Here is a 72,089-nt window from a genome sequence, read left to right as displayed (position 1 = left end):
GTGAAAATGAAAGATGCAAACTGTATTAAAATGACAAAACTTTCTTATCACTGTCGATTCAGGTAAAAAATGTCATTCTGCTTTGAAAAAAATTCTACTAGAAAATGCACAATATGGAACCAATTTACATGCGTTCGAATGATATGTAGATGTAATTTTATATGTGGGAGACGACCATGAAATAGTAGTGGCATCACTGACATCACAACCAGAGTATACTTACTCGTTACTCGGATTACGCGGACGAACAGTGCCGCGAAGTTCGTGCATAAGCACCATCATCATCCTCAACACGGTCCGTGAGAGGCAGGCTTCCCTGAACTCTGGCAGCTCGGTGATGCATTGCGGACTTGGCTCGCCTTCCGAAATGTAGGCCAAGCACCTGGAATTTTCACGGCAGCAGCAGTTCTCCTCCTCAGTTGGCATTAGCTCGCACCGATTGCACGTGCACCAGGTGGAGACGCCGTCCATGCGACATGGTCCAGGCTCTTCATCCGTTGACTGGTCCTCCCAACTGCCGTCCGAATCCCCATCGTTTTCGCGTGCTTGCCTTTCCAGTAGTTCTTCCTCGGTGTACTCGGGCTCGTACATATACGGCATTATTGTAGCCATTGTGTGGAAAAGAAAGTAAAATAATTTACAGAGATGGTACAGGTGTTCACAAGGCCTAGAAGCGGCGAAGGTAGCTGACCAGAGCACAGAAACGAGTCACAGAATACTCAAAGTAACACAGAGAGAATAATGGAATCGAAAATCTGCTGCTGTGTGTTGTGAAACAGTGTGTTTATACTTATTGAGGAAAGAGGCGTCCTGCCATTTCCATGGCGACACTTCATTAGCTGAGGCGCAGCGATTGTTGACACGAAACGTGCTTTGGCGTTGGGAAATGGGCGGTACGCGTCTGCTGATGTCAGGCTCAGGGGCGGGGGATTTGATTTAGTGCCGCAAAAGCAGGTGAGCCAGGGCGATGGGGGGAAATGATAGGATTATCAGAAAATGGCGGCTGATTTCGAGTGCGTTAATGGACGAAAAGTCGGGTAAGGTCCATAGGAAAGTTTTCTACGATCTACCGATTTATGCTTAAAAACACATGGCCGAACCGTAGGGACAATAAAAAAAAAGTCCCGGAACTATCCTTTAAGAAAGAGGAGTTGGCTCAACAAGTGGAGCTCAAGAATAAGGACCTTGAACTCAAGAGCCAGGACACTTAATGTCAGAGAATCCAGCTAGAGAAAGCTAGAGTGGAGACTTCAGCTAAAACCAGTGAGAGTGTCAGGTCCCCAGCCACCAAGTTTATTAAAGATTTGGTTGGTGTATTTGTGGAGGGTTCAGATATCCTCCAATGGATTGAAGCGTTTGAAATGGCTTGTGCGATTCATGATGTTGATAAAAGAGATTGGGCTAAGTGTTTGTTAAGCAGAGTGCCTCAAACTGGATATGACTGTATTCTGAAGCTGAGTGTGGAAGAAAGGGGTCAGTATGAGTGTATGAAGTCTGCTTTGATTGCCAAGTTTGGCAAGACACCTACCCAATACCTTAAAAGGTTCAGGGATTTTAAGAAAAGAGAGAATGTGTCTTGGGTTGACTGGTTGAGTGCTGCGCACATGAACATGATGGGGTGGATTGATGGATACAAGGTTAAGACTTTTGTTGAATTGTCCCACCTCTTGTTTTTTGAGCATTTTTCTGAAGCCTGTTCACCAGAGCTGCGTCAGTATGTGGCTGACCAGAACATTTTGGACCCCTTTAAGCTGGCTAGGTTGGCTGACAAGTGGGTCTCCCACCGGGTGTCCCCTAAGGACTCCAGTGGGAAGGACAAGGACAAAGAAAAGGGGGCCTCTCAGAAAGCTGAGGAGTCCCACAAGCAGTCACAGTCGGGTAAACCTAAACCTTCCTCTCCCAAGACCCAAAAATCTAGTGGGGATAAGTCATCTGTGGGTGGGAATAAGAGTAGTGGTCCACCTGCTGCAAAGCAGGCTCCCAGTGGTTCCAGTACCGTACCCCGCACTCCTGGCACTTGTTGGGACTGTGGGGCTCTGGATCACAGAAGGGGTGACTCCAAGTGTAAAGGTAAGGCACTTGGAGTACAGGCTGTCAGCCTGACCTACCCTTACCCCGTGTCTGAGGTGGAGGCCACTGTCCTCCCCTCCTCTACCGGGATCACATTTGGTGCTCTGGTAGAGATTTCCTTAGTGTCCCTTGGGGCCTGGGACCAGTATGCAGAAGTACTGGCGACTATCCCACAGAACACCCATAGGTTTTTGAGAAGTGTCCTCTTGAATGGCCAGCCTTCTACTGGTTTGAGAGACACTGGGGCAAGCATGACAGTGGTGGACAGGACCCTGCTCAAGCCAGAGGACTATTTAGGTGCTCCTCTGAGAACCACCAGGTTAGATGGTGGGCCTCCCAAATTATCGCCTGTAGCCTTAGTCACACTCATGATTGGAGACAAGACAGCAAAGCTTCCTGTCCTGGTTCAGGACAATGTCCCTGCTAACATTCTGTTAGGAAATGATCTAGTAGAGTTGGGGTTGATCTCGGATGGCCTTCCCATGACTGCTGCTGCAGTCACTAGGTCAAAGGTGACACCGGGTCTGGCTGTGAGTCAGGTACCCGAGCCAAAGGCGAGGCCTAAGGCAAGAAGAAGGAAGACCAAGAAGGCCACCTCTGTGGAGGGAACACCTTCTCTTCCTGCTGTTCCGACAGCACCCATTGGGATCCATGCTCCGGACGGGCTGGGTCCAGTGGAAAACCCAAACTCAACTCCTGTGGGAGAAGAGACAGAAGACTCTCCTGTGGGAGAGGTTCTCAACCCGGAGGATCATCCCGACCTTCAATGCTTGTTAGCTGAAGGGGGACCCTCCCGGGCAGACTTCTGTAAGGGACAGAGAGAGTGCCACTCTCTCTCTCTCGAGGGACTGAGGAAACAGGCCCTGTCCCAGGCACAAGGAGAAGTGCCTAGGACATTCCGGATTTATTGGGAGGGTGAGCTCCTTGTTAGTGAGCCCTCTAAGCCTGAACCTGGTGCCCTCAAGAGGTTGGTGGTACCCCAGGTTTACAGGCCCTTCCTACTGCAGTTGGAGCATGAGGTGCCCTTGGCTGGTCATCTTGGGACCAAGAAGACTAAGCAGAGGCTCTCTGCCCATTTCTACTGGCCACGGATGGGAGTAGAGGTGGAGTCCCACTGCAGGACCTGCCCAACTTGTCAGTTGTCTGGCAAGACTGGAGGCAGTGTCATTGCCCCACTGCAGCCATTGCCAGTGGTTGGCACACCATTTGAGAGGGTGGGCATCGACATCGTCGGTCCCCTTGACCCTCCCACTTCAGGTGGACATCGGTTCATCCTGGTCTTGGTAGATCATGCCACCAGGTACCCTGAGGCAATACCCCTTCGGACTGTTACTGCCAAGGTGGTTGCCAGGGCTCTCCTGGGCATTTTCACCCGTATTGGATTCCCCAAGGAGGTTGTCTCTGACAGAGGATCCAACGTCATGTCTAGTTACATGAAAACCATGTGGAAAGAGTGCGGGGTAACCTACAAGTTCTCCACCTCTTACCACCCCCAGACCAATGGTCTGGTTGAGAGGTTTAATAAAACTCTCAAGGGCATGCTAGGGGCTTTGGAAAAACCCCTAAGGAGGAAATGGGATCTCCTCCTGCCATGCCTGCTGTTTGCTTACAGAGAGGTACCTCAAGAGGGTGTTGGTTTCAGCCCCTTTGAGTTACTCTTTGGACATCCCGTGAGGGGGCCCCTCGCCTTGATCAGAGAAGGCTTGGAAGCCACCCCTCCAGGTCCCGCCAAGCAAGTGGGGGACTATGTGTTAGGCCTCAGACAGAGGATGACACAGATGATGGGTCAGGCAACAGCAAATCTCAAGGCCAGCCAGGAATTGAATAAGTACTGGCATGACCTTAAATCCTTGCAAGTGGATTGGACTCCGTGACAGGAAATCCTTGTGATGGAGCCTACCAAGCCTAGAGCTTTGGCAGACAAGTGGACTGGACCCTTCAGGATCATCTCCAAGATGGGCGAAGTCAATTATCTGGTTGACATGGGAGCCTCTGGGGTAGCCCCTCAGGTATTCCATGTCAACCGGCTCAAGCCTTTCCACCGGCGAGCAGAAATCTCATGTCTCTTGCTAGCTTCAGGGCAAGAAGAGGATGAGAGTGAGCCCCTTCCTGATTTGCTGCATAGCAACCCTCAGGATGGCTCAGTGGAGGGAGTACATCTCTCTCCGGATTTGACAACAGAGCAACAGAGGGCCTGCAGGGCTTTGCTCCAACAGTATGCCTCTCTGTTTTCACTGACGCCAGGCCTTACACCGTGGTATAGGCATGAAATTGACACTGGTGACAATGTGCCTGTCAAAAGCAGGTGCTACCGTATGTCAGATACCGTCAAGAACCACATCCAGGCTGAGGTCGCCAAGATGTTGGATCTGGGTGTTATTGAACCCTCAACCAGTCCCTGGTCCAGTCCAGTGGTCCTTGTCCCCAAGGCAAGTTCCCAGGCGGGTACCAAGGATTGGAGGTTCTGTGTGGACTACCGAGGAGTCAATGCCGTCACCAAAACTGACGCGCACCCATTGCCAAGGGCTGATGAGCTTGTGGACACCATAGGTGCTGCCAAATTTGTGAGCACCTTTGACCTTAACTCAGGCTATTGGCAAATAGCTCTGACGGACCATGCCAAGGAAAAGACGGCCTTCTCAACACCTGAGGGACTCTACCAGTTTAGGGTCATGCCTTTTGGGTTGAAGAATGCCCCTGCCACCTTCCAGAGATTGGTCAACCATGCGCTCAGTGGGCTGGAAGCCTTTTGTGTGGCTTACTTAGAAGACATTGCCGTCTACAGTTCCACCTGGGAAGAGCATTTGACACATCTGGATAAGGTGTTGCAGGCCTTGAAAAGGGCTAACCTCACTATCAAGGCCACCAAGTGCCAGATAGCTCAGGGGAAAGTTACCTATCTTGGTCATGAGGTAGGAGGGGGTCAAATCCAACCTCTCTCCAGTAAAGTACAGGATGTACAGAACTGGGAGACTCCCACTACTCAAACCCAGGTGAGAGCCTTTTTGGGCCTCACTGGGTACTATCGCAATTTCATGGCAGACTATGGAACCATAGCTGCACCCCTGACAGCTCTAACTTCACCCAAACAGCCTAGGAAGGTTAATTGGACCGAAGACTGTCAGAGGGCCTTTGATGGCTTGAAAGAAAGTCTGTGAAGGGCACCTGTGTTGTGTGCGCCTGACTACAGCCAACCCTTTATCGTCCAGACGGATGCCTGCGACACCGGAATTGGAGCTGTCTTGTCCCAGTTAGATGACAAAGGGAGAGAACATCCTATCATATTCCTCAGTAGACAACTCAAGGGTAGAGAACTTAGGTGGGCTACTGTTGAAAAGGAGTGTTTTAGCATAGTTTGGAGCCTTAGGCGTTTTAGGCCCTACCTTACGGGGTCTACCTTCAAGGTCCAAACAGATCATAAGCCCCTGAAGTGGCTTATGCAGATGAAGGGTGAGAACCTGAAACTGTTCAGGTGGTCCATTAGCCTGCAAGGGCTAGACTTCACCATAGAGCACCGACCAGGGAAGAGTCACGATAATGCAGATGGCCTTTCCCGAAGGTATGGTGACAGTCTCGATGAGGGTGTCTATCCCGTGGGAGATTAGGCACCCTCGACCTCAGTCTGGGGGGGGGCGACTGTGATGCTGGAAATGCATTGGAGGGACAGGGCCTCCCTGTCCTTGTCCTGTAGTCCTTTTTTATCGTGTGTTCTGTCGTGTTTTCTGCCCAGGAGTCCATGTGGGACTCCTGGCAGTGCAGCTCTCTCTTTTGGTTTGGTGAACAGACCGATGGGATACCCTTATGGCACCCATGGGTAGGGGTACAACCCTGTGCCCCTAGTGTATGTTTTTGGGCACCTGTGGGTGGCCCACAGAGCAGGGTATGGGCTGGTGGCAGCTCCATGCTGAATTTGACAGGTGCTCTGGGTGTCCTCCATTTTGGGATACCCAGGACCTGCCATTGGGATCAGTTGATTCCTGATAGGAAACAAGATGGCCCCTGTGGCCTCTTGCTTTCTATTGCCTGTTACCTTGTGTTCCCAAAGTCCTGGGAAGCCCTGACTCTGTCCATTCCCTCTGACTGGCTGTTGGGTGGAAGTTCCATATATGGTGTTGTTGTGAAGGCCCAGCTAGACTGACTGGAGCCTTCCCAGTGACTGTATGTTGTGGGTACCTCCTGTGGGTGGGACCTGGGTGAATGGAGTGTGTGCCCAATATACACTCCTTCTTGTGGTTGTCTGGTTTCTGGCATGAGAGACAAAGACTGAGACAGCCCTGCCCGAAACTGGCCTGAATGCAGTGTGTAGTGTTGAATGACTGGGTACTTGTCCCAATCCACATTCCTTGTTGTGAGTGTCTGAAAAGGAGGAGTGTGGCCTGAATGCACTGTGCGCCTGATTGGCTGACTGACTGCATGAATGCCCTTCTTTATGATTGGCTGCTGAGTGTGTGCCAGCAGTGTGGATGAGAGACAGAATAGTATATCTGGGGACCTCTCACCACTGGTAATTGTTCAGAAGCGTTCTGGAGCTGAGTCTCCACTCTAAGAGTAACTGGAACTGCTGATCTTCGACGTCCAGCTGGAAGAAGAAGACTTGCTGCTGCATTTGCTTCAACCGATCCGAAGGCTGCCGAATTCGTCGACGACTGACCCGAGAGAGGACCTGGTAAGGCGCCCTTTTCCCGTGCTCCGAGGGACCATCGAGCACCGCTCCATCTTCGCCGAAGCGCCCTGGAAGTCAGACCCTCGAAAGGCTGCCGACCCGAGACGGGACCGCCAAGGAGATCGAAGTGAAGCACCCGGACATCGCCGCTGTCGACGTCCATTGCCATCGACCAGGGTTCGCAGGTTTGTGTAACCGCTGGAGGCCCGTCGAAGTTGTGTCGCCCAGCCGTGGGGACCACTTGACGCTGTGCCGCCGACGACCGGAGCCGCCCGCTCCTTTGCCTAAGAACATTCGAATCGAAGGACTCCCTCGCCCGCATCGTCGACCGCTTTATCCTGCCGGAGAAAGTCGAGGACGACCAACGCGCCGAGGAGAAACCTGCCGGTGGGTTTCCTGCCACCCGAAGACCACAAAGACTCGAACGACTCGACGCCCTTGCTGGGCCCCCGTCTCCACAATCTTTGCGGTCCAGAACAATTGTCATCGAGGTGCCCCGCACGCCTCTTCCTTGCAGGACGCCGACGCCGACGAGCACCGCCTCATCGACGCCGTTCTACCCTGTTTGTCGACGGACGTTCGACGCCCCGTGTCTCCCGCTTGAAAGGGAAGGCATTCAAGAAGGGCCGTCGATTCCCCGCCGCTGAACGCCGAGTTCCTCGACGCTTCTCGACGCCTCTCAACGATCCGAGACTCCCGCTTGAAAGGGGGTCGCTCAAGAAGGATCTGTCGACGCCTCTTCGAAGAACTCGACTCCACCAGGTACATTGGGGGGGTAAAAACATTATAGGAGGGAATAAGACTTGCAGAACAATCTATGGACTGGGCTTGTGCTATATCTTTATTTTACAGGTTGCCCAGGTGGGGGGATCTCCACACAGAACTGTTTCTAGTGGTAGGGGCCAGTATTCTGCCTATTGCTCAACCATCTTATTTTCTCTCCTCTCTCTATTGCTGGTTTCACTCTATTGATCTGTGTGACATTGTTACAGTATTGTTGATGCACTTTAATGAGATCTAATACAAAGGGTGGTACCACTTTAGAATTGTATATATTTGCCATTGTTGATTTTCCTAAGTACAAAGTGAGTTATTATGATAAGTGTACATAACCTTGAATATTGATTATATAAAGACTGTGTTCTAACCAATACAGTGTGTGGACATTCCTTTGTGGGGGTTTGGGGACTACACTGTACTTAAGAACCAGCCTGCATCACCTCCTGAGAAGCTAGGCCTTGATTGCTCGACCATAGCTACGGAATAGAGAATCTAGACTGGGGTCCTCTGTGCCTCCCCTCTACCATATAGAGAGCAGAAGTACAGACCACCCCCTACCAGTCTTTACAGAAGCATATGTTTGTACAATGAAGGGTTGGTGGTAGACAGGCGCTCTGAGAACTGGAGCTTGACAAAGGGCTTTCCCTAGGCTTTCAAAGGCCTGATTGCACTCCTCATTCCATTTGATCTTTTTAGGGAACTTAGGAGAGGAGATTACATTCAGTGGAGAAGCTATGGACCCATAGTTCTCAATTAAATTCCTGTAATACCCAATGAGGCCTAGGAAGGCTCTTACCTGGGTTTGAGTAGAAGGGGTTGTCCAATTTTGCACAGCTTCAATCTTGCTGAGCAAAGGCCTTACTTCATCACCTCCTACCTCATGCCCAAGGTAGACCACTTTACTCTGACCAATCTCGCATTTACTTGCATTTATGGTCAGATGGGCCTGTTTCAGAGCCTGCAAAACATATCCTAGGTGGTCGACATGTTCTTTCCAAGTAGGGCTGAACACTGCAGTGTCATCCAAGTATGCCATGCAGAAGTCCTCCATCCCATTCAGAACCTGATTTACCATCCTTTGGAATGTAGCAGGTGCATTCTTTAGTCCAAAAGGCATAAGCTTAAACTGGTATAAACCAACTGGGGTGGAGAATGCAGTTTTCTCTGTGGCATGGTCAGTCAGGGCTAGTATTTGCCAGTAGCCTGACGTGAGATCATATGTGCTGAGGAACTTGGCTGAACCAAGTCTATCCACCAGCTCATCTGCCCTTGGCAAAGGATGGGCATCAGTCTTAGTGACTGCATTTAGAGCGCTGTAGTCCACACAGAATCTCAACTCCTTGGATCCTGCTTTTGGTACTAACACAACTGGGCCAGACCATGGACTAGTAGAGGGCTCTATTACCCCGAGATCAAGCATCTTGTTGACCTCTCCTTTGATGTGGGTTCTTACATTTTCTGACATCCTGTAGCCCCTGCTTTTGACAGGTAAACTGTCACAAGTTTGGATATCATGTTGGCCCCATGGGGTCAATCCTGGTGCTAGAGAAAACCGAGGGGCAAATTGATTTAACTAAACTTTGCACTCCTCCTGTTGCTCAAGTGTCAGATTAGAAGAGAGATTTACTCCTCTTTTCTCATCCAAAGGTTTGCCTCTGAGGAGGTCAGGTAGATGTTCACTCTCCTCCTCCTCTTGAGCTGAAGCTAGAAGCAGAGCTCCCACTTCTGGTCTCGAGACATACGCTTTTAGACGGTTGATGTGAAAGACTCTAGGAGCCTCCTTAGGATTGCCTAAATCCACCAGATAGTTCACCTCTCCAAGTTTTCCCACAACCTTGAAGGGTCCCATCCATTTGTCCTGCAAGGCCCTCTGCCTTGTTGGGACCATAACAAGAACTAGCTGGTCTTGAGCGAACTCAACCATGTTGGCCTTCTGGTCATGCCAATGCTTGACCAGAGCCTGACCTGCTTTCAAGTTATCACTTGCCTCAGCCATCATGTGTGAAATTCTCCTCCAGAGTCCTATAACATAGTCAGTGACTCTGACTGGTGTGGGGGAAGGAGCACTCTCCAACCCCTCCTTGATCAGGGCCAATGGACCTCTGACCGGGTGGCCATAGAGATGTTCAAAGGGACTGTAACCCACTCCCTCCTGAGGGACTTCTCTATATGCAAATAGAAGGCATGGCAGTAGAAGATCCCACTTTTTCTTAAGGGGGTCCTCTAAAGCTCCTATCATGCTCTTCATGGTTATGTTAAACCTTTCTACCAATCCATTTGTCTGAGGGTGGTATGCTGTTGAGAACTTGTAGGTAAATCCACAGTTTTTCCACATGGCCTTCATGTAGTGGGACATAAAATGTGACCCCCTGTCAGATATTACCTCCTTAGGAAACCCAACCCTGGTAAAAAATACCAAGGAGGGCCTTAGCTACAGCCGGAGCTGTAACAGTCCTCATAGGAATTGCTTCAGGGAACCTAGTAGCATGGTCTACTACAACAAGTATAAACCTGTTGCCTGAAGAAGTTGGAGGATCGAGGGGACCAACAATGTTGATTCCTACCCTCTCAAATGGTACTCCCACCACAGGGAGAGGCACTAAAGGTGCCACGTTCTTGGAGCCACTTTTACCAGAAGTTTGGCAAGTGTGGCAACTCTTGCAATACTTATCTACCTCAGCCCCCATTTTAGGCCAATAAAAGTAGAGAGAGAGCCTTTCCTTGGTCTTCTTGAAACTCAAGTGACCAGCCAAAGGTATCTCATGGGCTAGTTGCAGGAATTGAAGTCTGTTCGCTTGGGGCACTACAAGTCTCTTGTAGTCTCCAGGGGTTGAGTCTGTCGGTTCACTATAGAAGAGGCCATCTTCCCAGTGTAACCTATACTTCCCAGGCTTTAGCCCTTCAAGGTGCGAAGCTGCCTGGTGGTGAAGACCTTCCAGAGTTGGACATTCTCTTTGTCCCTTACTGAAGTCAGCCCTTTGGGGTGAACCCTCTGCCAGTAAAGACTGCAGCTCAGGATGGTCCACAGGGTCAAGGTCTCCAATTAGTTCCTGGCCTCCTACTAGTTCTGAGTCCTCAGGCTCTAGTTCAACCACACAGGGTTGTACCTCACTCTCAGCCTCGGCTGGAGAAGGAATCACAGGGGTGATTTTTGACAACCTAGGAGATTTCCTGGTTGGCAGTACTGGAGTGTTCTCTGCTGGTTTCTTCTTTGAAGTCTTGGGTTTCCCCTTTGCTTCTGGTTGCTTGGAAATAGCAGTTAGTAACTCCAGTGGAGAAGGAGTGATCTCTTTTCCTATCATCTCCTTAGGAGAGCCCCTCAAGGTCCTCTCCCTTGCAGGTCTGGTAAACTCCTGTAATATCTTACTAGGAGGTCTGGGAGTACTTGATACTACTCCCAGGTCTTTCAGATCATTGCCCAACAGCACCCTTCCTGGTACTTGAGACTGTACACTCACAGGTATCCTGACAGTCATTTCATTGCACTGGATGAGAGCTGGTAATTGGGGAAGCATCTGCACAGGCCCTCCAGCTAACTTGGTGAGGCATTTGGGTGCCTTAGCAACATCCTCCACCTTGAAAAAAGATTTGTCCACCACGGTTATGCTGGCCCCAGTGTCTCTAATGGCAGGAGTCTCCTGACCATTGACTAGGACACTGGGCCTCATTACACGTTGTGCGCTAAAATCCGCATATTAGCGGCATGGCGCTATTAACGTGTCCGCCCTCGTAAGAGGGCGCTAATTACGCACCATTACGAGTACGCGGACACGAGCATAGCGCCATGCCGGTAATGACCCTACCGCCATGGCCCAAAAGTCCCCAAAAAGTCCCTTACCGGCATTGACGAAAGTGCAGATAGCACCTCCGCCCTCACGCTACATGCAAATTGCGGTCACCGCTATTAGCGGTCATCACTATTAGCGGTCATCGTTATTAGCGGTGACCGTAAAATAGCGGAAGCGGAAATAGCGTCATCGCGCCGGAACGGGAAAGAGCCCGGCGGCCATCTTTAAAAACACAATCCATTGCCATCCACTGCCCCCTGGACCTGTTTGGAGTGGCCTGCAGTTCGAAATCATCAGGGACACCCTCAACATGCCCAAGGCACTGAAGAAATCGAGTGACAGGCTGCGCAAAGAAAAATACACCAATGAGGAATTGGTGATGCTGACACAGACTCTTGCGGAGAATGCTGAGGTGGTCTTCGCAAATGACATGCGCCGGCCAACCCTGTTGAGGAAGAAAGCCATCTGGGAGGAGGTCGCAGCCAAAGTCAGTGCAGTGGGCACCAGCACGCGCACTGTGCGCGAATGCAGGAAGAGGTGGGACGACCTCAGGCTGCGGGTGAGGGGCATCCTGGCGGAGAACCACCGCATTGCCAGTGCTGGTGGAGATGGATCCCCAATCCTGATGAAGGAATGGGAGGAGACGTGCGCCAACATGATTGCCGTCGAGTCGATAGAGGGAGTAGGCAGCATGGAGCTCGGCGTGGGAACCACTTCTGATGGAGGTGAGTGTACACATGACAGGATGCGACGTGAATGTACTGTACCCCCCCATATGCAAGCACAGACTCCTCTCATGCATGGACACACATCCACACATGCATCCATCCATCACCATGCCTGTGTCAGACAGACACACACACACACACACACACACATGCACACAACACCACAGACAAGTCCCAAACACTACCATGCATGGATGAGGCACTGAACTGGCACATCACCTGCATCCACAACCACTAAGTCCCAATTGCCACAACTGCATTAATAATGTAATCTGCATTAAGTAAATTGAAACGCAACCAATGCCATCCCCCATCTCGCCCCTGACAGGCTCACATACAGATGGGGAGGATGCCGCTGATGCAACACAGGCAACTGCTACATGCAAGAGGCCAAGGGCACATGAGCCGGCGGATACACCAACGACATCAAGGGGCAAGGGGGGCAGGCCGCACCAGACGAGTGCCAAACTACGTCGGAGTGCCACTGCCACGGCAGTAATAGCTGCACCACCAACTGCGGCCCCACCACCGGTGGTGAACCCACCCGCACCGATGCCAGCCACCGAGGGCCCACCTTCAGCTGCGGCAAGCTCCACTGGTGAGGCTGCCGCCACTGCCCCCCTATCCGATCTGGAGGACACCCTAGACCACGCCATGGAGATGCACACCCCAAGCCCCCCTGGATCACCAGAGCCAGTGCCATTCCACACCCCTGCATCTGATACCACAGTTGAGGACACCGTCCCTGCAATCATGTCCCCCATGTTGCCATCACCTGCTGTGGTGGATGCATCCGGGGGAACAGCCTCAAGTGCACACTCACCCAGCACTACCCACCAATTGTCCACCATCCTGCAGCGCCAACAAGACCTGTCTGTGCTGGTTGGGCAGCATGTTGAGGAGGCTGCCAATCGCAGTGACAACATCGTGGAGGCGCTGAGGCACTCCACAGAGCGGATGGATGCCAACACCAACAGGCTGTGCGATGAGATAGGGAGGCTCAGGGAGGTCCTGGTACGCATGGCTGACACTATGGACCGCCACATTTCCCAACAAGGCCAGTCTGCCCCATCCTCATCCTCTGGGTCGAGGCAAACAAGCCCCCTCCGGCGCTCATCGCGCACCACCAGGCGCACATCTGCCAACCCTCTGAATCCCCCTGAGGACAATTGAAAATAGGGGGTCGATAGGGATCCCTATGTGTGCATAGGCCAGGGCAAACCTGGAAAACACATGAGGGACTGTTGTGGGGGGTGGGGGGAAGGGTGTTATGGGTCTGTTGTGGGGGTGGGGGGAAGGGTGTTATGGGTCTGTTGTGGGGGTGGGGGGAAGGGTGTTATGGGTCTGTTGTGGGGGTGGGGGGAAGGGTGGTGGGATGTTTTTTGACTTGCACTTTCACACCTTAATGTTACTCAATACACTGGTTTCCGATCTAAACACTGGCCTGGACAACTTCATTGTGTGTGTGTACTTTATTGGGGACAGGGTCCATTGTGTGCTCGTAATCATACACCAGTGCATGACTCCCCATTACCATGTGACAGTACGGAAACATGTTCCTCAGAATATTTGGTTGATCTGATACTGTCTCACAGCACGTCCCTCCTGCCCATCCCCTCTTGCAAGACCTGCATCCCCTTCACCTCCGTCCTCATCACCATCATCGTCCTCATCAGGTGCCTCTATTACTACGTCAGGGGGCAGTGGCACATTCCGTCTGATACACATATTGTGCAGCATGACACATGCCATGGTGATCTTGGCCACCTTCTCATGTCCATACAGGAGAGCACCACCAGACCTGCTAATGCACCTAAAACGTGACTTCAAAAGTCCTGAAGTCTGCTGGATCACGATGCGGGTACGTGTATGTGCACGATTGTATTCCTCCTCGTGCCTGTTCTGTGGGTTCCGTACAGGTGTTGAGGAGCCAGCTCTTCAGGGGATAGCCCGCATCACCTGTATGGGGGAATGAACAGGGTCCTGTTACTGTTCACCTCATGAGCGGCCTGTTCACATCACGCTAATTGACATTGCATTGTGATTCAAGTACTGAATTGACAGCATACATGCAGATGGTCTGTGTGGCAGCAGCGTGCAAGGGGGAGGTTGACCCTGCAAGTAGTAAGGCAACATTAATGCCTCCACCAGCATTTGACATGTCCTGGGTGAGGCCAGGTCTTAGGTGTCCCTGTCCCAGGCAAATTTGGTACCACACTGCGAGTGTACTGTCATTCTGACACCAATGTGGCCATGCTGTGAGGCATCACTTCAGTGGCGCTATAGGTGTGTGGTTCAGTGCTATGTCTAGGGGTGATCCCTTTGCATTCATTCAAGGGCGCATTGCTGGATTGATGTTGTGCTGCGCTGATTGTGTATTACTATCTTGACGCCATGTTGCAGATTCTTGTGAGAAGTGGCGTGGTGGGATGTTCAATGTGGATGGATGTGTGATATTTTGCAACCTGCATTATTGTCGATGTTGTGCAGCTTCAAATTGCATGTGGGTTCATTCCAAGTACATCGTGGCCTTATCGGATGCACATTGGTGTACATCTGTATGTCCTTTTCTCCTACGGACGACAGTCGACACCCTGTTGCAGTATGTTTCTCTCCCCCCCCCCCCCCAATCACGTTGCCATGTGCTTGCCCTGCTACTCACCGAGTAGCCACAAACGTTGTCCAGGGTTTCGCTCCATGTAGCGTGGGATAGTTGAGTTCCGCTGGACCATGGATTCATGTGTTGATCCTGGAAATCTGGCACAGCAATGTGTGATCATCTTGTTGGCGTCACATACCATTTGGACATTGATAGAGTGGAATTGCTTCCTGTTCCGGTAGACTACTTCATTGTGATGTGGGACCACCAATTCCACATGTGTACAGTCGATGGCCCCAATGCAACTTGGGATGCCTGCCAGTGAATTGAAGCCAACTTTTGTGTTTGCATTCTCCTGGCCAGTCCGTGGCATGGATATGTGTTCAGGTGCATGCTTCAGGAGGGCATCGAGTACCTGGTTCAGCGTGCGTGTGAATACTGGTTGTGAGATGCCATGCATCTGTCCCACTGTATGCTAGTAGGTGCCTGTGGCCAGGAAGTGGAGCACACTCACCACCTTCAGTTGCGGGGGGATGGCAGTTCTGATGTCTATGTGGCTCACGATGTCGTCGTGGATCATGTCCGGGATGCTGGTGATGGTAACCCTGTCCAGACGGTACAGGGTGTGTATCTGCTCAGGGGTTAGGTTGAATGGACTGGCTCTGACCCTGGGGATTGGTGGGTGCCTCTGTGGTATGCATAGGTGCCGTTGTGGTGCTTGCTGTGCCTGTCTTGCCCTCCTCCTCCTCCTCCTCCTCCTCCTACTCCACCTGCGTCTCCTTTGTGCTGCCTGTTGTAGTAGCAGCTGCGCTGCAATGAGGTCCCCCAGGCCATTTACTGCTGCCAGTATTGGGACCATCTTTGTGTGGGAAGGGGTGTGGGAAGGGGTGTGGTGTGCTCCTTTTGAGCTGCCACAGTCTCCATTGCCTCCACCTGTGCTGATTGTGTCCACCTGTGGCAGGTGGGAACACTGCTCATTCCTCTTAACGGGTGGTCCGCGATGCCGGTATTAGCACCATGGCGGTAAGGGGTTTGGGTGGATTTACCATGCCGCTATTGGCATGTCCACTGGCCTTGTGATGCTGTGCTAATAGCGGCATGGCGTAATTTACGGGATGGAGGGTCGCGCGCACACGGACTGCCCGCTATTAGTGGCACCGTAATTTGCGATGCCGCTAATAGCGGTGTGCCGGGTCGTGATCCGCATGGGGATTTAACGTTACCGGTATTCCTTTACCGGTAACGGTAAATCCCTACCGCCATCCGTGTAATGAGGCCCACTGTCTTTATAATACTCTTTAGTATTAGGAGCGATAGAATTATACACATCTAAATTCTGATGTTCCCACAACCCTAGAGATACTAAAGATACACTAGCTGAGACTCCAATGGGATCTTCAGCCAGTAGTTGAAAGTTTCCACTGACCATATGTACTTCCTCCTCTGGAGCGAAGGCTAAGGACACAGTGTGGACCCCTGAAGGTTTACCCTTACATCTGGGATCCCCTTTCACATGATCAGTAGAGCCACAAACATATCATTTCCAAAATGTCTTTATGAATGGTGGCTTGTTCTGACCTCCTTCTGGTCTGCGACCAGAAGGTACATTAGCCTGATTAGGTTTCCCTTGTGGCTTACCCTTCCAGTCCTCAGGACCCTGCTTTTATACAAAAAGAACCCCATTCATACAGCCTAGCTGTCACTCATACAGTGGAGGGGTCATCTTGGCGGGAGACCCTCCAGCCTATCAGGATAGAGTGCGACATGGGTTGCAGAGGCAACCCTGTCCAGCGGGTCTACTCCCCCTCCCACACAATGGACCCAGCCCAGACTCTGTGGTGCCGAAAGGAGGGCTTCTTGGCAGAAGCCCACCAAACGGACGAACAAAGGATCCCCAACCTGGGTTAGGCGTTTAGAGTAAGACACGAGAAAGAATTTATATTAAAGTTCTGGCAAATAAAACCTACCAGAGTAAAGTTAATAATAAAATAAACCGGCGGTATGTTAGAGGCTGTCAGAAAAAGTGGTAGCATCGAACAATGGGAAAATCCCATAGGAAAATATTTGCAGTCGCAAATTTACGGTAGTAACCACTGCCACCAGCCAGAAACTTTAGAGAGAGGGACTTTACGGTACGCCCTCGAAAATGAACCTAAGGGAAAAACGATTAACCCTTCCCAGTACCTCCATAGTAAGATGGGCTGTACTGGTTAAGTTCATAAGATTTGACTAGTATAGTCAATGGGGACTTTACATGCCCTGGGAGACAGTAGTCAGTCCCATGGTATGGAGTCTATGTTTGGGGGTTGCTACGACACCCCTGTGTCACTGCACGGAGGGTGCTGTGTAACACATGTGAATAAAGATTGTTCCTATGTGGGAGAGAAAATCCCATAGGCATTAAACACAAAAATAGCCTAGAACACACATAGCAAAAATGCCTAAGAGTGGGAAAAAGAGTCTCACTCTTACCAGGTAAAAAGAAACAAACCCTTCAAATCCAGCAAAGCTGCTGGGGGACTCTATAGGTAAGGGAAATTAGCCATAGAATGAGAATTCTCCCTAACAAGTGGATAAAGGGGGTCATCAGAAGTTGGGCAGTATCCCGGCAGTAAAAGCACAGGGATACCGCCCAACGCTAATAGCGTTGCTGCAACTCGGTCCGGCGCTATTAACGCTGGATCCGGAGTTGCGGGAAGGGGGGGTAAATCCCAATTCCCATGGTAATAGCGCCATGGTAATAGCACTGCAAATGGGCGGAAAGTGGCAAGATATACCTCCAGCTCAAAGCTGCAGGTGAATCTGCAACTTTCCGCCCAAACTCGAGATTGGTCTGAGTGGTAATGCAGCAGTATTGACGTTACCGCTGCATTTTTACCACTGCGCCCAACCCCGGATGAGGCCCAAAGTTAAATCAGATCTATGTAGGTTTACCTTTTTTGTTTGTTGCTGAATGACATTTTGCCTAAATCTTTTTGCTGATTTTACCACTTTTTTTACCACAAAAAGCATGGGGAGAATACCAACACTCCCCACTCCCCTTTATCCCTGCAGGCCCCACCTTCTGTATACCTTACCCAAACTTACCCTTTATAATTTTTCTGCAAAAAAATTGTAACAATGCAGTAAACTGTAATTCGGCAAAAGTGGGTAATACCGTTAAGTCACTAGGTGTGATGCTAGATGCCACTTTATCCTTGCCCTGTCTTGCTTTTGCTATCATTAATTCATCGTTATACTACCGGATGCTGCGTGAGCAAATTTGGCATTTCTTTTTGGTAGTTCACGGTGCGTGCATTGCTTGGCAGGTGCTATTGCCATCGCAGAATTAGATTTTAGATGGTAAGTGCATAAGAGAAGGAAGTCAGTCTTGGTTTGATTTATACTCAACCACTTATCTCTCATCCAGGCCTACACAACAGAAAAGAGGGCTGGCAAATGCACAAAGCTTTCCTTTGGATTTCCAACAGTATCTAACAGGTCATAGAGGGGTTTAATCCACACATTAAACAACATGGGCGGTGGGCAGGTGCCCTGAGGAACACTGCCATCCTCTACCCCCTCTGCCTCATCCCTCATGCCTGACTGCTTTTTAGGCATGGTGCTCTGCCAATGATATCTGCCTTAATGTCAGTAAAACGGAGATCCTACTCATGGGGACGCCTGTTCCCTGTTTCCTCCCTACTCTCTGGCCTGACTCCTTGGGTCCCCTCCCCTCACCCACCTGTGAGGCAAAAAACCTTGGGATAATCTTTGACTCCTCTCTCTCTTTCTCTCCACACATAACAGACTTTGCCAAGAAGTCCAACTTTCAGCTACACTTCCTCAGGGGCATTCTACTTTTCCTCACCTTCCCCCAGAACCTCAACATCTCGCGAGCCCTGGTTTTCTCTAGGCTGGACTACTGCAACAGCCTCTTCCTCAATCTGCCGCTTTCCTCCCTTCGCCCTCTTCAACTAACACAGTATAGGACTGCAAGACTTATCCTTGGCCTCAAGCCCAGGGATGACATTTCTCGAGCCTTAAAATCTCTCCACTGGCTCCCGGTGACCAGAAGGATCAAATTCAAGACCCTTTGCATCATCCCCAAGCCTGTCTGGTGCCTAGGACCTCCCTACATCCAGCTGTCCCTCCTGAAATACTTCCTGGCCAGAGTCCTTCGGTCCTGTGGCTCCAACTCTCTGCAGGTCAAACGTTTCTCCAAGCAGAAAGTGGGAGGTAGATCCCTTTCCTCAGCTGGTTCCTCCCTCTGGAATGGACTCCCTGCCCCCTCAAACTTGAGCTGGACCTTCATAAATTCTGGAAACTTCTCTAGACTTTCCCTTTCTCCTCTTCCTTCCCTCTCCCCCTCCCGTGCTAACTCTCCCTCTGTCACTGCAACTGGGGCCTGGTCCCGTCAGAGTCATACAGAGACCAGACCGCCCTCCACCAGTCCTCCCAGCATCCCTTGCCAGCACTTGCCTTTGGGCTCCCTTACCCATACTACCTGGTCCTCCCTGTCCACCGCACTCATCCTCCCTTCTCCCCTCTTCCTCTTGCAACTGCCGCCTTGGCCGCCTAGCACTCGCCTACCCCCACCCTTGGGGTACCCCACTCCTGCACTTCTCTCTCTAACCCCTCAATGAGGTACTATTTTGATGAAAGGAATGCAACTGCTTGATAGCCAAATTGTTAAGTTTTGAACCTGCCGGGAGACGGTTCATTTTTTTTTTAAAGTTAACTTTATTTTTCACTTTCTTTAAAGCATCAGTGGTAACAACATTTACATTTGCACATATAACAGCCATAGCACCTCTCACTGATGATATGCACCATCTTTCCATTTCAACATCATGTACAGGGCACATGTGATTCGAATACTGTGCCCATTCATCACCCAGGAAATATTTATTTATTTATTTATTACATTTATATAGCGCACAGGCAGCCCAGGGGCATTGTGGCACTGTTACTTGTAAGGAGACTTAGTTACAATGGGTACAGGTTGTGCCTTGGGTTACAGTGAGGCGGTGATCTGTGATCAGCTATCGGTGGTATCATACAACCTAATACATCATACATGCTATTCATGAGGGCTTGGACATATGGTGTTGGTTAGGTGAATAGGGTAGTTTTCATGGCTTTACGAAAAGCAGTCAGTGAGGGTTCAGAGCCCAGGGAGGTAGGAAGGGTGTTCCAGTGTAAGGCAGCGAGGTATGGGAAGCTGGAGCCCCCTGCTCTGGCTCCTTTTACCCTGGGTACTGAGAGCATGTTGGCATAGTGGGTCTTGTGGAGGAGACAGGGTGGATCCTCTGGGATAGGTACACTGGGGCGGCGAGATGTACGCATTTGTGGGTGATGCTTAGCGCTTTCAACAGGATCCTTTCCTTTATGGGGAGCCAGTGGGACGCTTTTCTGGCAGCGGTGATGTGCTCTCTCTTAGCAATGCCTTGTGCAGCACACAGGGCACTGTTCTGTATTACTTGAAGCTTCTCAAGGTTTTTATTGGAGGTCCCTAGGAAAAGAACATTGCAGTAATCCAGCCGTGAGCCAGTTATGACCCTGGCTATGTTAGTGCAAGTGTCTTGACAGATAAGGTCTGATTGCGTTGAGGAGTTTTGCATGGTAAGCAGCAGAGGAGGCGATGGCGTTTACTTGTCTGGTCATGGATAGGTTGGAGTCTAAGTAGACGCCTAGTGTTTTTACCGTGACTAGTACTGGGATTCTGATTGAGTCAATGGTAAAGTGACTGAACTGGGCATTAAGTTTCTTGAGGGTGTCAGGGGAGCCTACGAGTAGGAGCTCAGTTTTGTCAGAGTTAAGGCAGAGGCCGTTGATAGCCATCCACATTTGGATTGTGTTGTAGATGTTGTTGAGAGTAGCACAGTCCGTGTCATAGCCGCCTGTCAGTGTGAGAAGGATCTGTGTATCGTTGGCGTAGTTGGTGTAAGAGATGCCCATGGCGTCATGGATGAGGAAGAGGGGGCAGGTGAAGATGTTATAAAGGGTAGGGGAGAGGCAGGAGCCTTGGGGCACCCCACATAGCATGATGGTGGGTGACGCAGTGGCTAGGTCAGAGAAGACCTGCATGGATCTGCCTTGGAGGAAGGAGCTGATCCATGTGGTGGCTTCTTGGGAGAAGTTGGCTGTGGAGGAGAGGTGGTGGCAGAGGATGGCGTGATCTACAAGATCAAAAGCTGCCGAGAGATCAAGGAGAAGGAGTAGGACAGGATTGCCTTGGTCCCTTGCGTCATCCATTTGGTTTTTGAGGTCGAGTAGGGCGGGCTCTGTCCCGTGCCTGGGGCGAAAGCCAGATTGTCTCAGTCCAAGGAGGTTCTGCTCTTCAAGGAAGTGCTGGACCTGAAGGTAGGCTGCTTTGTCTAGAATCTTGAGGAGGAATGGGACTGTGGTGATGGGGCGGTAGTTATTAGGGGAGGTGGGGTCAATTGTGTTTTTTTATGAGAGGTCGGACCCATGCTTCCTTGAGGCATGAAGGGACTCTCCCTGTGGTAAAGGAGGCGTTGATGAAGGCTGTTAGGAAAGGAGCCAGGGTGTCTGCGCAGTCTTTGATGATGGAGGCAGGCCAGGGGTCACCTTTGCAATTGGAGGGTTTTATGTTTTTCATGATGTTGATCATGTCTTTCTCTTGGATGGTTTTAAATGAGAAGGTGGGTGGGGCCTCTGTGGGTGGGGGGAGCGGTGGGGATGGGGAGGGTGTAGGCGGGGTGGAGAGTGCTAGTTTGGTGTTCAGGATTTTGGCTTGGAGGGAGCTAATCTTATTACGCATGGCTGTTTGGATGTTGTCACCCCATTCTTTATCCTTGGTGAAGTTTTGGGGGGTGGGTGTAGGGGTCTCAAGTTCCCTGAATATGGCGAACATTTCCTTGGTGTTTGATTTGGCCGCCGCGATTCTATCTTCAAAAGATTTAGCTTTGGCTTTGATGATGGCTTTCTTGTATTCATTTGCAAGGGATTTGAAGTTAAGTTTGTCTTTATCATCACAAGATGTTTGCCATAGAGCTAATGCTGCTCGTTTGTCAGTGCGTAGTTTTAGAAGGTCTTGGGTGAACCACGCATTGGCATGTCTAGTGGGTTTGGTTTTGCGTGGTTTAAGTGGGGCGATGGCATTGATTGCTGCCGTGATAGCAGTATCGTAGTCTTTGGCCAGGGTTTCTGGGTCGTTGGAGAAGGGGGCTCTGAAGGCAGGTCCATGTAAGAAGGGTATGAGTCTTTCTTTGGTCAGTTGACGGGCACTTCTTGTGAGGGCTGGTTGTAAGGGTGGGGGGGCTGGGATGTGGTTGTGGTGGTGGGGATGTTGAAGGTGATGGTGCGGTGGTCAGACCATGGGGTGGGAGTATTGCCTGTGACTGTGAGGGGGCAATTGTGGTGGGCGGTCCAGTCTAGTGATCTGCCTAGGGCGTGTGTGGGGACAGTGATGGCGTTGATGAATCCTAGGGTGGCTAAGGCTGTGTCAAGTGCTTTGGCAGCAGGATCTTTGGCGTCTTTCAGGCCAAGGTTGATGTCTCCAAGGAGAATGGCTTTGGATGACTTTTTCAAGTTTTCCCCCAGGAGGTGGGTGAGGAAAGCCTGGAAGTCTCCTAGGGGGCCTGGTGGTCGATAGATGAGGTGTAAGGTGATGGTGCAGTGGTGAGAGATGGTGAGTTTCAGTTGAAGGTAGTCGCTGTTATTGTTAATAGTTTTGTCAACCTTTCTGATAGTGATCGAGTCTTTGGCTATGAGGGTGACACCGCCCCCTGTGGTCAGGCGATCTTGTCTAGTGATGGCATAGCCTGGTGGGAGTGCGAGGGGTAGGGCGGGGCTTGAGGCTTCGTGTAGCCAGGTTTCAGTGACCATTAGAAGATCTAGATCTAGGGTGGTAATGAGGTTGTGAATGTCTAGCGCGTGAGCATTGATGGATCGGGCGTTGATGAGGGCACATTTGAGGTGCGGCTCAGGGGTGACATTAATGGTAGAGGGTGGCACATTCAAACCAGTGGGGGGCACATTTTCAGGTGTCATAGACATAGGCAGAGTGGCATTTGCATCAGTGGGTAGCATGGCTAGGGTAGAAGATTTGCACATTGCAGTAATTACATTCAAACCAGTGGGGGGCACATTTTCAGGGGTCATAGACATAGGCAGAGTGGCATTTGCATCAGTGGGTAGCATGGCTAGGGTAGAAGATTTGCACATTGCAGTAATTACATTCAAACCAGTGGGGGGCACATTTTCAGGGGTCATAGACATAGGCAGAGTGGCATTTGCATCAGTGGGTAGCATGGCTAGGGTAGAAGATTTGCACATTGCAGTAATTACATTCAAACCAGTGGGGGGCACATTTTCAGGGGTCATAGACATAGGCAGAGTGGCATTTGCATCAGTGGGTAACATGGCTAGGGTAGAAGATTTGCACATTGCAGTAATTACATTCAAACCAGTGGGGGGCACATTATCGGGAGTCTTAGACATTGTATCAAGTGCAGTTGGGTCAGGGCGATGCTTATTATGTGGGCTCAGCTCCATTGTGTGGCTTAGTCAATGGGATTTATGCAATACTGAGGAAGGAGCCTTTAGGCGATGGCTGATTTCAGGGTTCTTGATTGTAGGCGTGTATTGCGTACCCTTGTGGGGATGGGTAAAGTGAGCATTACGCTCGGGAGAGTACGTGTGTGTAGCCACTGTAGTCTGTTTGCGAGTGATTTGAACCGTTCAGGAGTGTAGGACTCCTTACCTTTTGATTCATGCAGAGTTCCACAGCGAATGGCAGACTGCGAGCAGCGAAGAGCTGCTAAGAGGAGCGCTGGCCTTTTTCTGCGGCCTCCTTCTCCCGGATTCGCCTCACAGCACCCTCTACCTCCATTCAAAGCAGGAGGGGAGGGGCAGGCAAGTCGGGGGAGCAAATCAGCATCCAGGCCTGCGGCGGTGACGCAATTAATGTGATTAATTTCTTACATATTAACGTCAGCTGCAGTAGTCATATTGCTCATATAGGCCTGGTACCCCTCCTATATATTCTTAGGGCAACAGGGCAGGTGTACAGTGGCAATAGACAACACTCCCCTTTCACTTTTATAGGTTCATTTGTGTAGCCATGCAGAGTGTGTAGGGTCTATATGTGACTTTAATGTTTTAAGGATATATTTCTTGGCTATCAGGCAGGCTAAATTAAATAACCTGTGATTCTCCATGGACACTTTTCTTATAGCTCCCAGCAAGTATTTTGCCATTGTTAGTGTAGGTGTTGCACCCGTCATCTCTGCCAACGTGTCCGCAACATTGGACCAAAATGTTTGCATTGATGGGCATCCCCAGAACATGTGTAAGAAGTTAGCCGGTATTGCGTGACATTTAGGACATTCATCTGTGGCCTCAGGGGAGAATTTAGCAACCCTGACCAGTGAATCAGGCGGTACCTAGCATTCAGGAGTGCCTCCATGCTGAGAAGGCAGTACCACGCCCATGTGTCATCAGGGAGCTTCTGATCTATATCTGATTCCTATTGTGTACAAGTGGGAGAAGTAGTCCCCAGCTCCAACTGTGTTTTTGCATACAATGTAGATACCAGCCTATGGCCAATTGTATCTTGTGTAATGACGTCTATCAACGTATGTGTCTCTAGCTCCAATGGAGACGTAGGCCATTTCCTAAATGCGGTGCTCATACAGATGTATTGGAGTCGTAGAGTAAACGTGTCAACTAGCTTGGCTGTAAACTCTGGCAGTGTAACAAATTGTCCTTCTGGCAACATGTCCCCAATGCAAGCCTTTTCTCGGAAGTCCCATTTTCTCCACATACACGCATCTTGGGTGGGCAAAATCTCTGGAAAGTCCCATAATCGCTCTTTCCTATTGTATGGGGTGTCAATCCCCACAGACCGAAATAGTCTAGCCCAGGGACTTAAGTTGTCCGGACCGGATCAAATGTACAATTATCATAGTACTTCTCACAAAACAGTACTGAGCGTAGGTTCAATGGTCCAGCCCCGACCTGTTCTATCGCCACATGTCGGTGGACCAGAATTGTCACATACCAGCGTGCTGCAAATAGTGCTTGGGCTAATAGATAGCATAGTTCAAAGTCAGTGGCCATTAGGCCTCCTTGGTCATATGATCTCACCATATCTACCCAAGTTAGTCTTGCTGCTCCCAAGCCCCAGAGAAAACGGGTAGCCAATGATCGGATTGTGTTGAAGAACACCCTGCCGTACCAGATAGGAATATTGGTAAAGTAATATAGGCGGCTCTTGAAGTGCTTTGTGGAAGTGTAGCACAGTTTGGCAGACGTGGAGGGATTTTCATTTTGTGCTCCCGTACTGATGTTTGAACTGAGGACACTCTCTTCCTCCCTCCCTCCAGCTGAACATATATAATCAGCGGCCCGTGCCTTGGAGCGTGCGCCTGTGGAAGTGTTCTGTGCAAATGTAGCACAGTTTAGCAGACACAGAGTGAGTTTTATTTTGTGCTCACATACCGATGTTTGAAATGAGGACACGCCCTTCCTCCAGCTGGACATATATGATCACTGGCCCCATGCCTTCGTGCGTGTTTGTGGAAGTATTCTGTGCAAGTGTAGCACAGTTTGGCAGACACAGTGGTTTTCGTTTTGTGCTCACATACTGACGTTCAAACTGAGGACACTGCCTCCCTCCAGCTGGATATATATAATCAGCAGCCCCCGCGCATTGGTGTGCACGTCTGTGGAAGTGTTCGGTGCAAGTGTAGCACAGTTTGGCAGTTTGGCGGTCAGCAGCGGAAAACAACCTGTGAGTAAAAAAGCTGCCTCTGTTTTTCTTCCCTCGCTAACGACACAAGAAAATGAGTCCATGTTTGGTAATGAGTTCTCTGACAACACAAGGGATTTGAACAGTCCAAGGTTAGCTCTGATGGCAGAGCCCATAAGGGCCTCATCAGAATCTCAGAAAACACATATTAACTCTGCTAACCCCATGAAAGATACCTTTGCACTTGCTGCTGATAATGTCTTTGTAGCTGGCGCGCGCAGGAAGAAGCCTCAATCAGAGGTAATAACCGTGCTTCAATTGGGGTTCAAAATCTAGACGTGGAACCCATGGAACCCACAGGTTCATTAGCATGTGGAGTCCTTTGCCCTAATCAACAATACATTGTGGACCAAACTAAAACGTTGGGGAATCACACTTCCACTCTTAGATTTGATTAGATATCTTCATGGAGGTTCCCACCTACAAATCAGATTGAATGGCGCAGGGGCCCTTTCGAGAGAGACTCCCTCGTTTTGTGGATTGAGACAGGGATGCCTTTTGGCTCGCTGTCTCTTTAATCTATACCTATCTGATTTGAGTGAGGCATTGGAGGGTTTGTCCCTGGTGAAACAGAAACTCAGAGATTTGGCAATATCATGGTTGGCGTATGTTGATAATTTGATAATAGTGGACCAAACGCCTCTGGGGCTTCAGCATCTATTTGGTGCAGTGACAGCATATGCCGAGACCAATGAATTACGTATCAATACCGATTAAACAGAAATTGTAAAATTTAATAAAAAAGCAACTATGCCTTTTGGTTACTCTTGGTCCATAATTGGTAATACATTGACCTCAGTTAAAAGATGTATCTCCGGGCAAAGGTTTGACCAGGGACCAGTTGAACGCAAAGGCAATTCAATCTGGAGCTCAGATGCATAAGATTCGAATGAAATACTGTAAGTTTGCTATCTCGCCTCTCTTGGACTTTTACAAATTGAAAATCATCCCATCTCTTCTGTATGGCATGGAGTTAGAGCCCCAGGCCAGACAGATGGGCTGAGATTACATCGAAGGTCTAATATGGAAAAAAACGTTGGGGCTTCCTTTAAATGTACCATTGTCATCATTAAGGTTTGAAATGGGCCTATCGGCTATGAGCTGTTGGTATAGGTGGAGAATGCTATCATTGCATCATGAAATCATAAAATCCTAATGGGAGAACCAAATACTCTCTATGGAGACCTGAATAACAACATGGGGAAAGGGTCAATTAAACCATTAAATGATTTTAAGAACCACGCAGACGCCATGGGGAGCTATACTCCAATAGTGGGGAGTTATGTAGTTCTTTCCCTTTCTGTAAAAAAAAAATCATATTTGAATATGGTTGGATTGTCACCATCGACAGAATGAGAATCTAAAAATGATACCATAGCCATTCAGTAGTTGATAAACCATTAGGTACAATCCCAAACTATTTCAGATGGTTCCCGAATGGCTACTGGCGTTCCCAATTTATCTGATTACACCTCAATATCACCCAGGCTGGAGGAATGGCTAAAATCAGATGCCTTTTGGCTTAGACTGTCAAGTGGCCATGAGTCAGGACTCAATAAAGGGCTTCTGAAATGTTTGGGGGAAACTGATTTGGTAAAAATGTAATATTAAGATTAAGATTGTATTTTAATTTACAGGGTTGTGAAATGTTGAATATGATGAATGTATATTGAATTTGTTCATTTTTAGCTTTTTAATTGTTTTATATGTGTAAGGTTCAATCAGTTCAACAAATTCATATTAAATACAAAATAAAAAAATCTAAAGAAATATAGGATTTCGGTACCACAACCATTTTCAGGAGTGATAGGCACCCAATTAAGGGGAGAGGTAACTGCAACTAGAACTATAGTTTTGCAGTGAGAGTTGGGAGGTAAGTGGTAAGGTTATCAGTATAAAGAGATTTGGTGGGTTTGGATACTTTAACCCCTAAATATGTCAATATCTTGGGTGCCCATAGGAAACCCAACATGTCACAGGGAGGGTTTGTATTTTGTGGGAGCGGGAACAGCTCTGACTTGGACCAGTTTATGCAGTACCCCAAGTATTGAGAGAAGTCCTGTGTTTCTTCCTGGATGAAGCAGAGGTTCAGATTCAGGTCACAGACATAGAGTAAAGCATTGTCTGCATACAAAGATATTATATCAGAGGGACGCGAAATAAAAGGCCTTGATGTGCGTGCCTTGTGCAGATCAGTTCTGCAAGGTGCTTGATGCATAATGCGAAAAGGAGGAGGCCTGGGGGGGATTCCTGCCTTGTGCCCCTACCCAGCTGAATCCTCTATGACAAATCCCTGTTGACTCGCACCCTGGCTAGAGGGGTGGAGTATAGCAGTTAGACACACCTACTGAAGAAAGGTCCCAGCCGAAAAGAGTCTAGTACCCATTAAAGGTAATCCCTGGAAACCGAATTGAATGCCTTTTTTTCCGCATCAAGTGTTGCGGTTACCGTGCTTGCTTGAGGATTGATTTGCGAGAGGATACCAAATAGGGCTCTTAGGTTCAATGACGGTGGCACTAGAGGGAAAAAAGCCAGACTGGTCTGAGTGGATCAGATGCAGCATTAATGGCAACATGCTACTCACCAGAAGTTTAGTGAAGATTTTAGCATCAGTGTTGATGAGACATAGTGGACATAGGAGCCCATTTTGACTGGTGGTTTATTGGCTTCAACAGAACCGTTATAATTTCTTCTTGCAACGGGGGAGGTAATACACCATTATCCATAGATTCATTCCACACCTGCAACAGCAGTGGTGCAATAATGTGTACATACTCTTTGTAAATGTCTGCAACAAGCCCATCAGAGCCTGGGGCCTTGCTAGCACGCAGCAGTAATCTCCCCCAATGTAAATGGTGCGTTCAGTGATTCCGCTGCTTCCAGCGAAAGGGTCGGTAGATGGATGTCTGCTAAATACAACTTCAGGTCTGAGGTGCACTGCTCATCATGATGAGAGTGTAGACCTTCATGAAATCTAGCAAATGCTTTGCATATGGAGGCGTTGTCTGCACAGATGTCACTTTGCAGGGTTTGGAGGCTGACAACCGTCATGTTGCCCGTGTTAGAGCCAGTGGCACGCGCCAGAGCCTTTCAGCCTCCCCGTATCTACAGGCCAGTACCGGTCTGCTCATCTAGAGTGTTTCTCTGTCTGCAAGTTCGCAGAACTGCAGGAGTCTGCCCAGTAGGTGTTGCGTGTGATTTACTCCACATTGATTTTTCAGGTCACTGATTGATTTTCTTTTGCCTGACTTCCGCCATATGGACTTTAGTGCACCTATACAGTTAGATAATGCCATCCCTCTAACATAAACGTTAAACTCCTCCACGTAGCGTGGAAAGTATAGATACTTTTCCCATGTTAAAATAAAAATATAAAGAGTTATTATCAGAGAGTGTCTGCGCAAATGCGGCATCCAACAATGCCGACAGAGCAAACCTCCATAAGGGGTGGGAAGGATGGCCGGCTCCTATTTTAAGTGATAGCACTATCGGAGCAGTGGCGTAACACAAAATGTGGGGGCCCCCCTGCGAGCCATGCTGAGGGGGCCCCCCAACTCGGCAACAAATCACAGGTTGCGCCACACTCTGGGCCGGCCTAGACTGTCACGCTTGCACAATACGTATGAACGTGCTGCTGAAGGGGTATGCCGCACACTGCACTAGGAAAAAGATATAAATATGTGTTGTAATGCAATATACAGCACACTTTCTGAGATAAATTGGCTATAAAGCCAGAGTGTTTGCAATTGTTTTGTAGGGTAACACAATCCAATACATGCAAGTCACCAACAGTGCACAGGAACATTAATGCTTCCAACTGGCTGCACAATGTAGACCAGTGTAAACACGTAATAACATTATAGTACAGAATGCCAGGCCACATTTAGACATACCTAGACTCTTTTCAGCAAAATGCCAGTCAAAGCAATAACACTCATCAAGAAGAGAGCACACAATAAAGCATGTGTCTCCATGGCCTCGAACAACATGGCCAAACTCTTTAAAATCTGCAAGGAACTGGTCAATCCTGTTGTGGTCTATACCTCTTCTGTTCCCTCCCATGCCCTCTGTACAGCTCTGGCCTCTCATTTCTCTGCTAAATCTCAGGACATCCTGTCCTCTATGTCCTCTTCCTCTCTCGGCCCATTTTGGCCATCTCTTCTCTCCTCCTCCTTTTTCCTCTTTCTCTCTGACAACACCTGACGAGGTTTCTAGACAAGTCCGATCTATGAAAGTGTCGTCCAAACAGGTGCTCCGCTGCTCCTCCAGAACCATCAAAGCCCATATTGACACCCTCACTCCAGCCTTGGCCGATTTCTGTAATCACTCTTTCGCCACTGCAATGTTCCCCTCTCCCTTTGAGCACTCCCTTGTGCACCCACTCCTCAAGAAGCAGTCTGCTGATCCTACCTGCTGGAAAACTATCGCTCAATCTCCACCTTTCCTGAGCAAACTCTTGGAAAAGCTTGCCATCTCCCAGCTTACTCTCCACACTGAATCTGTTGGTTGTCTCCATGACCATCAGTCTGGCTTCAGAGCTGCCAGAGGCATGGAAACTCCTCTCCTTAACACCTGTGCTGCTCTCTAACCTTGATTCCAGCATTTCTTTTATTCTCATCCTTCATCTTTCCTCTGCTTTCGACAGGGTCAACATCGCCATCCTGATCAATCGACTCTGTGAGAACCTGGGCATCACAGATCAGACCCTAGAGTGACTGACCTACTTCCACTTGGACCGCCACTCCGCTCCCAGGTCTATCGTGGTCCCATTCTCTCCACCACCTCTCTCCACCTGTGGCATTCCCCAGGGCTCTATCCTCTCACGCTGGTTTTTCAACCTCTACTTGGCCACTTTGGCCTCCCTGATCTCTACCTTATCCTCTAACTTTCAGTGTTGTGCAGATGACTCAGCTTTCCTTCAGGCTCCCCTCATCCTCCTCTCCTCTCTTGCTCATTCCTGACTGTCTATCCACGATTCAGGATTGGTGCGCCTCCAACAATCTCTGCCTTAATGCCAGTAAGACAGAGATCCTTCTCATTGGGACCCTTGCCACTGTGTTTCCTCTCTCACTATAGCAGACCACCTTGGGCCCTCTTCCTTTGCCTTCCTGCGAGGCAAAAAACCTTGGTGTCATCTTCAACGCCACACTCTCTTTCTCTCCTAACATCTCGGACATCACCAAGAAGTCCCACTACCAGCTGCTCCTCCTCAAAGGGACTCTTCCCTTTCTCACTCTCCACCAGAAGCTCACTGTCTCTAAGCTGGACTACTGCAACAGCCACTTTCTCAATCTGTCTTCCTCTAGTCTCCGTCATCTGCAAATAATCCAGAACAGGACTGCAAAACTTAGCCTTGGCCTCAAGCCCTGGGATTGTATTTCTCCAGCCCTGAAATCTCTCCACTGGCTGCAAGGAACAAGTTCAAGAACCTTTGCATTGCCCACAAGGCTTTCTGGGGCCAGTGCCAACACTAAATCCAATGCTCTCTTCCAAAATACCTTCTTTCTCTAACCCTTCACTCAGCTACCTCCAACTCTCTAAGGCTTAGACATTTCTCCAGGCAGAGAGTGGGGGTAGACCTCTCTCCTCTGCTGGTGCCTCCAACTGGAATGGCCTCCCTGCCCCTCTCAAACCTGAGGCGGACAACCTGAAGTTTCGGAAGCAGCTAAAAGCTTTCCTCTTCTCTGCTGCTTTCGCTCTCTCTCCCCCCCTGCTGACCTACCTGACCTACCTGTCTGCTGTACTGACTGGCTGCTTGGCTACCCTCAGAGTCTCTCTGAGTCCAGGCTCTTTCTTGATTGGTCACCCTTGCACTGCCTCCGGGCCTACCATGCACTTAGGGGCTGTAACTGTAACCCTGCAGTCCATTGCACTTCTCGTCCTCACAATGACACAAGGCCTAGTGAGATCGTTTGTCTTGTCCTGCCTCTATCATCCCTCCCTTGTGTACACTTGTGTACAGGCGCATTATAAATGACTTGAATCACATCATATCATTTTATCACAGATGCCCAAAAAAATATACAATGCCGCAGTAAGAAATGGCTAGACTGGCAGCACCCAAATGCCAATCTAGCCAGGTAATTAAAGTTAGCAGGACTACTTTATCAGAAATGTCCAGTTAAAAGAAAGTCATACCAAACTGAGGAATGACTAGACTGGCTAAATCAAAATGCCTCTCTAGCCACTAATACCACATATCATGCCTGCTTAGCCTGGACATGGACAACCATTATGATTTATCACACAATCCTGCCCCCCCCACACATCCACTCTCCCTCCCACCCACCACCCCAACCTCCACAATCAGCTCCTTGGCCCAGAATTACCTCTGCGTCCCTCTTCCTTGTCCCAGAGCTTTCGTATGAGGCTCCTTGCCTCATAGGTAAGTACTGGGATGAGGAACAGTGGGACTAGGAGTGATGAAGATTACAGGTAGCTAAATCGGGCATTACCTCCATGTACCTCTACCTCTTCCCAGTACTTTTGTATGAGGCAGAGTGCCTCAAACACACGTACTGCCTTGTATATAAGTACTGGGACGAGGAAGAATAGGGCTAGCAGTAAGCAAGGCATTAAACACAAGTAGTAGCGCAACACCATTGAGTTGACTGGGCTTCAGCACTACCCCCCTGACATTTTGGGCTATATTGACTCAACTTGGCTAACCCTTAGAGCAGTTGCCAGACCGAACAGTACACAGATTTTAAACGGCACCTGGTTTTTGCTGTTAACAAGAACCCAGCAATTACCAACGTAAAGCATTTCACTGTTAGTACCTGCATTCAAATGCCACATTGTTTAGGCGATTGAAATTGTGATGTGGGTTTAGTACTTGCATGCCAGGGGAGTGATTGGAAGGGTAGAGAGGGAACAGGAGACTTATAGGAGAGAGTTAACTGCTTGTAACATTGAATCTGCACTAGAATAGTCTCATTAAAATGCGTAAATAATTTGGATGCGCCCACACAAATAAGTTTCCCCCTCCCCACCGCATGTGAAGTTAGCGCCTCTCCCAACATCAGCACACACACCATTCACCTTATACACACCCAGTCATCCACACATTTAAGTGTGCACCCTTTCACCATACACTCACACAGGTAGCCACCTATACATTTATGTGTGCACCCTTTCACCATGCAGGCACACCCCCACAGCCACCCATACATTTAAGTGTGCACCCTTTCACCATACACACACAGGCAGCCGGCTATACATTTGAATGTGCACCCTTTCACCATAGACTCATACACGCACACCTCATGGAGTTGAGGGGGGGCCCTATTACTTAAAAAAGAAATTGGGGCTCATTACGGGTCCAGCGGTAACCGTGCCGGTGCTACCGGCGGGTTGCCGCCAGACCCATAAAAAATTACTATGGCCTGACTTCCCGGTGCCACCGTGCTATTTCAAGTCCGGCGGCTGGGAAATCAGGTGCCGGTAATTTCATTAAACCCCAGACTCCACGGGAATGGGGACACAGAAGCACCTGCACCATTGTTAACGGTGCCGGTGCTTCCGTGACAGGTCTGCCTACCGTGGCTGCTGTCCCTACCAGCACCGTTGTTTCCATACCGGCATGGTCAGAATGAGCCCCATTGTTTCTTTTTTAAGTCACTATAACTTCATTAAGAAATTATTTCAGTTAAGGACCGAACCATAATCAAAATAATTTCTTTATGATGGCTGAGTGGCTTCAAAAACAAACAATTTCTTTTTGAAGGCATAGGGTCCCCCACCCCATGACATGGAGGCCTCCAGCCTAGGGTCTTCCATGTCATGGGGTACGGGGGCCCTCAGACTTCAAAAAGAAAGTTTATTTTTGTAGTCACTCTGCCTTCATAAAGAAATTATTTCTGTTACAGAAATGTTCTTTATGAATGCAGAGTGAATTTCAAAAGAAACTTTTTTTAAAAAATTTTTTTTTTTTTTTTTACTGGGGCCCCCTCCCAGCCATGTGCTGGTGGGACCCCCACACCGCGGGCCCCCCCGCACCGCGGGGGCTGCGGGGGCCCCTGTTACGCCAGTGTATCGGAGAGTGATCAGAGTAGGGGCATGGTTGTATATCACAACTGGTTGTCAGAGCGAGCAGCGAGGTGGAGATCAGCCAGTAATCGATAAAAGACATTGGGCCTCATTACACGGATGGCGGTGAACCATGGTGCTATTAGCGCCATGTTTCATGCCGGTAAAATACCGGCACCGCCTTGGTGGAAAGGGGAATTACCGCCCTATTCCAAGGTTGGCAGGGCGGTAATTCCCCCTTTCAACATTGCCCTTCCCCATTCCCATTTTTGCCCCATAGGGCTCTATGGGAATGGGGAAGGCGCTAAGTACGGCACCGCAAATTGCGGTACCGTAATTAGCTCCACTGGTCCCTTTGCAGGCTGGTTTTTAACGCCTGCAAAAAGCAGGCGATAAATTCCCCAACCCGCAAAGGGACCTCATAGTAAGGCCGTAAGGATTTACCAGTACTGGTAAAATACCGGTACCGGTAAACCCTTACAGCCATCCGTGTAATGAGGCCATTGTATCGTCAGACTGTGTGACTTGTGGGTGCATGATTTTCCAGGTGTCTATTAGTCAGGACTGATCCATGGTCTAAGTAGCAACTCTAGCAGCACCAGTAGGGGTCCTGTGAGAGCTGGTGGAGCAATCTAGCTCCATATGAAGGATTGCGTTGAAGTTTCCCCCTACATCATCGGAAGATCCTCCAAGGTGTCCAGAATCGACTATTATTGCACATAGAAGGTAGGATCATCTACGTTGGGTCTGCAGGTGCTTATTAGTACCAGATTTCCCTGCAGGGGTCCACAATTGAGCGAGCTAACTGGAAGGGGTGTTTGCGATGGATTAAGGTGATTACTCGTCGTGCATGCAGTGTATATGAAGTATAACACCTTAGTATAGTCCTTCCTCACCTAGGGGCAAAGGTATTGTGAGTAGCAGCCAACGCATGAGTTTTCTGCAACATCACAAGTTGGAGTGAGTGATCGATATATGCCACCAGTTTCCTGGCCTTTACCGGGTTATTGGTACCGGGTACATTCCAGCTAAGGAACGTCACCGGAGCTGATGAGTCCAAAAACGTAATTTAAGTATATTGTCTAAATTTCGGTCATGGGCACACATTCTTCTATAGTGTAAAACCTCATTGAGGCAATATGGTGCAATGGTAATTCAAAAACAACTCCTTCCCACCCGCACTATCTGCCCCAAATCTACAGTGGAACCCATACCACCCCCAACTAAATACAAGTGTAACTTGGCATGGTATAAGCACCAGGACAAAAATTGCCCTTGTGCAAAAAATATACATTTTTAGCACATTTTTGCACAAGGGGAAAGTGTGCCCTAGTGCTAACATGGAATGGCATTAGCACCAGGGCAACCTTTGACCTGGTGGAAAAATGTATCTATTTTGCGCTACGGCAGTTTTTGCCCTTGTGCTAACACTATACCAAACTGCATGTGTCATGATGCAATGGTTTTCTAATATGTCCCAGTGTATTTAAAAATAGGGAAAAATGTGCCCTAATGCTAATACTGTGCACATTTGCACTTGCACCCATGCACTGTTTGTGTAATCTGGCCCCAAGTAGTGAATGAGTGGCATTCAGAGAGCAGGAGGTAGAGACTGGACTGAGCTTCGCTGCATTTGGCTTGTCTGCACCATGCCATATGAGAGACCCTTTGTATGTAGACGGCAGATGCGGCTAGGGCTTTGTGCAGGCATCTACGGCTTTGTGCAGGACGTGAGGAGTGTATATAGAGCGGCTTGTACAGGCAGTTACCGCTGTGTGGAGAATTGTGTACAAAGACTGTTTTTACATGTAGAGCAGTGAGGGATTTGTCTCCATCTGGTAGTGTGCAGCACGTGTGGGGACTTCCCGCAAAGTAGTTTGTACCAGCTGTGAAGTCTGTGTGCAGAGTGAGGTAGAGGGGCCAAATCTGACCCTCATGCCCCCCGCACGACTCTCGACATGTAGACAGAAAAACGAAAGATGTGCCTCGCTCTTAGGTCCACCACCACAATCATTGATGTATTGCAGGTGTGAAAAACGGTATTTTCTTAGACAGCCATTCAGACCATACCCAATAAATGATTTGGACGACATGGAATTGACATCAATCGATCAGGTCCACTGACTGGGAAATCAGAAACCAATGATGTCATCACTGACATCACAACATAGCCATGTTTACACATGAAGTACATATTCATTCATGAAGCTACACAAACCTGCACTAGGTTATTGCATATAGGCACAAAGCACATGCTTATGACCCACTTAGACAGGGGACGACCACACACACATATCTCATATCGATATCTGTTTGCCAAAGCCGAAACTGCAAGATGCACAGAATTCATACATCTAGCTTGCACATGCTTATCTGCTACTAACATTGAGAGGCCATGAGGCATGCTATAGAAGTTGTAGGCCTCTGAAATGAACAAGAAAGGAGAGACAGATTCTGACTGCACAGACAAGCTGACACGATCGCTGCAGTGCGAGGCAAGCAGAAACAGGACATCCAGCCAAGGACAAAGGGGAAGCAGGTAAATTCTAGCTACTGAGATAGTAAGCCCCCTGCAGAAATTCATGGTTAAAATCCTTATAATTACAGGCGAGAGGGCTTAATTTCGTGGTCCAGACACACGTGACCCAGACAGAGAAGACTGTTCCCAGAGAACCAGAGAGAAGAAGGTATAGATGCAAGTGTTGCCCACGTTTCGTTAACTGACTGTACTCTCGCAGGCTTGGGTGATCAGAGAATAGGAACATTAGGGAATGCTTTGCACCTCCAGGTTATTTCTCATTACCTTGAAGAGGTACATGCAGTCTGATAACTGTCTAGGGTTGCAGGGCTGGGAGGACACGTTCTGCCCAATCCAAATCCACCTTTCTGAGGGAGATATAGTTTGTTGCACGGGCCAATGGGCCAGCCTATGGAGGTTCTACATGTAACCTTACCCAAACTGACCAATGCACGTTTCTGGGAGGGTACCTGGGTTTGTGACCTCTAACCGGAATAAAAACGGGTGACACATGCATAGAAGCTGAGCGCTCTAGATGAATCTTGTTTTTTGGGGCTACCCTGTTATGTTTGCATGCAAATAAACAACAGTCACTTTGCTCCATGGCTGAGTCCTCCGTACTTGTGGCTGGGAGTTTCTGAGCAGCTCAAGTGTACTCTGCAAATGATCGGGGTGACTGCTAGAGGAACCCGGCCACGCTACATAGCGAGAACTCTCAGATTGGTAAGAATTAAGCATTAACACCCGATCCGGCTTGGCCCGGGGACCGAGTTAAAAGCCTGAGCGAAGAGAGGGCATTTAGCAAGGGTCCCAGGACTGATAACACCTGATTGGGCATGCTAGAGAGGGTGGTAAGGCTATTAACACCCCAGGTGGCCAATCTGGTAACCCAGGGTGCTTTGAGCAGTGTATTTTGTTTGAATGAACAGGACGCTGCTTTGCGTAACATTCATTCAAACAAAATACTGTCCTAAGATGGCTGCCACAGATATGCAAGGTGGGGCTCCTTGCGAAGACCCTCTTCCATTTCCGTGGTGGCCTGGAGTGAGCGCGTCAGCAACAGCAGAGGCAGCAGCGCCCCAGTGTCGCTGAAACAAAGGGTAAGTGGGGGGGTTGCAGAGAGTGAGGGAGGAAGTAAAACAAAAATGTAAGGGAAGGGAGGGTGGAGGCAAGATGGCGTTGCAGGACGGGGGAAGCAGCATGCAGGCTGCTCGGAATGCAGGCTAAGATTAGCAGTTTCATCCCGTGTTCCGAGCAACCTGACTGGTCGGCTACCCCACCCTGGGTGCTAATATACGTACAAACGGTTTTCTTCTCAGAGCTGAGTTATTTCAATGTAGTTTTCGCAGGTTAGGTTGTCCACTCACTATGCCACCTTTGTGCACCAACACCTACAATCTCCACTCCCAAAAACACAGCGAGGGAATAGCAACCTCTTGCATTCAGAAAATACCAGTGCCTATATACCAACTCATCTATGTTTGTCAGTCTCTTTCAAGAATTACCTCTCCCTTTAATAATAACATGTAAATAGTGCTGAGATATCTGTAGAGCACCTACAATGCACCTCTATCCGGACTTAATGTGTATTCTGGCTTCCTAGTACTGAGGTAGCATTGAAGCTCTCAAATGCTCTGCACTGTCTTGCAGTGGCATGAGTATTTGAATACAGAGACATTCACAGGGCTTCATTACATGTGTGGTAGTATTTCTGTGGTAAATGTGCTGAAACACTGTCAAACAGAAGTACCTTTACCACCACAAGGTCCCGCGGATTTACCACAGGATTATAAGTGGTGGTAGGGTTGTGTAAGTCTCCATTTTCAGAGTCTATAGGAGATTTTGCCAGTAGGTGACGTATTTTCCTCCAGCTTTTTGCTGGGGGAAACTTATCCACCTCACCACCAAGCCTGTAGTAATGGTGGTGCAGCAATGTAGCGGTAATGAAGTGGTAATGGAATTACAGCCACATTTCCGCTCATTTTACCCACAACGCTGTAACGCGTCCCAAAGTGCTAAAAAAGCATTTTGGCTCACCACATTTTAACAGTGAAGTGAAGCACATCCTCCTTATTCTGGTAAGCTAGCAGAGAGGGCAAACTCACCAGCTGCAGAAACCAGTGTAACCTGCATGTTCTTTTGATTGAACCAGATTTGCCTTTCCTTCTCCCTGGGCCAGTAAAATGAGGACCCTTAACTTGGGTAATATAATAACTGCTTTTGATTCACTCAAGTAATTCAGTTTAATTCCCTTTGAAAATGATGTCTAATTTCTCTGCGTACTCTAGTGTTACACATAGCACTGTACATAACCGGGGTGAAAAGAACCCCACGCCAGTCCTAGCAACCACAGAGGGATATTTGTGCTGTAAGAAAAGCTCCTTGACAAACTGGTAATAGTTTAGTAAGCTGAGCACATACATTAGAGGTCCATGTGACCTGCAGATCATCGACTCCAATCCCATGAAGATAGCTCAGTATATGAATGCACCAGTTGCAGAGATCTGGGGGTCACCAGTAGGACATATTCATTATTTAAGCACTTAATTCAGCACTTTATCCATCATCCCGTTCCTATGTTATTCTGCCCTGTCCTCATACATGGTTTATGTTTTCACCTTCCCCTGCAACATCTTGCCCTCAAGTCCCATTCGTTCACCCCATTGTCAAAGGCCCATGTCCTTCACTCTGTTATCAATGTTACATTTTGTATGCGTTTTTGTGCCAAAAATTCATTGCTCTCTTGTGATTTCTAGAAATAAATCTGTTTGCATATATTGCAATGCCAGTGACATAGCAAAGGGGGGATGGAGACCCGTTGCTGAGATGTATGTCTTAGCCCACAGGTTGCACAATCCAACACGTGTGAGATCGTTAAGGGGTTACTTACCTGATAGCAGAGTTGTCTTTATGACTGGAAGGTCCGAGGTTTCAATCTTAAAAATATAACATATGAGGCTCAATGTGCCTGCTGCAAAGATCAAGGCGTAGCCTGCAGGAAACGGGTTTCAATACTAGCAAAATTACTCAAGGTATAATGTGGCTCATTACGAGTTGGGCGATAATAGTTACCATTACCGCGTGGTGTTGGGTAGAATCACTGCTGTATTACAACGTTCAGTAGGGGGTACTGACCATTGTCGGTAACGGTAATTCCGTCCGACTGAATTACCACCAAAACTGGCTCCACAATAATTCCGCACATATTCGGCAGAATTACCGTTACCACCAAACATTGGACAGTAATTCCTCTGACGGAATTACCGTTGGCGGAAATAGCATCATCGCCGGAATGGGAAGCACCGTGGTGGCCATTTTAAAAAGTGTAATCTGGTCAGAATCCAACACTTACTGTAGCCATCTAGACCAATAGGAGAGTGAAAAGATGTTGCATGGCAAATCCAATGGGGGGGGGGGTGCATGACCACAGGCTCAGGAAGCAAAAGTTCAGCAAGGCAGAGCTGCAGGTCATCGTTGATAAGGTGGTGGCCCATGCAGAGGAACTGTATGGCTACCGGCAACATAAAGCATCGGTGTAGCGGAAGGCGGCCATCTGGGCAGCCATCAGTGACAAGGTCACAGCTCTGGGCAGACTCCCACGGAATGGTGAGGACTGCAGGAAGAGGTGGAATGACTTCAAGGCTAGCGCCTGCATCTTCCTGTCCAGACATCGGCAGGAGTCATTGGTCACAGGAGGTGGCACTATGGACCCCCTAGCCCTGACCCAGTGGGAGGAGAAATACAGCCCCCTCCTCCACATGGAGGGGATCGAGAGAGTTGGAAGTGCAGAGGTCAGAGCCAGCAGCCAAGGTGGATCTGGTGAGTTTGAACCCTCTACCCCCACTTCCCTGACAATGCACAGGCCAAATGACCATCCCAAGCATGTGTTGTGTCCATCAGCATAGATGGGCCCAATGGACACGGGATGATGCCATCACATGCCAATGGATTGTACACCATCAGCAAATGCTACCCCACCTTGCAGTGGCGATATGCATAGGCCTGCAATTGACCATACCCCTCAGTCCACACATGTTGGATGTCCCTCCTCCATGCTGCATGTCTGACAAGCAAGCCCACATACAAGTATGCATGTTGAGTGACCGCATGTCATTGTTCACCCAACAGGTACACAGGTGATGCAGGAGGAGGAGGGCGATGCCGGCCCATCCTCACCCCATGGCCTGGCCTCCAGGGCAACACCAACAGCCACCACCCCTGCACCGCCCAGCTATGGGAAGGGAAAGAGGAAGGGCAGGATTGTAACTCTAGTGCCCAGTACTGCACCTGCCCCCAACAGCTGGTCACTGTGGTCGTGAGAGGGGAGCCAGATGCTGGCAAGCATGCACAAGACACTGTGCACACACCCACCCACCTGGCCCATGATACCCCCTCGTCACCTGAGCGGGACACCCAGCCACTTGGCCAGCGTGGCCAGGAGTCACAGAGTGACAGCGATGGCAGGCCATATGGCTCACCCTGCTTCAGCTCCAGCCTTCCCCTTAGCCCTCAACCCATAATCCATGCATCAAGGGATGCCATACGGAGGAAGCTTGATGGCATGGATCAGCGCCAGGTGCACTTTTTGACACTTGCGGACGCACATGTCCAACACCTTGAAGCCATCTGTGACTGGGTACAGGGCGCATCACAGAGAAAATGAGGGCTATGGAGAGGGACCGACGACAGTCAGCTACATCTGCCGCCCTGACTGATGTCAGATAGAGGGTGAGGGAAATGACAGGGAGCATCTCAGCGTTTGCTGAGGTAATGCATGCCAGCATGCTCTTGGCCTGAGTCAGCCCAAGCCACATCTGTCACCACCAAGGTACTGCTGCACGTACAATTCGGCTTCAAAGGTGGTGGGGGACACCATTAAGAGCAAGAGGCCACACAAGTGACAATACATATGTATATAGGCACAGGGAAGGGAGTTTTGGCGATGGTGTTGTGGGGAGGGGTATGTGTTTGTTTGGGGAAGGGGTTGTGGGGTGAGGGAGGGTTTTTGCACATTTCAGCAGTAAATAATAGTTCACTTGAAGCACTGCTTGGACATTCCTTTTTGTGTACAGGTGCTTAATTCGTGAAGTGAATATATTTACTGTGGTGCATGGCATGTGGATATCAGTGTGCTCAAAAATAATTGTCTGGGTGTTCTTGCCGAACCATACATCAATCCATCCCTGGCCTCTTCCCACCCACCGCGTGGGAGTGCATCACCCAGACGCGGCGAGTCATCCTCTTCTGTGGATGGCATGTCCACATCAGAGTATAGGTGGACATTCCGGCTGTGGCATATGTTGTGCAGCATGGCACAATTTGCCCAACCGTTTCTGGCCTTTACATCAATTCCCATCCAGCCTGATGTAGGCACCAGAAACAGGCCTTCAACAGGCCAAAGGTCGGATCAATGCAGGGCATGGATCAGATATGTGCCTCACTGTAGGCCACCTCCTGTGGCATCTGTGGATCCTCCACGGGAGACATTAGCCATGTTAGCTGGGGGTATACAGAGTCACCTGAAAGGGCAAAGGTTTCAGTCACAGAGCATTGTGGATGTGTTGCCTTTTACAGCGGCATGTTGATTGACTTTTTGTCCATGCATTCTATGAGTATTGTCGCAGTATATGTCTTACAATCACAGTACTTGCACGTGGAATCATTCAGTATTTGCATTGTCATGTAACACCATGCACCGACTCACAGCCAGCAGTTGACACTTTTAGGGCCTGTGATTGTCATGGCAGGATGCCATGGTGTCTGTTTTGGGCATGTGCATTGCTCTCATCCATATGCCCTGATGGTTGGTCAGTTTTACCTCTGTAGGTTTGTGTTGTCTGCGTCTATTCCATGAGGTTTCATATACCTGAGTACAGGGGATTGCTACTGCCAGTGTTAATTTCCTTTGGTTCAGTGTTGTACATTGTGGTTCAATGACTAGGGAAGGGTAATGATGCATTGTGGTGCCTGTAGTTGTGTGTGTGTGTTTTGGTAGCCTGTTGGGGCAATATGCATTGGCAACGTCATGCAGCATTGTGCATCATGTCCAAGTCCTGTGGGTTGTAGGCTGTAATGTGTGTGGTGACAGGGCAGATCCTGCATGTACAGGGCTTTGACAGGGCATTCTTTGTTGAGTTGTGGCTATACACCCCCCATAGTGCTGCAAGATTAATTTGTGTGATGGCACTTGTACTCACTGAATATCCACGTCTGTTGCCCTCTGTGCCTCTGCATGTATCCAGGCAGTGTGCTGTTCCGCAAAGCCATGGCATTGTGGGTGGAACCAGGGAAGCGGGCACATCCGTGTGTGATGAAGAGGTCAGGATCGCAGATGACCTGGACATTGAGGGGGTGATACTGCTTCCTGTTGCAGTATACCTCTTCTGATGCCTGAGGGGCCACCAATGCCACATGGGTGCAGTTCAGGGCTACTGCATAAAAACGTGCCTTCATGGCATGCTCCTATGGTGGGGTGGTGCTCCTGGAGATGACACATGGCGCAGAAGGGCTTCCAGCACCTGTACGAGCACGTTGGAAAATGTGGACTGGGACATTCGGTGCAGCATGGCCACGGAGTGCTGGAAGGTGCCAATTGCCATGAATTGCAGGACAGACACAAGCTTCAGCAGTGGGGGCACAGCTGTTCTCAAGTAGGTCCTGCTCTCTATATCATCCTGGATTAGGGTGAGCAGTTCAGCTATGGTCTCCCTGTTCAGCTGGTATAAAGTGACCAGCTGGTTGTCAGTTAAGGTCCAGGGTGAGGGCGTCTCCTCCTCCTCTCTGCACCCTGTGCCTGTGCTGTTCTTCCTGCCTCTGTAGCTCAATGTGGAGAAGGAGCAGCTGCATGTCCCGGGTAGCATGACTAGTGGCAGCATGGTGTTGGAACATGTGTTTGGAGAAGGCGTGTGACTTATGTATCCGTCGTGACCTTTATGCATTCACCTCCAGATGAAAGGTGGAGGTAACTGCACTGTGTTTTTGGTGGAATTACTGCCATTTGTTACGGTATTTATAATTGTAATATGACAGAAATACCATTTTATGGTTGGGTGGGAATTCCGCCGGCAGAATCAAGGCCAGCGTTAAATCTGCCTTGTGTTGGCATTAATTACGCCCGTGGAATTACTGCAGACTCATAATTTGATGGTACGGTAATAGTGGCAATAATTCCATTACTGCCACTTTTACTGTGTATCGCCCAACTCGTAATGAGCCACAGTGTGTCTGCTGCAGAGTGTTGCATGTACCCTAAAGGTGACAGTTTAACATTATGCATGACCAACCCAATCTTTCATCCCCCATCGAAGAGACTAGGACTATATTTTGAATGGGATAACAGCAGCACCTCTTAGGTAAAGATTTGGACACACAAGAGATTGGCCCTCATTACGACCCTGGCGGAAAGCGACTGACCGGAGCGCCACAGCGTAAATAGCGTTTCCGCCATTGCACGAAGGAGCAAAGTGCGGCCCATTCCGACCCATCGGGCACGAGCACCACGCCACGGCGGAAGTGCAAAGTCCCCGATGGCGGAAATGACCCCAAAACGGCCCACACCGCCGCCGTACGGCGCCCTAGGTGCAATACCGCCACCCCTCTTAGCGGTCACCGCAGTGTGCGCCTACCGGAAAGTACGGTGACCGGAAATATACGGAAACGGAAGTTAAAACATGGGCCCGGAACGGGAAACATCCCGGCGTACACCTATAAAAACACTAAAACCACACAACCACTAAAATCACTACCCTGAAACACACCCCAACCCGTCAACCACCCTAGCGAAACCAAGAAAAATGGGAAAAGTAGCGAAGAAAGCGTGCGACCGCAAGCGGCAGGTCCACTTCTCCCGTGAGGAACTCACCGTGCTAACAGAGACCCTCCAGGAGAATGCTGCCGTCGTCTTCTGCACGCAAATGACCAGGACGGCACTTGCAAACAAGAAGGCCATATGGGCTCTGGTGGCACAGCGGGTAAGTGCGGTGGGGACTGCACCCCGCACCCCACAGCAATGCCGCAAGCGATGGGACGACCTGCGGATACGCGTCCGCAGCATACTCTCTGCCAACCGCAACATTGCCACAGCCACCGGGGAAGGTCCTGAATCACCCATCAAGTTGACCCCCTGGGAAGAAATCTGTGCCTCCACCATCGGAATGGAGAGCATAGAGGGAGTCGGAGGGATGGAGAAAGGAGTGCAGACATCCGAAGATTCAGGTAGGTGGGCCAGATAAAACAATGCCAAATCCACACAGTCCATCCATGTGAAGTACCATGCGTCCACATAGTGCAACAGAAACACATGTCCAGGAGAACGTCCACACACATCGGCCTGATAGCGCACGTTAAAACCCACAATAAATACATAAATAATTAAAAACCCCTAATACACGCACTACACGTGCAGCAGGCACACCCTAACTGCAGGCTGCCAAACAACTGCACCCTCACTCCACACACAAATCAAAGCACCTCCAAGGCCCCGACCCAAATCACCCTCAGGTACCACCCCAAAGCATGTGATACAATGCCATTCCAATTCCCACAGACCCATCAATAACCCTCGCCCTCCTTTACTCCACCACAGGGTCCGATCCAAACGACGAGCTTCAGGACACCCCTACCAGCACACCTGCAAAGAGGGCCAAGACCAACGGCCAGAGACCCTCCACCTCAGCTGCACGCATCAAGACACGGCAGCAGCACAAATCAGGTGGCAGCACAGAGGAGGGAACATCAACAGGCACCCCAGCAGCCAGCATGCCCACAACACCACCACCACAGGTCCCCCCAATGGATGCCACAGAAGGCACTGCCTCTGGTGGCAGCAGCACCATAGGTGACACCCCATTGATGGCAGCATGCTCGGACACAGAAAACGGGGATGCCGAAGTCAGATCCATCCATGACCTGTCCCAATCCCCCTGTCTGTCCCATCCCGTACAACATGAGGATACCACGCAGGGGCACCCACAAGACGACGACTGGCCATCCCCCACAAGCCCTGTGGCAAGGCAACATGAGGACAACAGCCCCTCTGTGACACCCCCGCAAATGGCCATGGCCCAGCAGAGGCAACAGTCCCTCGACCAGTTGATCGAACAACAGCAGCAACTGGCCACACTCCTCAAGGACCATGCCGATGAATGTGGGGGCACTAAAGCAGACATAGAAACATCAACTGAGACACTTAGGGCAGAAATGGAGAGAGGTACAGAGACGCTAAGGGCACAAATTGAGAGAAGCACCGAGAGCCTGAGGGGGGAACTGCATGCGACGTCCAAAGACGTATGTGCCGAACTTGCCGCAGTGCGCCGTGTGCTCACTGAGCTCTCGCAAACCCTTAGGGACATGCATGGACGTGAGCAGGCAGACACATCATCCGTTGCAAGTTCCGTCCAGGGCAGCCCCCAACGTAGATCTGGAAGGAACCTGCGCTCCACAGGCAGGGGTGCCCCTGATACCCGCAGAGGGGGCATGCAATAGCGACAGCCCACTGACAATGAGCATCTTTGGACACTGGTGTTCGGGGGGGAGGTAGGAGGGTGGAGGGGGTGTGTTGGGCTCACTTGGGTGGCGGGTCGATAGGGTGTTCAACATGATATCACATATGCCATAAAAAGTGCACGATCAACCAATGAGAAGTGTGGACATTGATCTTTGTGTACTAGGCCATCATAGGCGTACAGTCCATATTGTGCATGTCCCAGACACACGCAGTGCCATGAGTCCCGTGTCCATGTATCAGCCACCAGGCGTGAGTGCTAGAAGCATACATCAATGAGATGCTGACGAATGTCACGGGCCTCCGGTGCCTCGCAGACTCCATGAGGTGCTGCCACATCCCCACCCTCATCATGACCATCATCAGGTGCTTGCAGTTCTGCGTCAGGGGGCATGGGCACATTTCTACGTACGCACATGTTGTGGAGCATGACACATGCCATCACCATCTTTGCAACCTTCTCATGGCGGTACAGGAGTGCCCCGCCAGACCTGCTGAGGCAGCGGAAACGGCCCTTCAGTAGGCCGAATGCCTGTTCTATGACTACACGGGTACGTGAGTGGGCATGGTTGTAGTCCTCCTCATGCTGGTCCCGTGGGTTCCGGACTGGTGTGAGGAGCCATCTCTTCAGTGGATATCCAGCATCACCTGTATGTGGACGAGAAACGTATGATGTGGAATGCCATTGATACGTACGCACCCCCCCCCCCCCTTCCTGGCAGGTCATTGCCAATTCACATACCCCACATCATCATGCATGTAATGAGACTCACCGAGTAGCCAGGATCTGTTCCCTGCGTGTCGCTCCATGTAGCGTGGTATTGTAGAGTTCCTCAAGACCATAGAATCATGGGTTGATCCAGGGAATCGGGCACAACAATGTGTAATGATCCTGTTGGAGTCACACACCATCTGTACATTCAGGGAATGAAATTGTTTTCGGTTGCGGTACTGGGCCTCCATGGCATGTGGGACGACCAATTCAACATGGGTGCAGTCGATGGCACCAATGCAACCCGGTATGCCGGCAAGTGCATGGAATCCCACTTTTGTGTTGGTTATTTCCTGCTCCGAGCGTGGTAGAGAGATGTAGTCGTCTGCGTGCTGCAGGAGGGCATCGAGCACTTGCAATAGTGTCCGTGAGAACAGTGGCTGAGAAATGCCATGCAACTGTCCGACTGTGTGCTGGTAGGTGCCTGTGGCCAGGAAGTGTAGTACAGACACCACCTTCAGTAGGGGTGGGATGGCGGTTGGGCTATCTATCATGCTGACAAGGTCAGCCTGTGTCATGTCCACAATGGCGGCTATGGTGTCCCGGTCCAGACGGTAGAGGGTGTGGATCTGCTCATCAGTGAGGTTGAACGGATGTGCTCGGAGGCGTGGTATTGCGGGCTGCCTGCGTGGTGGTAGTGGCTGTGCTGGTGGGCCTTGCTGGCCCTGCCTTGGCCTCCTCCTCCTCCTGCGTCTCCTCCGTGCGGCTGGTTGTAGTTGGTGTTCGTCTTCTTCTTGGAGTCGGAGCACTTGCAGTGCTATCAGGTCCCCCAGGGCCAACATCGCGAGTCCTGCCGGTAGCATTTCGGTGTGGTTGTGGGAGGAGACTGGCTGTGCAATTTATGTGTTTTCAGGCTGTATGGCCTCCACCTGTGGTGATTGATTCCACCTGTGCAAACTGCTCTCCCCTTTGGCCGAGCACGTCCCGCGCACAACGCTGCAATTCGGGGAATTGTATCTTGCTATTGCAATCATGTATTTGTACCCGATGGCCGTGTAAGATTGGTTGATATGTTCATTCTGCTGTGGTCCCATTGTTTCACATACTATCTGTGCAGTCGCGAACAGACTTGTGAGGGGTCAGTGGAACGTAGTACTCGAGTAACGGTGGGCCCTCATGCATCACTGTACCGAGTTGCAACGACGGGCGGGGCGTCCCATTCGTGGGTGAAGGCAGTTGCCATTTTCACACACAGCCGCACTCGATGGAATAATTAGTGATTTCAAACGGCCACAGATGCCTTTTCGACGTGATGTTGCAAATGAGGAATTCGAAGGGCGGCGCTTTCGGTTTCCAGCTAGCGGCGAGGAGATGCCCACAGGTCTGACTGCAAATATAACGTTCTATTGTTCTATGTCCTTGAGACAGGGCCCATGGCGAGGGAGCAATGATTGATATGAATAGTTTGGGATGCGCAATAGCTACGTGGGCGATGAGGCCGTCCGTTCCCAAATACATGTTACTTCACAACACTGGAATTACGGGCTGGGGCACTGCGGATTTAGCAGGCTGCATAACGCACAGACTCAATGGATGTTTCTAATGTCATGTGAGTAATTATTCAGGCGTTTTGATCCCGGGATGAGGGAATGATGGATGGATGCATGGGCAGGTGATTTGATACAGAGTTTGCCATGTACAGGGCTTCTTGGGATCTATCCGCCTCCCCTACGCTATGTGATGCAGGGCTGCCATAGTGGGACCATCGTCCATCTGGCCTTGTTGAGCCCTCCCTGTCTCGAGGCGCCCTCAGACACTTGTGTCCATGCACGTTAACATTCCCATCTGATGGAATCTGTTTTGACAGACGCATGCACAGGTACACTCGTTTGTGATGGTGTTTGCACCTCGATATAGATGGTTATGAGTCGCAAGTGGTTTTGGGGTGGTGATGATCCTTTTGAGTGGGCTAGCATGCATATGGCTGTGGATTTCGTGTGATCATTGAAGTGAGTTGTTGGAATGTAGTTCTGATGGCCATTCTGTTCTTTTTCTTTTCTTTTGGTTGACAGGTATCTCCTCCCCTTTTGCCACTGCCATCTGTATGCCACTCCTGCAGATGGATTTTACTCCCGACACCTGCTGCTTCGTGTTAATCAGTGGAGCAGCATTACGATCTTATGGGACGATCGCCAATGGCCCTCATGCCCTTACGCAGTACTGGTGGCTCGGAGCAACATTTCGGCCTTTCAGCTGGACTAGTGCCTCCCCATTGGGACGGCCCTGCGGTTCTGTGCGCTTCCATGTTGCCTTTTCGTACGTGAATGTGGCTCTGTGTACCATGGGGGAACAGGGCGACACACAGGTAGTGGCTGGTCATTTCTTGCGGAAGCAGCCCACAATGGTGATTAGTGTTTTGGAGTTCATGGCCTGATGGCTGTATGGGCTTGGTGATTTTGATGTGCATAAAATTTCTATTATGATTTGGCCCGTGTAGCGTTTTTCTTTGCAAGTGATGTGGCATATGCCTATTTGGGGGGCGATGTATTGTGAGGAGATCTGCATTGGGTTCCAGCTTCGGGGTTTAGTTGCGTGGTACTGTGCTGGGCGCGTTTGCCTACGAAGCCCAGTGAGGTCAGGGATGGGGGCTGCCAATATGACTGTTTGAATGTTGTCATGCTCAGGGGCGGGGGATTGGGTTTTGTGTAACAGATGCCGGTCAGCCAGGTGGACTGGTGGAATGATGTGATTTTCGGAATATTGCTGGTCACAGGTGCCTGTGTTTGCGTGCGTTTCTTGGTGGGGGACTGTGGTCATGTCCATTGGGATGGCTTCTGTATTCGTGCCATCTGTGCCCTGCAGCTCCCATTGGCCCCTCTTGTGTTTCTTTTGTTCGTTGCCATGCATGGGTGACTTGTACATTTCAATGGTTGCATTGTGGCTTCATTGCACCTACGGGGAGTTGTACTTTGTGGGCAGGGAGCGGTGTACAGGCACTCAGTGGGGCCGTTTACGGTTGATTCGCGATGCCGTACTTCTCGCCATGGCGGAATGGTACATTACGCCATGCCTGATGGCGTTAGGTACATGTCCGCTAGGGTCGGAATTGGCGTACCGTTGCGCCATGGTGGTGTTTGCGGTTTGGCATGGCGCGCGCGCGCGTGCTTGGTCCAGTTAGCGTTGGCGTTCACTACGGTGTCGCTAATGGCTTCGTACTTTGCGGTGACGGGTCATAGTCGCACCGAGCGCTATTCGATGGCGGTATTGCATTTCCGCCATCGTTTTTCGATTTCCGCCAGGGTCGTAATGAGGGCCATTGTGTAATTTATACAGAACAAAAATAAAATGCACAGCAAGTAATGTCTGTCTACCCAAAAATATGTATATTTTTATTTTGTATTGATTTTACTAAAAGAACAACTATTTATATCAAAACACATTGAAGGTGCAAAGGCAACAAAAACAGAAATATAAACACATCTTTCTAATTTTCTGAAATTGTAAGGCAGTAAAGTGTCTCCAAAAGCAGAAAAGAATGCTCAAGGATTAGAGAGTTGGAAACATTTAAATGTTGGTGTAGTCCAAAGGAACAACATCGCAATGCATAAACAACACACTGCTTCCATACCAACAAATTAGACACATCACATACTAGCATTGGTAACTTAAATACACTGCTTATGTGGTGGATGGATTTACAGTGGAGTTAGAATACTCAGGGTGAGGGACATTGGAAGGCTAATGCCCCCTACCCACTAGGCTGTGAATTCACAGAGAAGGGGGCCATTTATTTTAACTCTCCATTTCACAGTTGTGCCTCCTACAGGCCAGTAATAAGTTATGCACGGGGATCAGGTAAGGAATTGGGCTGGAACATGTCGGAGCTGTGGTGCTGCACTCCGTCAATAACTGTCGTGCTGGAGTGCTGTTCTGTGTAGACGCAAGGCCCAACCCCTACACCCCCACATTTTTTAAGGTCTCTGCTGCCCATGACTGCTGCAGGTCTCCTGAATGCTGTGTGTTTGGCGTCTCAATGTGTGCAGAGAGCGTGATATGCACCAACTTTACAAACTGCATTAGAAAGTCCTTTGGTCACCAGGACAGCCCAAACTCAAACAAGGAAAAGGTCAAAATCTGTGTGTCTACTGCTTTGCTTTGCAGACATTGTACTGTCATGGTGACTATTCTGACAAATGAAATGAGCATCATACCCAGTGTGCATTACATGCTCAGAAGGGATGTACATTTGAATTACTATTCATCACAGACCTGTTTGATGAAGTGGTGGTCAGCTGCACCCCTCCGTCCCACCCACAGCACTGAATACTATCCCTATTCCTGCTAGCTCCCTCCCCATGTGCTACTCCGACCCCCACTCCGTGTGTGAAGTATATATATAATATATATATATATATAACCAAGCTGCACCTCGCTGATGAGGCTCAACAAGGCCGAATAAATGTCTGGGGTTGCTTGTGTTTCCATGCAGTGGGGGCCTGGCCTAGCAGTTCCCGCTGGGCTGCACCTTTTCCCATTAGTAGTAGTACCTGACTGATTTGCATGTTTGGACTCCTTTTGCAATGATGAAGACTGGCTATACAATGGTGGTGCTTGACGTCCTATTGCTGTTGGACGCTTTTGGAGCGCCACTCAGATCAAACACAGATGGAACAAGCATTTGGATTGCCTGTATTGCAGTCAACATGGAATGGTGAACTTATATAAGCCCCACTGACTGAGGATGCCAATCGTTCCCATTGCGTGCAGTGTGGTACACACGCATCATTTAATGAAATAGCTGGTTAAGGACAACATTGTAACTACAACAGACCTCCCTAATTCAAACATGAAAGGTATTGAGTTGTTGAAGTCATACTGCTATCCTAACTTCTTTGGACTACGAAGCTAGGAGTCGGCGAATTAGTCTATAATTGGCCCCCTGATGAAGACGTGTTGAAATTACACCTGCACGTCGAAACCGGTCGGTCTTGAAACAACTTGATCATGCATCTTGCAACTACTATCAAGATCCACTCCAAAAAAAGACAACATACATAACATCTGTTGAATATTTTACACTCATTGATGTTGTCAGTAAATGTTATCCATGTTTTATGTTTTTCACATAAATGTTTTCATGAGATGTGTGAAAGTCTGATTGTAAATGTATGTCTGCTGAATGAATGAATGTTTTTTTTGTGTGCAGGAATGATTGATGTCATTCACACTTTTGTAGATGTGATTTAACCTGCAATCTAATTGTCCTTGCCTATGATTAATTCATGATTGATGTTCATTCATAATTTTTGTATCATTCTAAATAAATATTTTTGTTACGCCTTTATTAAATCATGCCCTCTGGATCTGCTTTCAGTGCATAATGATGTGGTAATCCCCTGTTCCAGAGTGTGGGGACTTCTAGCTCTTCAGCATATAAAATTGTGGAATTCATCAACAATAGCAATATTGAATAACCAAGCCTGACCTGTACCAGCCACAGGCCAATGGCCACGTCGAGAGAGCAAATCACTTCAGAAATGGAGCACTGCAATTGGCAGAAACATTAAGACCATGTGGCCCCGAGGCAGCATTCATAGCCATAGGGGCACACACATTAGCTCTAAATTCAGTAACTAGCATCATCCCATTCTAACTCATTAGAAATCATAAAGGGTATTCAGCACTTAACCCTATAGGCTCCATAAAGTGCCCAAATAAGGTGATGCCAGAGCCCTTACAGACATGTGGTGAACCATGCTGAGCACAAGAATAAGGGTTCCATGTCTTCATAGCGAATACTGAAATAACGAAAACGTTTTCAGTGAAAAAAAAATAACGAAACATGTCGAATTCTTTTCTCTTCTTTAATTGGGGGCGCAAATCCCCCATTTCCCCAGCTTTACTATCCCCTCCACCCTTTTTAAACCCTTACAACAACCCAATATTTACTTTTACCAAAAATATGACATTTCTTTCGTTATTTATTTCTCACTGAAAAAGCTATTCGTTCTTTTTTTTCGTTATAAACACTGCACACCAAAAATAAGAAACGTGATGACAAACCGCATTCTACCAAAGCAGCCACCATCCAAATTGGTGACATGGAAAAGATCAAAATGGTGTTTAAAGATGAAGACACCAAATCTATTTGCAATTCGCCCTGAAACATGGCCAGACATGCAACAACTGAAGATGGAAACATGTGGAATGCTGGGAGGATAGCCCTGTGGAAAGCTCTGTTCAAGTGCTGTGGTCTGCAGTAGACGAAAGACAGTATAAGAACTCTGCCAAACGACCAAAGCAGACCAGAGGATTCAGCACAAGACAACGCAGCAGAATCGTTGACATCCTCTTATGAGTTCCAGCACGACATGAGCATAGAAGCCGCTCCAAGGACTCCATTGCCAATCCGTGACATGATTCCCACCATGAGGAAACTGTCAGGGGCTCAAGGGGCTTGAAAGACAACGCAGCAGAATCGTTGACATCCTCTTATGAGTTCCAGCAAGACATGAGCATAGAAGCCGCTCCAAGGACTCAATTGCCAATCCGTGACATGATTCCCACCATGAGGAAACTGTCAGGGGCTCAAGGGGCTTGAAAGACAACGCAGCAGAATCTTTGACATCCTCTTATGAGTTCCAGCAAGACATGAGCATAGAAGCCGCTCCAAGGACTCCATTGCCAATCCGTGACATGATTCCCACCATGAAGAAACTGTCAGGGGCTCAAGGGGCTTGATGGGAGATTCAGAAAGAAGAGCTGCGTCACCTACACAATCTCACATTTGTTTTTTTTATTTTTTTTATTGTTGTATGATTAGTTTACATAAAACCTTAAACAACATAAAGTGCATTACAAACAAATAAGAAAAGTACATTTCATTTTATGAACAGATATACAAATATACAAATATCTATATATACATCTGATATATAACTCACATTCAGTCCAGTGTGTAGTGTGAGTATACAGACTTTGAAAGGCAGTCATGTTGTGAATTGTATAAAGGTGGATAAGAAGTGGTGTAGTTTATATACAGAGCAGACGCCCCTCCACGCAGGAGGAACAGCACACGCATGTACAATTGGCACTCATTGAACATCGACCAGAAGCACATGGCAGACACAGCAGTTTTCTCTGCTCCTTCCGCAAAGGGTTTACGCTAAGCGTGTGATAACTTGATTGATATTTGGTGGGAGAACAGAGGAGAAGTGTGGATAATGAACATGTTGATGAAAATATTGAATTTAGTTATGGATCCAGATCGTAACAGGGCACCAGTGGCATGTCAATGGCTACCAGTCAAAATATTCTTGATCTAAAGAAAAAAAAGCCTATACCTTGAAAACGGGGAATCGCATGTGGCAAGCTCCCCTCACCTCTGGAATGGGGCCTTCTTGCTGCTAACAACCTGTACTTATAGTTCCCACTGTGAGCTATGCCTTTGGAGGTCAAAAGGCATTGGCAAACCTACGAATATGTGCTTTTGAGCTTAGGTATGGTATAATATGTGGTTCTACCAGAGTGTATGTGGTGTGTGGGTATATATGTACAGTGTACATAGGTATGCACATTGTGCTGTAGCATGTGGGTGGTGTGAAGGTGCATGAACAGTGTGTGTGTGTGTTTTGTCCATGTGCAGAAAATGGGGATATGTGTTGTGGGATGTTTTTACCCATGCATCCGAGCCCTACCTCAAAACCTGTGCAGTACTGGCATTGAAAACATCATGATGGACTGAGCTTCCCAGAAAATGCCCAGGGAAATGCATGAAGAATAGGCTGCCACCCATTTTTGCCGATGTTATGGGCACAGAAGGGCACTGCCTAAAACCGCCATTGGACTACCCACACAGTAGCCTGAAACCATTGGGAATGGCAATGCTGATTGCCAAAAGCAACCTAGAACTGTGGGGAATTCATTTCTTAAATCCCAAAAATGGTTGCATTACCAGTACTCACCACTATCAGAAAGCCGGCGTTTTAAAACAACACCAGACATTTGTGTAAAACTGAATAAATGAACCCAAAGCAGGCCAAAGAAAGACTTACTGAGAGGTGGATACAATGTAAAGTTATATTCTGAAGTGACTTGAATGTTCATAACAAGACTGGCTGAGCTCTGCAGGTCTGCAGCAGCCTAACTGAAACTGGATTTAAAACTACCAAAAATCGAAAATGTTTAAATTAGCTGAGTGATCTACTTTTGAGTGTCACATAGTTTGTCACTGTTGAAATGTCATAGTTTTGAACTTAGAATCAGCATTCTAGCTGCATATGTAAAAATGGTTAGTTTTATTTGAATGCAGAAAACTGGGTAACTAAAAGTGACATTAGCTGGGGCCTGGCTTAAGGAACTGAATTCTGCCCACCAGCTACCCCGACAGGAGATGAGACTTGCACAACAGCTGTGTTCCCAGGCCTAGCTGCCTTTTGCTGTTCCCACCAAAAGGGATATGACACTTCTCTGATTGAATTACCTGGGCTCTGCAGGAAATTGAACAAAGCCCTGTCCTGACTCAGGCAAATGTTTTATTGGTGGGAGTCGTAAATGTGGCTTCCTCCTGGAAGGAAAGGGGAGGAGCACTGCATGTGAGAGCAAGCTGGCTTGGCAGAACTGGAAAAACCAGAAATTCAACCTTGTGCCGGGGGAAACCACACCCCTTTGGGGCCAGAACATAACTCTAAAAAGATGGATCATTCATAGAGCGGACTTGTGAAAATTTTATAAATGATACCATAATTCTTGTGATTTTTCTGCCCACATTTTAAGAGGTTTTTAGAACCGGTGGTATGATCTGGGGGCAAGCTAGCAGTTAAGAGGGTATTACTTAAAATGTATGCATGTTAAAAATCTGACACTTCATCAATTAATGTCAATACTCCTTGCGCACATGTGTGTAAATTTGGGTTAATGTCCGATATTGCAAAACCAGTTAAAAAGTGCAAATGTTGCCATTCTCAATGCAAGCTCTCAGGAAGAGCAGATTTGGACAGGGTATACCTCCTGTGATATGTGATGGGTGCATGTAATTTTAAACAAATGTGTACCTGTGCAAATATGTATTTTGGGTCAAAATATAGATTGTGTGTAATTTGATAGGGGTGGGTTTTCTGTATCATAAACAGACCTCATCATGATGACACTTCATTTCATTCCCCCAATCAAGGGGAAGAGGATGAAGTGGCCAATGACAAGTGGAAAGGGGTAGGGCCTAGGAAGCTAGCCTCTCCACCCATTTTCAAAACACATAAAAGCAGACAGTCAGGACAGATAGGGACATTCAATTCCATTTGCTGCAACGCGCTCTGCCGGACCACACAACATCCAGAAGATACTAGATTCCACACTTAGACTTTAAAACTCCAAAGACCTTGATTCAGAACTCAAAGCAAGGGCCTAAACCCACAAACTGAGAACTCTTCTCAGTGGGCCTCAGCGTCCAGCAAACCTAACAGCGATAGCAGCATCCAGGAGCCGTGCAGATCAGCGCTGGGTCCAGAGAAAGCTGTGCAGAAAGATCCAGAAGCAGAGCTGACCCAGACCGCTGTTAGCAGAACCAGAGAGCTGACCCAGATCACTGTGAAGTGCTGAGACCAGACCGGAGTCCAGTCCGAAAACCTGACCAGATCCGTGGCGAGGCCTATTTCTAAATATATTGTGAGTACCTAGCAGAACTGTGCAGAACCAATCTCTTAGTTAAAATAATATAATTCAATCTATTTTAATCTAACCAGAACTATCTCCTAACTGTCACCTGTCATTTTGTAAAGCTGTCACCTGTCATTTCTAGCTGCTAGCTGTCACTTGTCACTTTGAACTTTTAAAATTTGGTTTAACTTTCCTCTGAAAGCTTAGAATCTTACCTTTCCAACAAGCCTAGAACCGACTTTCTCCGTAATCACGATTCTCGCATTCGCAAATTTTGCCGCGATTTGCGATTTGGTCCGATTTCTTTACTTGTAAAAAGACAGCTGCTGTTGCCTGAACTACTAAATTTCGTTTGCCTCTTAAGAACCATCCCTGAATCATTGCTAGAGTGAGCCTGGTCTAATATTAACTAGATACCACTCACCCTGAACCTCTAGAGGGAATTAAAAGCATTTTAGCATATTTTTCACTTCATTGCCAGCACATATAAAAGCATTTTGTGTTTCAAACTTCTGTAGTCTAAGCTTGCTCGGGTGAACTGAATTACATTTGATTGCATTTCTGAGAACTGTGTGCTTTCCTTCCATTTCCTTACATTGCATAAGGGGGGGAGTGCATTGCCAGAGAAAAGTGATTACATTGTTTTGTTGAAATCATATTGAGTATTTCTGTACTGCAATTTCATTCCACCTTGCATCCATTTGAAACCAGAAAAGTATTGTTGCTATCTTATCCATCCTATAACCACTTATCATTGATTATAAAGAAGTGTGCTAGTGCCGGACTATCCATTATTGATTACTGCTCAGATTAAGTGTGATATTCAATTATTAATTTATTATAAAGTGTGATATATATATCTATTGTTTAAATTATCAAATAAACCCTTTAAACTTGCAAAACAGACCTACTTCTTGGCTCAGTGGGGTCAGGGGGATTCCAAGAGAGGGGTGTTATATAGGGGTAGTCATCCAGAACGCATGAACTGGACGTAAAGATATATCAATAAGGGTTTCCATTCAGTATCCCAGACTAGGCATTGACTTAGCTGTAGTGTTGAATTGAATCCTCTTACAGTGTGCAGGTTTTGAGTGCATATACAGTGTGTGGGAGTATGCGCATGTTATGAGTGTGTTGAGTTATATATACAGTGTGTGTGTATGCACAGTGTGTGTGCATGTGTGCGGTGCGAGGGTGCATGAAGCGTGTGTGTGCAGTGTGGGGTGCATCTGTAGGATGTGGCTGTATATGTGAGTTGGAGTAAATGCACTGCTTAAAGGTATGTGTTAATTGTATGTGTCATATGGGGTTGTGTGCAGTAAGTGAATGCGCTGTGTGTGGGTGTATGCACACTGTTAAGATGCTCCTTACTCATGCCATATAACAGTGACAAATATTCAGAGCCTAAACATATTTTGCAATTATGTACAAAAGAGATCACAGTAATATTGCATTTTCAAAAGTTCTTTGCACGATAATTTCTTAGCAGTAAAGTTGACTCATTACATGGTAAAACCTACAGCCAGGCATAGCCTTTTAGCTAATAGCAATTTGCATGCTTGCACTTGTAGGCCTAAACTCAGAATATAGAAAACAAAAGACCAAAAATTAAAATTTTGACTCAAAAGCTACGACTAGGGGTATCACGTGGCATAAGGTCCACTTGACCACTTGATAGCTATTTCAATTATTGTTATTTTCTGCAGGGATATACTGGTTCAGGAAACGATCAGTATAAACTGCATGTTTTTAAACATCCCTTATACTTGATGCTCGGTAGCGATTTCCTCAGAAAGGAGATATAATCTAGTGTTCACATGGAATCAGAAAATCGAACTTTAATCCCAGCATGCCACTCCACTTAATTGTGTGATCTTGGACAAAATGCACGGTATCTATGTGACGCCGGTCTTCTATATGAAAATAAAACTTCCGGCAATAGGTAAATGAGGTGAGGAGAAACAAAAATAATCAACGCGGAGAGCACGAGCAAGCTTTGAAAGTGCGCAGGTGGAAGAGCCAGATAATGGGAGCATGAGAGGAGAAAGGGATAGAACTTGGTCAAGGGAGAAATAGAGAGCGGGAGAGACCATGAGAGGAGAGACTGAAGGGAGAAAAGAAAGCTAGAGGGAAAGAGAGAGAAAGAAAGATGGAGAGAGTGAATGGTTTCCATAGCAACGTTGAGTGGGGTGGGATAGAAAGACAGAAGGAGACATGGAGAGAAAGAGGGGACGCAGGAAGGGGCGAATGAAAATAGAGAGGGAGAAGGAGAAAGACTGATTGAAATAGATAGTATATGATTACTATGCACCTTTTCATGCCCCTCCCCCTCTCCCCCCTTATGCCACTGCTGCTGTGGTGGTGCAACGCAATGCTGGTAACATGGATGGCAACTCAAGGGGACATTTTGTTGGGGTAGTCGCACAAGGTTTTTACTGGGTACTGTTACGGCATGAGGGTTTCTGGACATTGGGCCTCATTACGAGTTGGGTGGTAATTCTCGTCAGTAAATCTGGCGGATTACCGCCACTTGGTCACGTGGGTTCACCACAGGATTACAAGTGGTGGTTGGGGGGGGTGTTAATCCCCATTTCTGGAATCCTTAGAGCTCCATGTGGATGTCGGCAGACTTACTGTGAGCAGTAAATTGCAGAGTGGCAATTCTGACGATTTAAATTTACTTTAATGTAGCGGATTTACCGGCATGATACTGGAGGAAAATCCTACACTTCAAAGTCAAACTTGTAGTTCGGTGGTGCAGGAAAAACAGCTGAAATTCTGTTATCCCCCCAAAAAGTGGCAGTAACAGAATTACCATCGCATTGTGTCAATTAAGGTCCAGCAGAAAAAAAATCAAGAACATTTCGACTGGTTTAATAAAAACAACAACTGAAACCAAGAGACAACAGGAGGCTCTAAAGAGAGGTTGCGAAATGACACTGGAATCAGTTTGGTGAATGTCCCATCTACTAGAAGCCGCTCAATGGAATTGAGGAGACCGGGCCCCGAGTTGGACCAGTGCCTGGTCCAGCAATAGTGACGCAGTCTGCACCTTTATCCTACATGCAGAGGGGCCTCTTGCAGTGAACTTGACTCGTTTATCTTTTGTTAATATTTACTGAGGTTTCATTGTGTTCTGCACAGATTATCTCTAATCAGTGGTGCTGATAGTGCGCCTTAGTAAATGGGAAAAACTTCACGTGTATTCCGCATACCTGGACCATGAGTGTTATTTGGACAGAAAATGCACTGCCAGCAAAAAAAATAAGAGGACATGTGCCTCTTTCTTCAAACAATAATAGCCCATTTTATATGCTATCTACACAAAGCGGTTAAGATTCGGATTTCCTGACATCACGTTTTGAATGCCCCCGCAGCGTTCACCACCAGAGTGGCCTCTTAGTACAGCAATGCAAATAATAGAATAACCGTTTGTGTTCCAACGTAGTGCTTCATGCCCAATTTCTGTCTCTTCTAAGCGCTGTAACAACAGGTGCTATTTCCCAATGTATTGGTATGCCGCTCAGCAGTCTCAGAAGGATGAAGGGATGAGTCAGCCCTGACGCATGAATTTAAGCCTGCGGAGTACAATCTGGCCCCATGTCTGAGACGAGCACTTAACCCGTGAGCTATATTCCTCTGAGAGGAGATTTTCTTTCTGGCCCTGGGGGGATTTAGCACTATTACCATGCACGTGAAAATGGTGCAAATGTCTAGGACCCAAGAGGTAGAGGAAACCAGCATATTTCCACAGCAGAAGTTACAACAGCAGCAAAAGTGGGTTTTAATGCTGCCGGTCTGTGGTCGGTTCCTCCACAGTTCTAAGGAACGACTTTGCCGGTAGAAGTGATTTCAGCACCACCTATTTACCCAAATTGCGGCCCAGCTGCCACACATTCGGAAAAGGAAACACATTTTTAAGCAAAATTGCTGCCACCCTGCACCCTTTCTCCAGTTATTGTTATGTTATGGAGATTTATGCCGCGCACCGCTACCGCCCAAGGGCAGTCTCCAGGCGCTCACGTGGCTCTGCTAGAGGAGGGGGCTCGGCGTGTTAGTGTGGATAGGATGATAGGATAGGTTCAGAACCAGGAGGAACTGGCGCCTGTGAGCGTTGTCTTGCGTGTGGGAGATGGATCAGGAGGCCCGGTGATTAGATTACCATATCTCCTAGTACCAGACCCCCAGATAAAGAGAAGGTTCACACGCCTAAAGTTCTATGTTTCACACTTCCTGTGCCCACTTTAAGGTAAGGATCAACACACCTGTGTAACACAACACCAGTTCCAAACATTGCTCACTCCATAGTCCCAGCATTAGGCTTTGCGCCTGGGGTACAACATGCAGTATTCAGGGCAGTCCTGAGACCAGATGCTTGACATGCAAGGTGGGAAGAAATGAGAAACCAGTTGTTGAGTGGGGCGGAGATAGGATATTACACAGAACAGGGAAACTGACAAATTACTGGGTGGGAGGTCATGTACAAGCAGGTAGGATTAGTGCCATAATTGGGGTGGGAGCGTGGCGTCAGCGATGGGGCGAGATCAGTCTGGAGAGGAAAAGTGAACCTCCCAGGAGGAGGAAGTGGCGTTAAATGCAGGCCGGAGTATGGATTTTGTTTTTTATTACATTGGGTTGGTAGTTCAAGTGATGGGTGGGGAATAGGGAGGTAGAGAGTGTTGCTGGAGCGCAGGGTACGTACGAGTGGAGGAGTAGTGATTATTAGGCACGGAGATGGTGAGGTGTGTTGGGAGAGGAGCATGGTAGTGATAGTGGGTACTCACAGCAAAGTTGAGGATTTTGTTAAGTCAAATTGGGCCCTAAATGGGCCCCTATTGGAATCTTCACAATTTTTTATTTATTTAATTGTTCATTTATAACGCGCTTAATACCAGCGAGTGGTTTCTAAGCGTGGGATCAGGATTCAAACCTGTGTTGCACCGCTTTGTCTGGTTTCCAAGACAAACGTGTTGCCCCTGAGCTATCCTTCCTCCCCTTCAATGATTTGGCGCAGTATAAAAGCTCAAGAATCAATGAATGAATGGTTCAAACTTGGAGCTTTTCTCTCCCGCCCCCACTTTGGATGAGATTGGCTCGCTCAGCTAGTTAAGAGAAATGCAATCTAGAGCAGTGATCTTTGCTGGAGCCAAAAACTAATCTTTATTTGTAAATATGTGAATAATCTTTGTTTAGCAGCAATAAAAGGTATCCTCGCCTCCACAAAATCTGCTTTTGCCTAAAAATGGAATCACCACCAGGAAGATTTTGTAATCTCCCAAAGCAATACATCGGCAAACTTGAGCTATTTCAGAGGAGAAAAAGGTTGTGCTTTCTTCCCTTTTTTAAATAGTCTGACACAGCAGAGAGTTCTGGGATGTATGTTTTTTTTTTTTTTTTTAAACGTTATTTATTTTGGCAGGAAAATAACATCAGTTCGCATACAATTCCTTGAATATTATCAAGACAGCATATACATCTTAACAGTAACCATAGAAAGCACATGGTAGAACAGTTTCCATTCAGCTGAGAAATAGTTTACTATTTAACATGTAGGCTCCACACCCCTCCTCACACTCTGCTCCCCCTGGCAAGCATATACACTCGAAATTGGCCCCAAGTATTTGTGGGCCTGCAGGCAGCCGTCACATTGGAAAAGTCAATTTCCTCTCTGTCATTTGTGTATACCAGGTCTCTCAACCTTTCAGCTTGTGTAGAGGCTGTTTTGGATTTGTTGGCAACTATGCATGCAATGTTGAAAAATCGACAGGTGATGGAAACTTTACTTATATCCCCTAACAATTTTACTAGTGATAATGCAGGTGAAATATCTATAATTTCAGCAATTAGACCAGCCACACCTTGCCAAAAACGTGCAATTAGGGGGCATGTCCAGAATATATGCAGGAAGTCGGTTGGGAGGTGCCACATTTAGGATAATCCATTTTAGATCCAGCATTCAACTCTGCAACCCTAGCTGGGGTATAATGTAATCTATTCAGGATCTTAAATTCCGGGAACATATCACCCAGTACTAGTTGTCCCTCTCTATCCCATGCAGCACTCATATCAGAGGTGGGGGCAATATCCAGGAAGTTCCAAAATGGAGATCCTCTGCTATAGGGAACCTGAATATGCAACCTATGGATCATTCTGGACCATGCATTCACCGTGGTCCACACAGGGGCAAAAGAACAAGTATCTATATATGTATCCTTGAAAATGACAGATTTTAAATCTAACAGTGCAACACTGTATTTTTCAAGTGGTAGATGCACCACATGATGCGAGGAGTTATACCAATAGCCAGTGAAATGTGCTTGGGCTACCAGAAAGTATAGCTCAAAGTCCGGGGCCACAAAGCCATCATGGTCATAGGGCTCCATCATCTGACCTCAGCTCAGTCTGGCTGATCCAGTCCCCCACAGATACCCTACAGCTAAAGACCAGAGGTTGGCAAAGAATCCTCTTCCAGGCCATATTGAAATATTCATAAAATAATATAGTAGTTTGGGGAGGACCATCATTTTCAATAAGGAGAGGCATCCATACAACGAGATGGGAAGCTTGGCCCATACATTTAATTTTGCGGCTAGACTAGATAGATACACCACATGGTTTTCAGCATAGAGGAACTGCCTCAACCTAGACACTTTAACCCCCAGTCACATAAATGCCAAAGGGACCCACCTGAAACTCATTAAATCAGGAATTGGCAAAGGTGCATCCGCCATAGGGAATAGTTTGGCTTTTGCTTTATTAAGTCTGTATCCAGAATATCGTGCAAACTCATATACATCTTCCCTCAAGATTGTGGAATGCAACCATTCAGCGCTTCTACCACACTTTATTATATGATAGTTCTTAAGAATTAGTCTCCTTCCTATAACATGGTGGTTAGCTAGCAATGGCCTGTGTTAGTAAAAAGGCTCCAACCCCAGGCCTTTAAAACAATACATCAACCCACATATTCTAACTGTCCACCTGCACCATTACCACATTCATTTCACTCGGTAAATAATAACTACAGAGTTGATACTCTTAACTAAACAAGATAGGTAATCATTTCAGCACGTTATGCGGGTACAGCCGACATGTGTTTCAACCTATGCTTGGTTTCAATATGTTTGCATTTTTCATTTTTCATATTAATGTACAGATCACAATACCTATTTTCATATCATATCATAATGACCAATTCCCCACATATTAATTCAAAACCAATAGGACTTTGAACGGGGAGGCAAGCACAAAGGTAAGCACAAAGGCAAGCACAAAGGTAAGCACAAAGGCAAGCACAAAGGCAAGCACAAAGGCAAGCACAAAGGAGGGAATGAGGAGAAAGAAAAACAAAAATAAAAACGTAAGCTCCATTATTTCATAAATATTCCCTCTTTGCAAAATCAAATTTCAAATTTAACCCTTCATAATATTACCACCTAACTACCTTCCAAATATTAATTCTCAAGTGACTCAGACAAACTTTGTCTCCTTTGAATGGAGGTACACAATTTCCCATTATGAATTCTCCATTCTACATTTTATCTCTTTTAGTTTTGTCCAATCACCTTTATAATCATTCCATACAACCGTATATGTTCATCCATTAATGTACACCTCTCACTTAGATTTGTCATATTTTCTAACCTTTATCCCCCACCAATATATAATACAAATTAGTTCATGGTTTACCCTATGTTTTATACCAGGTATATTGCTTGAATAGATCATGCTTAATTACATAATTTGCCTTGTTCTTCTCATCCATTTCATTGTTCAGTAAGAACTGCTATTCTGCATATCAGAAATAACTTCTATAGTCCTCATAGTTCATTCCAACCTAATTTTGGGACAAGATTAGTATGCATCACTTTTATGCTAAATATATTGCCTCTCAGTTTTAGCACATGTCAAAATGTGCCAGATTAAATTCATTCTTTAGACATGCAGAACTGCATACCTAATATCAAAAGTGTTTTTTTAATACATCGTTTTATTCCTCTCCAAATTTTCTTTCCAAAAGATAGTCATAAACTTACCACAATCTCTCATAGTCTCCCAAATTGGATCCTCCTTCCCTCTCTTTTTGCATTCTACGGAAAAAGGTTTTCTTTAGAAGCAAAATAAAAAGTTATTTTGTCTCTCCAAGGATATAACCATGGTGAAATATCAAAATGTGTTGTACACATTAGCCTAAATATTCACTTAGACATACCTTCAAGATTCCATATTGTTTATGTGAAATAGACTTGTCTCATCCTTCTTTCTTGAACAATTCATGGAAGCTTCATTATTTTGCGAGACCATTCGAATATGATCACAGTGCTCTAAAAAATGGAGGGATAAAATAACAAAATTAGGGGAGCGAGTTACAAGGCTTGTTTCACCTAGATTTACCTACATCTTATGCAGCAGTTGTATTTTCAGGTTTCTATGTAAGTACCAGTGGCGTTTCCTCGTGGCTGATTTCGGCAGCCACTTTGAAGAAGAGACAACATTTTATACAGCACGTGATGTCACACATTGTGCCCTGTGACATCACATGTTTTATTTCCATAAGTTAACAGCGCCTTGCTACAGTTACGCATGCCCCATTTTTCAAAAATCTGTATTACATCTACTCAGACAGTGGGGGAAAACACATAAGAGTGTTACTATGCACAACTCCATATATTGTTAATACTCACAAAAATGATTGTTAATGCAATTGCAAAGCTAATTTATACAGTTTAATGGTACATTGCCGTCACTACTTTCATTATTGGACTTAATATCAGGATGGGTTTTAGTTCCCATTACAACGTCCCTTTGGGCCTCATTACGACCCAGGCGGTAAGTTACTGCCTGGGCCGTGACTTTACCACCATGGCGTAAACTACGTTTACGCCATGGTGGTTGGCGGACTTACCGCCCCATTCCGAGGTTGGCGGGGCGGTAAGTCCCCAATCCCCATTTACCCTTCCCCATTCCCATTTTTGCCCCATAGGGCATAATGGGAGTGGGGAAGGCGTTAATTACGCCACCGTAAATTACGGTGGCGTAATTAACTCCATGGTCCCTTAGCGCCATGGATTAAAACACCTGCTAAAAGCAGGTGTTAAGTCCGCCATGGCGCTAAGGGACCTCGTACTCAGGCGGTAAGGGTCGGCGCTGTTTACACCGCCGTAAAACCCTTACCGCCTGAGTCGTAATGAGGCCCTTTGTGTTTTGTGGATTTAGTATTTAGGATCTTATTTAAATTCTCCAAAGCCATCCGCATTGGTCTTCTCCTCGTTATTCTGTTTACTATCATTTATGGGCCTCATTACGACTGAGGTGGAGCGGGTTACGGGCTCCACTAAAAGAGGCGGACCCGTTAAACCCGTTCCTGTTACATCCCGCTGTGCACATCATTCCAGAAGACGGGCTTGTTTATCAAAAGACACACGCAAACCTGTTTCCCTTCCTTATGGTGTGCGGCACTTCATTCCCCTGTTCCTTTCACGATGGAGACTGCGGCAGGGAATCTAAAAACTAAGACTCCCGTGATGCTCCACTGCACTATCATGTGCCCTGCTCCTCCAATCACCGTGCTCTGACGTCTTGCTTTCGGTTTTGGTAAAAGCAGCGTTTTCATTCAGCTCGCCGCTTCTGATTGAAGTTGCTTTCAACTTTGAAGTTACGTCTTCGTCATTCCTTGGATCTCTTGGTTTCCTGACCTTTGCCTGCCTAACAGACCATCTTGTTTGCTGCCCTGTACCTTACTGCCAGGTTAGTGTACCAGGACCTTTATCTTGCCTTCACAGACTGCCTTGCTCCACGATTTTGCACTTCTGCCGCCCGCCCGTTAACAGGACCCCTTTCCTGCCTTCTTTGATTGATTTGCCTAACGTTTTGTCCCGGCTATTGTCAGCCCGTAAAAAGGAAAGTGCCTGTGTATTTTCGGAGTGCTCTCTCCTCTGCAAGCTTTGTCTCTGATCCCTGCACACGATTACTGCAGCTGCTTGCAGGCCTTCCATCCCATCACAACAGCATTTTGTTACTACACTGGTCCTTGCCAACTAGCCCCGAACAGCACACCTAACAGTGTCTCACACTACCTTTGTGGAAATTACCATCTGGGCAATTACCATCTGTGAATTCATTGACATTACTATCACTTCTGAACTATAGGAAATTGGGATTGCATTTACCTATCTTCAACAAGTGCACAGGTGGACGCTGCGCAGAGTGTGCACCAACCCGGGTCTAGTGCGCTCCTCGTGCCGTTCGGGTTAGAACCCTCACTAACCTTCCCGTTTATTATTTTATACTGCCGTTTTTGTTCACCCTGGATTAATCCCAATACTGCTAGTGGTAAGGAGTGTTTCTTTTCTCTTCCGATCCATTGTTATAGTTCCCTGAACCGTCCTGACAGTGATATTTGTTTTTAGGTAGGAATATCTGTGCCTCAGTAGCAAGATAGAAAAATCAGGTATAACCCATAGCAGTTTGACTATTCCTATCTGAATAACTGTCACATAAAACTCCCCTCTTCTTCTTTATTTTTACAGCTGGTATTTCGTGGCGGTGTGTTCTCCCCGCTCTTTTCAGTGATCAGGCCCTTTGTACTGTTTTACCCAGTAGAGGGTCATATCATTTTAAAGATCTATACCCTCACAGAGAGGAGGCTCGGTTGGAGGCCCCAATCCGAGCTCCTTCAATCAAAACACTGTGAATACCAGTCCTGGTCACCTACCTATCCTCATCCTAGTTGGTGAGTAACAGTTCCGCCTCATTACAAGCCTAACCACACAAACCAGGCATCCTTACCGGGTCCCGCGAGGGGAAGAGGGAGCAAACAACCGGCCACTCGTAATCGGCCCGTTGTTTGCACCCTCTCCCATTCGCATTGAGCCCTATGGGGGCTCAGATGGGAATGGGGAAGGTCCGGGCCCGGGTTCCTGGAGGGAGGAATTAACGGGCCCTCCGAACTCAGAATGGCCCGGTAATTCCCCATTCTGGGAACCCGGACCCAGGCCCGATTTTGACAGCAGCGGCTACCGCCGAAATCTTAATGAGGCCCATAGTTTTATTAAAATTCAACACTATGATGTGCTGAAACTATAATTTTCTCACTTCTTTTACTACTTATTTTAGTTGGTCGTTCCACCTTAATCAGGCACCCTGGTTTATTATTAACAATAACATATATTTGCCAATATTATTTCAATCATATTTTACACTGTTTAATTTCCATATTCATGTCTGTTCAATATTGTACTGTCACTTATCCATCCCAGTACGGGATCTTGCTATCAAAAGCACTACCTGTTCTATTTTCATTTCAATTTATCTTGAATAACCTTAAGACCGTGATATTCATTTAGCTATTTTTGCTACCATTGCTACCATCTGCCAGTAATAGTCAAATTCATCCTGTAACACAATTGACAAAGAATCTCCAAATTCCTACACATTCTCTAGTATGTACGTCATCATAGAAATACCCACTTTTCATGGTCTGTATTGAGACCCCTTTCAATAGCCCGATATCTGCAGATCATCTTTGCCTCCATCTGTCTTAGACATGACTCTCTGTCCCCTCCTCTGGGATTGGGGTGGGCAAGTCCGAGACCAGCAAACCGTATTCCAGCTTTGTCATACAATTGATGTTTTTCTTGCCAGTGTATTGAAAGTGGTAGTCTAGGGTTATCATTCCATAAGGTATGTAAATGTTCTCTTATCCTTATTCTTATTTCCCGGATGGTGCTTCCAACATATATGAGACCACATACACAAATGGTGGCATACACTGCAAACTTAGATTTAAAGTTTTTAAAAAATCACTGATTACAAAGGGTTCTTTCAGATCACCTGGAGACTGCCCTTGGGTAGTAACTGTGCGTGGTATAAATCAACATAACATAACATTCATAAAACTACTTTTCATTACTGTTCCAAACTGGCACATGCTACATCTGCCACGCTTGAAAAAGCCTGTCAAAGATCAATATAGCTATGTTTTTGGTGTTTCAATGAGGTTTAAATAGGATGGGCTGACCATGGTTTTAATTGTAGGTGCTCTGCTGTATACGAAAGTGGGGTTCTTACCAATATATTGGGATAAGTCAGAATCCAATGCAAGTATGTGCCAGTGTCCGTGAAAGATCTTAAACATTTTTTTAATGTTCCTTGAGTAATTGGTAATCATCCTTACCACATGAATATTTTTGTTCTTATCCCTTTTTTTGTGTTTCAATAATAATTCACTACTGGGTGTTTCCATCCCTCTTTTCCTGGCTGCCGCCATATTTTCCTCTTTATAGCCCCTCTGTATGAATCTTTTTTTCAGGATCTCTCATTCTTTTGTATACTCTGCCATCTCACTACAATCACTTCTTGCCTGGCTATATTCGCCAGTTGGAATGTTTCTTATGATGCTTGATTTATGGCAACTGGGCGTTGGTAGTATAGAGTTTTCCTTCAGTTGCCCTCCTGTATGTTTTGGAAATTATATGAGCCTTTTTCACATAGAGATGAACATCTAAAAAGTCAAATTCATGTAGGTGTGAAGTGCATGTGAGTTCTATTCCAAACTCATTGTTATTCAGATATTGTACATAGTGCTGCAATGCACTCCCATCACCCTGCCAGATAATAAAAACATCATCTATATATTGTGCCCATAACTTTATACGTGATGTCCACAAATTCTCTCCATGCACATATTGATTTTCAAAAAGCCCCATAAATAAATCTGCCAATGAAGGTGCATAATCGGCCCCCATTGCAACTCCTTGGCCCTCATTACAACACCGCCGCTAAACCATGGCGCTATTAGCACCATGGTTGGTGCCGGTGTTGTAACGAGTCCGCCTTGGTGAAATGGGGAAATACCGCCCCATTCCAAGGTTGGTGGGGCGGTATTTCACCATTTCCCCATGGCCCTTCCCCATTCCCATTTTTGCCCCATAGGGCTCAATGGGAATGGGGAAGGCGGCAATTATGGTACCGCAAATTGCGGTACGGTACCGTAATTGCCTGCGAGGTCCCTTTGCGGGTCCCTACTATAACGGCTGGTCCAGACCAGCCTTTCATGTCGGGTCCCGCAAAGGGACCTCGTAGTAAGGTGCTAAGTGGTTAACGGCGCCGCAGCCTTTTACGGTGCCGTTAACCACTTAGCGCCTGGGTCATAATGAGGCCCCTTGTGTTTGTCTGTTCTCAAATATAAAGACATTATTCATCAATGTAAATTTCAACATCTCCTTAATCATCATCACATGCATCAAATAAGAAGTAGACCTATCTGCATACATTCAATCTATCGTTTCTAGCGCTATATCATGGCAAATGGATGTATATAATGCTTTAAGATCCAAGGTGACAAAGCAAAATTCATTGGACCATTCAAAATGTTCTAGCAGCTGCAAAAGATGCGTAGTATCACGTAGGTAGAATGGCACTTTATCAACCTCTCTTCTCAAAATGACATCTATATAAATGGAGAATGATTCTGTCATCCATCCCATCCCACTGACAATTGGTCGCCCTTCAGGAATTTGGTCATACGTTTTGTGCACGTTTGGTAGGAAGCACATTGTTGGCAATTTAGGATATCTTACTAACAAAAATACTTTTTCTTCTTCTTCTACCAGCCCAGTCCTACCCATTTGACCACTAATTCCAATCCTTATATGTTAATTTTTTTGGTGGGATTACCTTTTAATTATTTCATAGCATCCTGGTTCATTTAGATGTGTTTCTCCCATTTTACATAGTCTGCCTTGTTGAAGATAACAACATTTCCCCCTTTATCTGCTTGTTTTATAACAATTCCTTGGTCTTTTATTAGTGGGTCCAATGCACATCTCTCCTCATATTTCAAATGATCATAACCTCTCTTCTTAATAGAGTTATCTAAGGTCGTATGATATCTTGTATCACAGCTGTCTGAAATATATTAATCACCTTTTCAGTACCAAAAACTGGAATAAACTTAGATTTGTTCTTCATCTCTAAGTCTGTTAGGTGTTTAGGATCTATGTCTAAGTTTCTAAGCAAGTCCAATTCGTCTAATAGGTCCTGTCCTCCCAGAGATAGTAGAAATTGGGTATTGCCCACAGCTCTTCTCTTTGGTTGTAATTTAAGATTAAACTGTCTTGAAAATTTAAGTAGATCAACTTGTGTCTGGATCCAATTATTGTTAACAGTGGGAGCAAAGGATAATCCCTTATTTAGTACATCCAACTCGGGTTGTATTAGTTCTATATTGGAGAGGTTAAGCACTAAACTGTTTGATTCCTGGGTCTCTGCTGTTTTTGAGACCAGGATAATGGTTATCCTTTTTCTTATGTCTACGTCTGCCACTTCATCCGCTACCTCCTCTGGTTCCTCTACTAGTCCTTGCATGGTTGTAGTACCTGTCATTGGTGGATATTGGAATCATACTCATTTTGTCTGAAGTCTCCCTTTCTGATCTTTTTTATTTGGTCTACAAAACTCTTCTTGCTTTTGGTTACACTAATTTCTCCAGATATATCTGGCTCACTATCAATATCGGAGCTTCCTGGTGACGTATTTGGGGTACTTCCTCTCGAATGGACATTCAAATTCTCATCATATTTAGGCTGGAAAGAGTACACCCTATCATATAAGTAATCCTTCTCATCTCAGAAGAATTTTTGAGATGTTCTTAGATTTACCTCATCTTGGTGGACTTTCAGTATCTCATACATGTTCTTGTAATCTTTATCTATAGTAGCTGTTAGAGCATTGATTTGTTGTATCTCTTCTTTCAAACTTTCAATAAGTGTCAACACTCTCTTGTGTTCAATAGTGGCGTGTTCCACTTGAGGTTCGATCATTACTTCAGAACTTTGATTTAGGTTGACTCCCATTTGTCAGCCAAGTCTGAATCATTCAGGTTATTAAAACCCGGGAAAAATCTATATTCTTAGCCCTCTTGGGATTTTATCCTGTTCTAGATATCGTTTTAGGGTAGTCATCTCCCAGAACTTGTTTATTTCTTTTTGGGATAGTCTTTCCAGCATGAAATGTTTTTGTCTAAGTGTCTCTACTGTATTACCTATACTTCTAAAGGCATTAGATATACTACCTTTAGGTGCTAACAGTGCCTTAATAGCCTCATATCTACTCTCTAAATATTCTGCAATATTGTTTTTTTGACGTGTTGGGAGCTCGATCATGATGAATAAACTTAACATAAAGATTGTGGCCTGAAACCAGTCACAGCTTCTACCACACTTTATTATTATAAGATAGTTCTTAAGAATTAGTCTTCTTCCTATGATATGATGGCTCACTAGCAATGGCCTGTGTTAGTGCAAAAGCTCCAACCCCAGGCCTTTAAAACAATGCATCAACACAAATAGTTTAACTGGCCACCTGCGCCATTACCACATTCATTTCACTTGGTAAATATGAATTACAGAGTTGATAATCTTAACTGAAAAGGATTTTATCATTTAGGCGCGTTATGCGTGTACAGCTGACACATGTTTCAACCTGTTTACAGGTCTTCTTCAGAGCTGTGTTTGGTTTCAATATGTTTGAGTTTTTCATTTTTTTATATTGTCAGTGTACAAACAATAATATTTATTTTCATATCATAATGACCAATTCCCCACATATTAATTCAAAACCGATAGGGCATTGAACAGGGAGGAAAGCACAAAGGATGAAATGAGGAGACAGAAAAACAAAAGGCTCATAAATATTCCCTCTTTGCAAATTCAAATTTCAAAGTTAGTCCTTCATAATATTACCACCTAACTACCTTCCAAATATGAATTAACAAGTGACTCAGACCACCTTTGTCTTCATTGAATGGAGGTACCCAATTTCCCATCATTAATTCTCCATTCTACATTTTATCTCTTCTAGTTTTGTGCAATCACATTTATAATCATTCCATACAACCGTATATGTTCATCTATTAATGTATACCTCTCACTTAGATTCGTCATATTTTCAAACCTTTATCCCCAACCAATATATAATACAAATTAGTTGATTGTTTACCCCATGGTTTAGACCAGGTATATTGCGTGAATAGATAATGTTTTATTACCTATGTGGCATTGTTCTTCTCATCCATTTAGTTTTTCAGTAAGAACTGCTATTTTGCTTATCAGAAATAACTTCTATAGTCCTCATAGTTCATTCCAACCTAATTTTGGGACAAGATTAGTATACATCATTTTTATGTTAAATATTTTGCCTCTTAGTTTTAGCACATGTCAAAATGTGCCAGATTAAATTCATTCATTAAACATGCAGAACCACATACCTTATGTCAAAAGTTTTTTTT

The sequence above is a fragment of the Ambystoma mexicanum genome, chromosome 4q, assembly GCF_040938575.1.
Source record: "Ambystoma mexicanum isolate Mex_15411 chromosome 4q, UKY_AmexF1_1, whole genome shotgun sequence".
Taxonomy (NCBI): Eukaryota; Metazoa; Chordata; class Amphibia; order Caudata; family Ambystomatidae; genus Ambystoma; species Ambystoma mexicanum.
This window is presented reverse-complemented; position numbering follows the sequence as displayed.